At 33.1% G+C, this 72,089-nt stretch overlaps 1 protein-coding gene across 1 annotated transcript; it reads right to left on the bottom strand.

Annotated features, from left to right (window-relative positions):
• Positions 1-42,970: 42,970 nt before the first annotated feature.
• Positions 42,971-60,056, bottom strand: Slitrk1 (SLIT and NTRK like family member 1). The gene has a single exon (XM_074043159.1). The coding sequence runs from the start codon at positions 59,775-59,777 to the stop codon at positions 57,687-57,689; it is 2,091 nt and encodes a 696-aa protein (XP_073899260.1). The 5' UTR covers positions 59,778-60,056; the 3' UTR covers positions 42,971-57,686.
• Between the last annotated feature and the right edge of the window lie 12,033 nt (positions 60,057-72,089).

Below are 72,089 nucleotides of genomic sequence, written 5' to 3'. Positions count from 1 at the left end.
GTGATGGCGGCACCTGCAGTATTTAGGAAACTACTGCCAACAAGCTGTATCTTAGGACTGAGATGTGAGAAATCAACAAAGCAGATGGAGTGGATTCTCTCTTCAAAATTCTAGAAGTTCTAATAACCAAAGATCTCAAAGCAATTATGGCACATAACAACCCAAGCATAAATCAAGATGGACAGCTTGAGAATTTCTCATTTCCTATTTCCCAAAAGTTACCATTACAACACACAGGATTTCTCCCCCTTTAATCTCACCAGTTACAAAGCAAAGGGAGGGGATCACACACAACACAGCACGTGCATACAGCCCCAGGGTGGCAGCCTTGCCACTCCTTCCCACCACCTAGGTTCACTTGTTTATAAAGGACTGCAGAGCTCCCCCCGGGCTTCCCTGTCTGGTGATGTCTGTGACTGACTGCTGCCACCATTGTTCTCACCCTAAGTTCAAGGCAGCTCCGCACTCAGGGACACACACCTGAGCACCTGTAGGGACCCAGGTAATAACAACTGCCAAGTTCAGTGGCCTAACTTTTGAGTTCCACAGTAAGATGTGATTCATGTGAAGCTGAGAGTCATGCTTCAGACCATGGAAATTACTGGTTAAATATAAACAGCTGAAGACATGGCGTAAAACATTAAGTACTTGGTCGTGTTAACATATTTACCAATTAAACTCACAAAATGTTTCTTATTATTCATGCAGATAATTGAGAAAAAAAAGATAGTGCAGAAGCTAACTTTAAATAAAAAAGTTATTCCTTCCCTTCCTCCCACTGCCCAATTCTCTAAAAAACGTTTTCCCTGGGACTAGGCCTTGAAAGGCACGACATGTTAGTATGACATGCATCACTGTCGGCAATTAAAAAACTTAATTTCTTAATTATTTAAAGCAAGTTTCTACAGAACACAGGAAGCTTTTCCAGTGTTCAAAAATGTCCAGTAAATGAAAGTTACATATTTAGTTTTTTTTTTTTAAGTTTTCTTCTTATTGAACAACTTTGAAATCTGTGGAGGAACATCAACAAAAGAGGCAGTCCTTGAAGCAAACAATTAACAAACAGCTCCTCTATACAGCTGACAAAGACACTATTGTGCTACTGCATAGCAGGGAGAGTTTAATGATTAAGAAAAGTACAGAGCAAATAACTGACTTTTTGAGAACCTGATCTCTTGAAAATGATGACAAAGCTCTCCCATCACATGTGCCAGCGATAGTAAGTTAACATTATCAACCTGCCAATGACTGAACTCAGCCTCTTAACAAACAGAACTAAGTTTCTGACTTTCAACTAAAGGTACGATGACCATATTTCAAGTGGTAAATTCAAATAATTTAACAACAGGGGATAAAAGATAAAAAGAAGGTAGTTTAAGGAATTAAATATACATCCATGAAGGCACGGTTCTTTGCTATATCTTCAATGTAGACTTTCTAATTTAAAAAATAAATGTGACAGACACTCTCACAAATAAAAATTTTCACATAATAACTTTAAGTAATAGTTAAAATATCATTACATCTAACTCTGTTAGCTTAAAATAAAGTTACACTTATATACTATAAATAGAAAAAAAGTAATTGTTGTTAGAATGCACTAAATAAGAAGGAAAAAGTCTAGTCTTCTTTCAAATACTGGGATGATAAATTTGGCCCCAAAGTTATATGATTTTAGTGAAGTTTTCTTCTCAGGCATCATTGATGTTGCCAAAAGAGTGACAAAATTGGGTTATAGGAAACCATAACTCAAATTCCAGTTCTGTCCTTTACCAAACACCCAACTTTGCAAATCTGTTTTACTTTGTAAATATGGACTAAACATTTGTCATTTGTATTTACTAGTACCTGTGGAATGCATAAAAAGATCATGTGTGACAGAGTTTATAAGTGGTAAAATATTAACATTGGAAGCCAATCTGTTCTGGAAGCATAGAGGTAGACAAAGTGAGAATCTATAAAATTGTGATGGTTGCTAACCTTGGTTTTAACTCTAATAAACTGAGTGACTTTAGGTAAAGTATTTCCTCTAGATTTTATATTCTTTTTTGAGAAACAAAGGAATTGTTGATTTAGGTGGTTTTAATGCCCTCTTTGACTCCAATTTCTATTAATTATAGCTGAAAACATTTCTCACAGGTCTTGTTTTTCACTGTCATCATATTTTCTCCTTGAGTGAACTCATATACTCCTGAATAACTTGAACTATTTATATTGTAACTTACTCCAAATTAAAATCTTTCAAGCTGTGTTATAGCTTATTGAGCCCTAGTCTGCACTTCTAGTTCCAATTCAACCATTAGAAATCTTCCCTTGTGTGTGCTAGAGATTCCTCAAACACTACATGTAAAAAACAAAACAAAACAAAAAGATAACCCACAATATCTACTCTTTAAAAAACAAACAAAAATATCCTTTCTTCAAAATTTTCTACTAAATTTTCTAACTTGAATTAAAAAGAGAGAAAGAGAAAGAACTCATCTTTGCTTTTCCTTTTTCATCCTTTCTTAAATCAATTAGAAGTTCTGAACAACTTAGTTCTTTAAAAATTTGTCTATATACACAGGCTACACTTTTTTATGAAAGATAATATCAATACAAGCAAGTTAGAAAAAAGTCACAAAAATAGGTATAAGTCATGTACAAAGAGAAATACATATTTAATTCTACCACTCAGGATAAACATAAAGATTATAATATATCCTTCTTTTCTGAACATTTATGAATATATAGAAAGTACTGGTACCTTATAAAACTAAGATACTTAAAATGTATTACAAATTTCCCTACATATTATAAGAAAATATGTTGTGATGTACATATATTTATATCTATCAACTTATTTGCCTATTAGCAACACATTGTTTTCAAAAGCCACAGAGTAACTCTTTCCATGAATAGATATTTTTTTCTAATTTTATAACATTCAAAAACTCTAAAGTGATTGTGTATGATTATCTTTATATACTGAGAGAGGTTGTATGTGTGTGTGTGTAGGTATATATATATATAATATATATGTGCTTACATATGCATAAAATATACATGTATATCCTTTACACACTTGTGTCTTTTTTTAGAAAGCAATACTTTCATTATTCAAAAATCAGTTTTTGCTTTTCATTTGCTGCTTATACTAATTCAGAGGCTTATGTTCTCTTCTGAGTACCCCAACAGCTTCTTAGCTTCCCTAAGGCCTACATTCTTTTGGTTGTTACTACTGTTTTCTTTTTTTTTTTTTCCATCTCTTAGTTCTGATAATGTGTGAATTGCTTCATGTAAAACATCCCAAATATTATATTTCTTTTCAACATTTCTTTAAACAGACTTTATATATATATATATATATATTTAAGCACAAATCATTTATGAAATGCAAAAAATATCTTATAGAGTGATTTAGAAAGGTGAAATCATTCTCACACATGATTTGTAATGTTTCTGGGCACTGGGTATTGTGGCAAAGGCTTGTAATCCTAATACTTGGGAAGGATAGGCAGGAAGCTCCAGGCTTCAATATCAGCCTGGGCAGCATAATCCCTTCAAGGGAAACCTGGTCCTCGATTATACTCTCTAACTCACAAAAAACAAATATACAAATAAAATGTCCCAAGTTTCCCAAAGAATTTTGTCTTTGCATGATCAAAATTCTTCAAGGACCCAGAAGTGAATTTCTAAAGAAGGGACAAATTAGAGGGGCTCTTCCACAATGGCAACCATAGAGAAGGATTTCTTTTCCACATTTTCTACTAGCAATGTGGAATCTTGCAATCAGCCTCCGTCCTTTTATTGTCTTGATGAAGTTTGACTACCCATATATCTAAAGGTGACTCAGAGTTGTCTCAAATGAATCAGATGGGCAGAAGCCAGGTCTCTTTCTGACTTATCCTAAATCAGAGGCTTATGGTCTCTTCTGAGTCACCCCAACATCTCCTTAGCTTTGCTAAGGCCTACATTCTTTTGGTTGTTACTACTGTTTTCTACCTCAGCAGTTTAAGTTTTATGCAAAAAGGAAAAGAAATCATGATGGGACATTAATAACCTCCAGACACCCACAGGAGAAAGTCACATTCTACAGATTGCCATGCAAACTCCACAATCTTATCTCTTAGTACTCTGTAGTTCATATATTTAAAATGTCTTGTCCACATTTTTACACTGCCTTACTTTCATTTATCATCTAGAGCTACTTCAGATGCTATATTTATCTGGAAGGAGGTAATATATTTACTTCATTCATCCTTCACCCTCAAGTTCTATCATCACCTCCTCCTCTCATTTTAAAATTTTCAAAGATCAAGAACTGTATTTCATGCTATATCTCTTAGAATCTATAAAATATTATACCATAACTTCATACTAAATGGAGTTTGGGCATTGATGAGTAAGAAAACTAAGTTAGGGTCCAAGATGTAGCTCAGACATTGAGCACTCACCTAGCATGTGCAAATCCATGGATTTTACACCCAACACCAAGAAAATAAAAATAAAAAATGATGGAGAAAGAAAATACCATGAGGTTACCATAGACTTTGTCAGTTATATTCAGAAAATTCTAAATGATGACTTGTTTGAGGGCAGAATAAATACACACGTGTGAATTTCTACACCTTCTCTATGGTCTATCCAAACTCCTCAATAAAGCCTTTCATCCCACTGATGTGTCTATCCCAGTTAGGCCCAAGAGAAGTCAAAACCAAGGCCAAGATGAAGCTTACTTTAAAAGAATCTAATCTCCTTAAAGGAAAAAGGCTACATCATCACTTCTGTATTCATTTAAGATAGTGCTTCATTTTAATCTTAACGGAGGATGAGATGCTCAAATGGGAATGAAGGAAAGGAAACTGACCTCTTGAAATTTAGCCCTAGGGTCTTTACTAAGGAGACAAGATGAAAAGTTTATATGATGGTAAATCCAGTTAAAGGAATTTAATAGAGAAATAGTTTACCAGACAAAAGAAGAAAGATATGGTAGATTATAAATAAAAAAAGATCAAAATCTTAACACTTGTGTCAGTGCTATCTGAAAAATAATTTACTCCTAGAATATATTATCATGTGTAATTCAGAATTATTACTAATGAGCATGTCTGGCACTTATTTACAAATATGGACAATTACCAACACAGGCCAATCATTATGTGGAGCCAATAGCAAATTTCTTTGACCTGTTTCCATAACAGAGTCGATTTTAAAATGCTTTCTCAGGAAGTAAATGTTCTGGTGTGAGGCCTATCAGAAGATAGGGAAAGCTTGTGAAATTTCTATGCTATAATTTTAGTCAGAATGCAATGACTTAGGGCAAGTTTGTTGAGCATAACAGGTAGGACAAGCTATCATGCATAAAAAATAAAAGCTTCTTGCCATAAGAAATATCAAGGTAAAACTAAGAAATACATGTTCAATTATTTGTAGGTTTGTGGCTTCACTCCCACCCAAAAATATGGGTTTAATATTTCTCTTTAACTAGATCCTAGAAACCACAAAAACAGAAAGATCAGTCCATTTTACCAGCAATATGCAATCGTTTCTCTTATATTCCATTTCAAAGACAGTTAAGCAGGGTTGAGGAGTAATAAGAAAGACAGAGTCCAAGTCCCCTGGAATCCCTTTCCATACGCATTTTGATAGAGATTCTGAGACCATTGCTCTTGCCCCTCCATGACTTCTATTACAGGCATTTTAGGGAGTCACTGTTTCTGGTAGTAATGGTGGCAATATTTGAATATAAGAAGAAAAGTTCAAATCTACTAGTCTCAAGAACGATGAATCTCCCTATGAGAGTGAAGGTATGAGAGTCTTCTGAGGCATCTATCATGCTGACATAGTTACTTTTGTCCCTGGAGAAGTCAGTGATGTGTTGGTTACAGAAATGGACAGAGAAATAACTAAGGTTAAGAAAAAATATGTGCAAAACTGTAAATTACAAAATGAAAAAAATAAACATAAAACTCAAGTGATTCCTAAGCTTAACATGGAACACGACATGGTAAAAAAGTTCTTGGTTTAAAGGGATTTGGCGCCAAGCATATCTTTAATGTTTTATCCCACTTTCGCTTTGCTGAAATCATCATAATTCATCCATTGAAGAGAGGTGACGCTTTGTGATAAACATTTGAATATTTATATGTTTTTACATTTGAAAGAATCTTGCTACACCAGTAAATCATTAAGAGATTTACTAGAAGATATTTTGCCCCTTAGAAACTGAAAATCTAGTGCGTGTTATATCACTGGGGGAAAGCAGGACTTTGAAATCTGAACTACTTGCAGCTCCAGAAAGTGATGCTACCAAACGTTAGGTAAAATAATGGGACTCCTTTCTAAAAGCATTTGAGGACACAGTTTCTGGTATCCAATGTTGCTTTGAAATCTGGAGCAAAATTTTTCCAGGTACTACTTATAGACAAAAAAGTTGTATAAAGAAAATAAATTTTCCAGGACTTAGCATCATTTCAGTGCACAAATAACTGTTCAAAGTCCATGTCAAGCACTCTAACAATATTAGTGAGAAAATCATTGTATGATACGTCAGATATCTTCAGTACAAAATTGTGATGTTTAGAGTGCTCCACATTTCAAATGTAAAGAGCTACACATTATATTAATTAAATATTCCTCATCAAGCTTAGTATGATAGCACTGAGGGCTGCCAGAACCATAATTGTGTTCAGTTCCTGAATTTCTGCCAGCTCTGGATGCAGTCTCATTAGCATATTCATAAGTCACAGCCTTGTGCAGGTGCCAGAATGCTGCAAAAGGTTTTGTGACTATTTGTTGTAGCAATAGAAGAAAATAATAAATTAGTCTTAAAAACCCATTACATACTATAAAACATAACATTTGATACTATAAAATAACTACAAAGGCTTGTTAGTAATTATTCCACACCAAATAAAGTGATACTTTTTTATGTAGACAATGTAAATAATATTAGTCCAGAGCAGAAAATAAAATAAAGCTTTGCTTCCATTAGATGAATTAGAAATAGAGTTTAGTTTTGTTAAGTGATCAGCTAACACTTTTTAGATTGATAATATTCCATGTACATGGGAATAAATTAAATTTGAGGAATTTTATATTTCATTAAAATTGAAGTGTTAAATACTCTATGTCTCAAGGATTATTTCTACTTATTATAGAAATAATCTTATTCATTATTTGACTATGGTCAAATTCTTAAAAATATGAATACTACCCAATATTCAGTCCATTTCATATGTACACAACATACTTACACACACATATGTTAATGAAAAAAGTTTATCAGGAAATTATTCTATTTCTGCACCAATTTACTTCAGAAAACATCTATTCACATTAAAATGAGTCATGGTTCTCTAAGTGGCATAAATGTTTTGGATCTATGACATGTATCTAGACTTAACAAGAAAAGTCTTGTATATACATAAATATATTCATATGCACATGTTTTCTGTTTTGCTGCATTTATGAAATAAATGTCTTAAATACTCTGAGTGGAATCTAAATAAGAAGTTTGTGTGCTATTTTTTTGTTATATATAATAAATATATAAGTAGTGAAATATGTCAGTGTGATCATTTCAATCCTAAAAACTTAGCAATTCTACTGCATCTCTACAATTAACTCTATAATCTTTGAATCCTGGGTATTTTGTGTATATCTGTGTGCCCATATTATATATGTGTGGACACATGGGTAAGTATGCATAAGTGTGTATTTGCTTATATACACATGTATGATATAAATAAATATATATATATATGTATATCTCCGTAGGAGACATGATTTAGAATTAATAGTAGATTTTAAGAATTTCAGAATGAAAGTGGGTATAAAGTATCATATTTTTATAATGCAATAAAATATGAAAAAACCTGAAAGTATTATGATATATATCTCAATTAAGTTCACTATATACTTTCTAATGCAAATTTATATAAACTACAAAAAGTTTAGAAATTGAACAACTTTGAGGTTAACAATTCATGATTTTTCTTTTCATATTTAAGAATTGCACCTTTATCCTATGTGACCTGTTTTAATTAGCTTAATTTATTTCAACAAACATCTATTACAGACCTTCCTGTATACAGCACACTATTAAATGTTTGGGTTATTGAAATAAAGGAGAAAAACTGGAATCTATCAAAAGTTTATGTTTTAATGAGAGAGACAAATCATCGGCAAATTTCAAAATAATGCAAAAGATGATATGATGAATTTATGCCTAGAAGGCTAGTCTCACCTTTACTTATTAAAAAAAAAACTTCTTAATTTGAACGGTTCCACTATGAGGTAAAGACTTTAGGCAGAAAAAAGTGAGCAGTGTAATTTGATCTTTCCATCTTTAAATTTGAGTCATCCCTTTTTAGGAGTACAAGCAAACAAGAAACATTTTAAAGTAAATGTCAGTAACAGCTATGAATTGACTCCTGGAAAATGGCCAACTTTGTTTGAAAAGTAGAAAAACTCACAAGTCTCAAGGTGCATCATCTTCAGAGTTGAAATTTGTTATGCTAAGAAAATTGATATATTAATGCTGAAGGATTCATTACCAGGGAATTTTTTAAGTGATCCAATATTTCACTCACTAATATATTTATATTTTGTTGCCAATTGTTTACTACATTTTTGGAATGAAAACAGAAAAAAAAATACTTTAGCAGAGAATTTCAACTCCTGGAACAGCCTCTTTGACTCTGCTTCTGAGCTCAGAAATAGTCATTATAAAATTTATAGTCCATACTGTTATCAATTTCAGGTTGGTTTGTAGAGGAGAAGAGTAAATACTTTGTTACCTTTTAAATGCCTCATCTTTCTAATTGAATACAAGAGTACTCAGGAGAGTTATTTCTCTCTCTCTCTCTCTTTCTCTCTCTCTCTCTCTCTGTCTCACACCCCCCCCACACACACACCATACACATCCTTACATATCTTTGACACCAAACTATGAAAAACAAGAGGTCATCAATAACATAATCAATGTGATCTATTTGGTCAGTCAATACTTACTACATAGAACTTAAAAAGATATTTTGGAATATAGATTTTTGCTCTTATTCCCAATCTTATGATTTATGATCTTATTTTTATATATTCAATATTGCAGTGTTTTTGTAAATTGACTTACCAAAAGCTGCAAAATCTGTGTCTCAAGACTTTGTCTATTTAAATGACAGATACTCTTCTTTGAAAAAAATTGATGTGCATTAGAATATACTTATGATCAGAATTTAGGAAAAAGGCAAATACTGTACTTTAATACTAAGTTATCCTATTGGAAGGATATTATGCATTCATTTTTTTCAGTGGTCATATAGTAGGCAATATTGAGATGAGGCTAATGTATAGGCTGTTATTTATGCACTGGTATACAGTTTGAAATTGAGATGCAGAACTTCACTTGGGCATAAAATTGGTTTAAAGCACATAGGTAAATTTTTCCTCAATTAATTTTGTCTTCTCTTGACCTTTTATACAGACTCAAAGTTGCATACCTGTATTTAAGGCTCATTTTCAATGTCTTCTTCTTCCTTATGAAAATTCTATTTTAATTGATAATTTAGCATTATACATTTTCTATGACTTTTGGAGAAAATAACCTTTTAATTTTTCCCTTAGAAAACAGTACATTAGAGACCATTTCTTTTGATGAACAGAAGCTTTTTAGCTTATACTCTCTCTAGAACAAAATTAGAAATAAGGGCAAAATAGTTTCTGCTGGGTATTTAGGTGGTGTCGGGGAGAGGGAGGGGGCGGAGTGTGTGGTAAGGGAGGGGGCGGAGTGTGTGGTAAGGGAGGGGGTGGGGGCAGGGGGAGAAATGAACCAAGCCTTGTATGCACATATGAATAGTAAAAGAAAAAGGAAAAAAAAAAGAAAACAGTACATCAATTCAAGATTTTCACTATTAAATATATTAACATAGTCTACTACACTTCTTTATGAGTAATATAGATACAAAGCATAAATTTGCTAAATCTCATTGAGTCTCTAAGTTCTCATGACCTCTATGTGCTCAATATCTGCTGCCACAAATCAAAAATTTGTAGAGCAAAACTTTTCTGCAAGTGTCAAATAAAATCAACACAAGTGAGCTAAGTCATTTTAAACAATACCTACATCTACAGAGAAAAACATATTGCTGCAATTAGATACTTGTAATGGGTTAATATTATCAAACACTGCCTCCCCCCAGTTACCCGTGACTTCTGTGGATATTTACATGATTTCTGGATTGATGTACTGTCTTTCAATGACAGTGCAGATATACCACTGAGTCTGGATTGACAGGTTTTAAGGGAGTTGAAGCTTTCTTCTCAGGGTTCTGAGTAAAGGTGGTGATTGATTGATGATATTAGTTGCCCTTCAGAGATGTACACTTAAGATACCTGTCACTTAAAGTATCTTGTTTTGTTGTCTTTATGATGGACACAAGTCCTAAAATACATAGTCACATCAGCTTTTTTCTTAAAATAGTAACTTTTTGTTAAAACATCAGTATAAATTTCCATATACTAAATGCTGATAAACAAATTAAATCCTAATTTAGAACAAAAAAATACTGAACATTGGTGTGTGGTGATTTCCTTCTACTATCACTCATTAAGAGGTATTTATTCATACATTCATGAAACATCTACTTTGTTCCCAACTAAATACACCAAACTTAAAAGGTAATAGGACAAAATATTAATAGGATTAATATTAATAAGCAAATAGATGATAACTCAATTACAATTAAATTAGAAAAATACTGAAAAAATATTAGAAAATGTAAATTAAGGCAGATACTTTTTTTTATTATTACTCTTTTTTTATTCATATGTGCATACGGGGTTGGTTCATTTCTCTCCCCTGCGCCCCCCCTCCCTTATCACCCACTCCGCCCCCTCCCTCTCCCTGCCCACCTTCTCAAAGGAGAAGGGGACCAGGAACTAGAGAAAAGTTTAGATCAAAAAGGCAGATATTCTTTACTGTTGCCTCGTTTCCACATACCAATAACTAGATCGATTAATGTGTATCTTTCATTTAATCACCAACATATCCCAGTCACATTGATATTATTTCATTGATACTATTTCAGATAGGTATTGAGGACCAGAGAAATTTAGAAATTTGAAATACTGTTTGATTATCAGTAGGTAGGATCCAAACTGAATTATTCCAAAGGTCATGTCGTTTTCATCTACTTCAAAGCTCAGTAGAGATTTTGTAGATACAATAGTGTGTGTGATCCAGGCCTTGAGGATAAATAAGATTTCACCAGATATTTAAGGTGTCAAAGGAAATTCAGGGCATGCAAACAGCTTACACAACAAATGCAAGTGTATTTGAGGATCTGAACAGTTTTAAATCCATCTACAGCGAATTTTAAAGAGGATTGTAGTGTGAGGAGATTCCAGAGAATGTTAATGTGGTTGCAGTAGTTCTGTTCTGGTGTAGGAAGTAGAGTGGAAAGCAAAGAATGAAAAAGACCAAGCCTAGGAAAGGCAAGGAGCCAGGTTATCTGTATGATGTAACATAACTTGTACAAACAGTCTTCAATTAGGGCAGGAGCAGAAAAGAGGATTGGTAAAGTGATAACAAAACATGTTTCTTTCAAAACAGATAGCTTGAGAAGCACTAATCAAGATGATTCAATCCCTGATTTTGTGTGAGACTTGAAGGAGAGAAGATTGAAGATGCTGAGGTCCCTACCTGTGATGCTGCATAATCTTCTCATTATGATAATATGAATCTAAAAGTATGTGAAGGGAGGTTAAATTTGTTAAATCTTTTGAGCCTGCTTTGTGTAAGATTACTAGGAGGCACATGGCAATGTAAAAAGATATGTGGAAGGAGAACAAACCCTGAAGAATGCAAATGTTAAGCTATGAGGAAAGGCAGCAAACTGAAAGGAGCTAAGAAGCTACAGGAGGAAACAAAAAGAAATTTTGCATGTGTGAAATGCATTTTTCAATAGATGTCAACCATGTTACATAATATTAAGAAATGAAAACAAAATCAAAATAGGTTACCCAAGACACAGTAAATGCTTCCATAAGAATATGGGAAAGTGAGCAAGTTAATAAACGTGATTAACAAGTAGGTGAGCACAAAACCAACTTTCTTATGCTAAAATGTATATCAAGTTTATTAAAATAAAGCCAGGTAAGGTAGTTTACTTCATCAAAAGGTTTGGCTAATAAAAGGTAAGAACGTGCAGGTGATTTGGCTTACCGACAGGTTGACAAGGTAAAAAGAATCTCACTATTTGTTTCTTGTCTTTCATGCTGAGAAAGATTTAAATAACTTTGTAAATCAGAAATCCCAGAGAAGACGAAAGAAAAGGAGGGAAGTTTCTTGCTCTGAGCTCAGAATGAACATAATTATAGTAGTGATTTGAAAGATGGGGAGAAGGACAGAGTTTAAGGAATATTGATTGAAGATCTATATTTTTATTTTCAAAATTGAAAGATGTTCTTATGCAGAGGTGACATGAACTGTACATAGAGTAGGAATCTGAGAAAATGAACACGAAATGGTCATTAGGAAGAAAGTGAGAGGGAAGAGACCAGGGACAAGTAAAGTATTACCTTATAAACAATTCATGAAAATTTAGACAAACAGTTCCTTTGAAATGCACCTTTAAACATAGACTCAATGGCTTTTCTTTGTTGGCTCAGCAGTGGTTATCTTGATTGTGAAAAATGAACATTAACCAGACTAAGACAGCTGCTCTGCCAAAGGAAAAGGCTACATATATCTTACTTCCCATTTAATTAGTAATTAAAATTAATGTATACGTTTTCAGTTGTCCATCTCCATATTGTGTTCATGACATCTTTCCACACACTTACGAAGAATTTAGCATATATCAATTTATTTTTACATGTAAAAGGATCTCTAATATTTACCTCATCATATACAAGAGCTCATCACTGCTTGGGGTTTCTGTATCTTTCTCATTTCATCTGCTAGAGCACTCCAACTACCTAACCACCCACATTAGACTTCTTGATCTTTTCCACTTTCCTTTTTTGATGACTGTCCTAAAATCCTCTTCTCACACAGTCTGACACACAGGCTCCCTCTCTTTGCTTTTCATCTGCTCAAATGTGACTTCCACCAAGAAGTCCTCCCTATGTCTTCTCGCTGAAATTGTTCGGAGTTCTTCAATATGCTCACGCCATGCCTGAATCATATTGTAGTCTCAGCCAATTTTATTTTCCTTTTATCCCTCCCTGCAATTGCTATGTTAAACTAAATTTATTAGCTTCCTTTTATGGTTGGTTTGAAAGATAAATTAAAGACAAGAATTTGAATTATTTATTTAATCTAATATCTGTAGTCCTTAGACTATAGCTCCAAAATTAGTGAGGAATAAATGAATTGGTTAGAGAAATGGCAATGACTAAGATCACCTCAATCATGAAAGAAGAAGGTAGAAGAAGGGAAGATGGAGGAGGAGGAGGAAAAATAACATTTAGGTATAGATTTCTGTTTCAGGTTTGTCCCTTGGAAGAGTTCTAGGCATATGCTGAGAATAATCATTTCCAATATGATTCCCCAAAAGTCTTAGAACTGAAATGTTAGTCAAATGGGTGCCTAATTATGGCATATCAATTTACCTTTTATAAGCTTAAGTAATTGTTTTTCCTTTTGTACATTATGAGAAAAAATAATGGGGGTGAAAATTATACAATTTTTAAATGAAAACTTTACAATATGTATTTTAAGAATTCCAATTTTCAAAACAAATCAAATTTAATTTGTTTGCCATTTAAGTTTTACTAAATTTTAGCATCAAATCCTTGAATAAAATGTATAGAAATTCCAAGTCATCTTCATTGAATTAAATTACCACAAATCATTTCCTAAATTTTATTTAGGTTCTTTATCTATGATGAGAATGGGAAGTTTAGCTTAGTAGACTAAAAGTGTTTTCTAATCTTCCATAATTATCTTTAGTTAAATTTTCTTTTTCTCCCTCTTATTGATTCCATAAAGCTAACAGTCTACATTAAAATATTAATGCAACATTTTCCTCTTTAATAGACATGACTTTTAATAAACATGCCTTCTCAGTATTAAATCAGAGAAAAGTAGCATATAAATCCGATGAATTCTTCAAATTTAGAAAAAGGATGCCACCACGCAGCAGTTTTTTCCTGATATGATGATAGTACTTCAACCAAAATACCACGTTGACCTTGGCTGTCAGTAGACGGAAGTAAAGAACCCTTAAAATGTCTGCAGACTATTTCTATAAAAAGAAATATGTTCAGTGTCAGTTTTGCATATATTTTATATTACATATTATTCTGCTTTTTACTAATATTTTAAATTTAGTTTAGGTGGACCAACTAACAATACAACATGAAATCTACTGCATTTTGTAATTTCCTTACTTATTTTGATTATTTCCTATGAATTTTACTGTTTTCTTTGGAACATATGTTCCAAGACACCCAGTGTATGTCTAAAACCTTAGTTAGTTCTGAACCCTATATTCTTTTTTTTTTAATGTAAGTACCTACGAAAAAATTTAATTCATAAATTAAGTATAGAGAAAGATTAAAAATAACTAATAATAGTATAGAACATTTACAGCTATATACTTATTTAAAATGATGTGGCTATGCTTGGCATAGTGACACATGCCTATATAATCTCAACACTCAGGTGGATCCAGTAGGACTGAAAGTTTGAGGCCAGCTTGGTAAGACTTTGTACCACCACCCAAAAAACATGTGAATATGCACTCTCCCCATCTACACACCTTTTTGTGTTCTACTTTCCCTTCATTTTTATGATGATGTGAGGTGATATTTAAAGTGAGCACTTGTGACTTTTCTTTGCCATATCCAAATTGCCAGGATCACTACTTTTACACTTTGGGGGCATTATTAAGTCAAATAAGGGTTACTTGAATATAGGCATTGTGATATTGTCATAGTCGATCTAATAATCAATGTGGCTACCTGGGCAAGACGGGAGAATGGTGAGTGCTTTCATCATGCTGAATGATGTGGAATTTAAAACTTCTGAACTATTTCTAACATTTTGCATTTAATATCTTTGGACTTTGGACCATGGGTCTTTGAAAGAACACAAAGAAAAATTGTAGATCTTAGCACACTGCTATACAATTCTCTTCATATAAATATGTCATGATACAGACCAAAAAAACCCAAAGGCAACACATAAAAACTATACTTTGATCACAGGAAAATAAATAGTGTTTGTACTCTTCAAGTATCCTAATCTATGTAATGGAAATAGTCATTGCTATCACTTCTTTCAAATTTTTAAGAAAGGAGGACCACAGATTAAACAAATAGGTTGATAAATGGATTACTTTGAATTTTAAAAACATATTATTTTATATTATGGAAAAATGAAGTAAACAGGACTCAGGGAAAAAGTTTAAAATGTTTAAAAGAAAAGCCATAAAGAAACTCACATGGGATGAAATAAAAATGCATAAATTAAAAAATATATGTGGATTATGTGCTTTCAAAAGAGGTATTATCAACATTGACAAATATTGTCATTTATCCTATAATCATTTATTTCTGTACTAACTGCAATATAAGAATAAACATTATGTATCAGGTATATTATGTTGAACAGGATGCATTCTACATAAAAATCTTGCTCTTATTCAAATTAACACTCCATTTTAAAAAAATTAAGGTTGTAATGGTATATGCTAAAGAAAAAAAGAGAGTTACTTAAAATAAAGAAATTCAGTGAAGCCCGTTAGCAAAAAGAACCTCAAGAAAAAAGCTTGGAGGCTACTTAAAATCTAAACATTGATCTACCATATCATCCAGCAATACCACTCTTGGGGATATACCCAAAAGACTGTGACACAGGTTACTCCAGAGGCTCCTGCACACCCATGTTTATTGTGGCACTAGTCACAAAAGCCAAGTTATGGAAACAGCCAAGATGCCCCACAACCGATGAATGGATTAAGAAAATGTTGTATTTATACACGATGGAATTTTATGCAGCCATGAAGAAGAACGAAGTGTTATCATTCGCAGGTAAATGGATGGAATTGGAGAACATCATTCTGAGTGAGGTTAGCCTGGCCCAAAAGACCAAAAATCATATGTTCTCCTTCATATGCGGACATTAGATCAAGAGCAAACACAGCAAGGGGATTGGACTTTGAGTACATGATAGAGAGCACACAAGGAAGACATGAGGATAGGTGTAAGCGAAGGTAAGGGAGGGGAGGGGAGGGGAGGGGGCGGGGGGAAGGGGGTAGAAGTGACCCAAACATTGTATGCACTTATGAATAAAATAAAAATTTTTAAAAAAGAAAATATCAATGTTTATTTTATTTATGAGCATGGCATTTGCCAGTTTTTCTAAGTTCCTTTAGGTTGTTTCATTGTAGGCCAATATTTTCAAAGCTTGTATTCTAATTTTAGCTTCAGAAAGTTACGAAGTTCTTATTAATTAGTATTCAAAAGATCTCTGTACAGAATAGTTCATGTATGTCTTAATTGTCTAAAAGATTACAACCTTTATAAAATAAATCCTCATTCAAAAAATATAATTTAAAATATCAGAATTTCAAAGAAGGATTAAATTGTAAATAATTGGCTAAAATTGTAGTTACATAAAGGTATTTCCTAGAATTTTAGAAGAGAACAATCCAAATAAGAGTAAATTGTATCTATTTCAATAATTGTTTCAAGTTCAAAAGTCCCTGGAAAGCTCTTCAATTCTCTATATGTGTGAACTAACCAAGGCTGATACAATCAAATCAAAATATATACTTACTACTCAGAAAAGGAAAAAATAACACTACATGGAATGACTGGGGCTAATTTAATCTTACTGAGACTTTTAGATTCGTTACATAGAATAGACATAATGAAAACTAATAGCATTGTTGAGAAAATTCCATGGCATATGTTTGGCATTACTTTGAATAGATGGACAATAATTACAAACCATTAATTGTTGAAAACAAAGGCTTAGATATAGAGTATAATAAGCATTTTGGAAGACTCCAAATTGCAAATTACAAACATCTTTCATTTCTATGATTTATATTTTATCAGTGAAACTTAAATATAATTTAGTTCTAATTGAATCTCTGGTTAGATTTCCATCAAGTTGAGTATTTCTTCTTATCTAAAGCAGCACAAGATTTTTTTTGTAAATTTATGTACATTGATGATGAATATTGTCATGACATGTCATATTCCAAAATTCTTAAAACATCTCAGTTCTTATGCAGTTCTCAGACTATATAGGTCAGAATATCATAATAACAAGATGGCAGGGATCATATCTTTGTCTCTACTTTTCAAGGGGATCCCTCTTAAAGCAACAACATAGAACCAAATAAAATGATCAACAGAATCAAAGACAGATGCACTGCCAGAAGACAAAGTTTCATTTTCAACATTTAAGAAAAATTCCTTGGCAGTCTTTTTGCTAATGAGCCATAGTATATATGATTTCAAAAGAATGAGTGCACTACAAAAATCAATGCATTAGTGAGATGAAACTGTGCTAGCTTCTGAAAACAGCTGATTAAAAAATATATATATATTATATCGGTCCCTAGCCCATTACATCATATGACTTCACTCAATAACTGAAAGAGATACTGAAATGTGTACATGAACAATAAAAAATACTTTTGTGATCTTAAATTTTGATTGTAGGGGTAAAAAGCAGAGAAAGAAAGCAATATGATAAATGATATTAATCAAATTGGAACTATCCTCTTAACAGTTTTATTTATTCAAAAGTATTCTATATTTTGTTCAGCAGATTTTTGGTGATGGTAGTAATGTGTTTTATACACTTCCTTTAGGTGATGATTATACAGGCTAGTAGATTTTATTGCTTAGAAACTAACACTGAACATACTCAATTTGTTCTTCCTGTAATTCTAAGTACTTATTTCTAATTTGTTAGTTGCCCTACATGATACATCGGAGAAAGGACTCTATCTTATGCTTGGATTTATTGAGTGCTCAGTAAACTGGTAAACATTACAGTGTAATTTCTTTACACTAAAGAAGGTGTGTTTGAATCATTTACCGAAATTTTAAAAATCAAAACAAATCTAAACAGTCATGCAAGGAGGCCTCCCTAGATTCTAGCAGCAATAATTCTTCAGAACCTGTTGCTCTATTTTTTCCAGTCTTTTCTGTTGCCATTTTGTGTCAGATTCCTCTGCCTTAGGAGTTTTCAGGCATCATAAAACTCTCCTGAATCACTTAGCATTCTGCTTCAATTTTTCCCAAAAGCACTTACTTTGTTTACTTTGCAATGTTTGAATGCTTCAGCAGCTTTGAAGCCCTTATGTCACTATCCATCTCCAGTCCAAACCCTGCCCAGGGCAGAGCACTGCAGTGAGTATCATTTCTATGCAGATGAAATTGCTGTACTCTGTACTTCATTGGTGATCACCCCAGTTTGTCAGTAAATGTAGAATATTGCTTTTAGTAAATTATAATGAACTTTTTTGGACACCTGGTTGAATATGCCATGAGACTATGCTTCATAGCAATCAAATTCCTTATGTGCTAATGTTTTTCTAGAGAAAAATAAATGGATCTGATTCTGTTTTTCATTACCTGTATTGAGAACATAATTATGAGATCAAATTCCTTTATGATTTAGTCTTGAAATTGATGTTAACATTTGACTTCATTTAAACATTCCTGTCTTCATTCCTTCTTGGCTGCTTCCTCTAGACCATTTCTGTACTTTTTCTTTTCTTTTTTTTCTTTTTCAGAGAACTAGGATCTGAGAAGCTCTTATTCCAACTCTGGGAAACACAATGATGATCTTAAGATTTCCTTTCTTATGAAAAGGCACTGTTGATGATGACTAAATGGAACTAGATCTAGGACATGCTGTCTTGTCCGACATGTGACTCTGAATAAAGGGAGAATGCTGGACATACTAGTCTAGTTTGACACGGTCTCCATGTACAATTTTGAGTTGGTCACAAATATGAAATCCTGGGGTACAGAAGTAGAAGGGGTAATTCAAAGTATTTGATACATTGTAAGAACCTTTGTAAATGTTATACTGTATCCATACCCAGCATAACAGTTAAAAAATGAAAAATAAGTAAACAAATAGGCAGTCCTATTTACTAAATTAGTCCTCTTTACTAAATTAATTGAGGTCAAGAACCTTATTCCCTAGGAATGTGGTAGCACAACAAATTGAGACATTCTTCTGACAGAACTGGCATTTAAAAAAAATAATAAAGCTACAGGATTTCCTTCTTTGAGCAATGTTAAAGTTTGTTTATTCCAGACCCTCAGAAAACCAGATCTTAAAAAGATATAATCATAGCTACCTTTTGAATGTTAAACTCTTTACAATTTTAATGGACACTTTATCTTCCAAAAATGTCTTCTATTTCTCATCAGTTTTGGAACTCATAGAATCTCAGGAATTTTTTCTTTTGTGGTCGTATTGGCAGTGGAGTTTTAAAATTCATTTTCCCAGTTTTATTGTAGAATCTTTTCATGGTTGTACTGTGTGTGAATCATGGTCAACCAAGGTTCTTTATTTCTCCACATAACAAAGTATGTATGTACCTCAGTAATATATGATAAACTAAAGTCATTCTGGAGCTTAAGATTGTCAAAGCTCTTTTTAAAAAAATATTTCACTCTTAAGACTTTCTATATTTTATAAAATTGTTTCACATCTGCCATTTATTTCATTAACCTCTATTATACTTTCCTTAACATAGCGTTTTTAAAAATACCATGATATTGATAATGAGGTGGACATTTAAAAATAGTACTCCTTCTTTTACTCCTTAATTTATCAACTTAAAACTGTCATAGATTTCACCACAATGTTTTTTTCAGTCATTGAATCAAACTTCTCAGAAGTAGAAACTTGGTGAATGTTTCTTCATAAACCTTGCTTTGGTCAGTTTTGAACAAGACTCAAATATTATTGTGCAAAAATAATAATAATACTTTTACAAACTGTATCAATAGTCAAAATAATGTTCTTATTTTCAAAAACTATAGCTTAATTATTTCACATTCTTAAGGAAATAATGAGAAACTCAATTAAAAATATCTCCAGAAGCTGAAGATATTACTCTTACTGAATTCCCAGTAAGAGTAATATGTAATTAAACTATGTATCTATAAGATAGAGTATTATATAAATGATAAAATATTTTCAAATAAGTTAATATTATATGAAAAGGACAAAACCATAAATATAGTATGTCAACAATATCAATATGTATGAATATATATGTATACACATATATTTATGGACATATATATACACAGGTATGCCTCTAAGATTCTCAGAAAGAATCTTTTAATATATACCATTAATGTATTTGTCTTTATACCAACAGCAGCATAACATATAATTTTTCACATCTTTAATGGAAAAGGAAGAAGCCAAAGGTGTTTGAAGTCCACAAAAGTCGTTTGTCAGCTGAGGTCCAAAGTTATCCATAATAATTACTCTCATTTCTTAGCATAGTACAAGCTAGCCCACTCAATACACTGGAAAATGCATGCTATGATTTAAAAACTGGATATGTCTAGGGATAAGATTATAGATGTTTCTATTATTATCTCTCTCTCTTTATATTTTTTCCAAATTTTCTATAGGAATATATTACATTTATAAGGAAAATCAAATCTACCTTTAGGCAACCAAAATTCTGTATTTTGTGAGGAATAAAAATGTAAAATCCAGACCTTCTCAATATCTGTTCTCATGTGGGAGATACTATTTTTTTTAGAATATATCTATTTGTGAAGGTTAAATATCTATAACAGAAATAAAATCTCTAGTCTCCTTTATTCTAAATTCATGCTCTGGGAATGAACCAACAAACAGATATGTTGCCTCAGCTTTTATAAAGTGTCAGGTACCATTTAAGTGCTGCCTCAAAGTGCTGAATGCATTCTAGAAGCCCCAAATCAAGGTGGCACCTGGACCATCAAGTCCGTGGGTGACTCCAAGTACATTCCAAGCACACCTTCCCTGGAGGGTAATCCACCTGACTTCAATAGCAAACAATAAATGGGATGAGATGAAGTTACCTCCATTTTGTACTCGGTTGTAAAACATGTCTTAAATTAAACATCATAGCTACATTAGCTTTAATATTGCCTAAATATAAACTTCACTTTTTTACAAGTATTGATCCTAAAATCATAAAATCGTAGACCTTACAAATCACTTAGACATGTGAATCTCCAGTTTTCAGCTCATAGAAATCAGCTGGAGATATTGCCATAATGATTTTTCTTTCAGTTCCACCCAAGGAGATCTGGGTTGATGCTAGGAATTTACACAGTAATTAACATTTCTAGTGTCACTGGGATTCACGTGGTGGGCTTGAAGGATTTCATCATATCCATAACATGCTCTGGAAACACAATTACCAAATATTATTTGCAAACAAAGGAGAAAATAATAATTATTAGCAATTTCATTTGTATAAAGTATCTTTAAATTATAACCATTTTACACATCCAGGTGATTTCCACATCCTATTTGATGCAGGCCCCTCTTCAGTTTGATAAAATAAAATTGAAATTTCAAAATAATACAAACTGAATGCAGAATCATCCTTTGAGAAAGTGCCACCATTTTCAGTTTTAATATTATTTTACCATCTGGAAGTATTAGATGATTTTGATGGAATTGGGAAGCTTTGCTGGTTTGTAACTAGTTCTAAAACAGAGTAGACTTATCCATTGAGCACAGAGGCATAATGTCAAGAGCCCACACTATTCTCCTCAGTCAATAAAACTGTTTCAATTGCTTTTAAGATTTGAAGAACTATTTAATCTAATGGAAAATTTAAGTAGAATAACTATTTTAATATACACCATTAATGTATTGGTCTTTATACCTGCAGCAACACAACATATAATTTTTAATATCTTTAATGGAAAAGGAAGAAGTCAAAGTTGCTTGAGGTCCAAAAAAGTTGTTTATCAGTTGAGATCCAAAGTTGTCCATAGTAATTATTCTCATTTTTAGCATAGTACAAGCTTGCCCACCTGATACACTAGAAAATGCATACTAAGATAAGTGTGACTTTGCATTACTCTGGAAATTATTAGTTAAATATATCATGGAGTAAGGAAATGGAATCCTTGCAATCTCACCACCATACCTCAAAGCAATTTTATTAACTCACTTACATAAAGAAAAGCTACTAAGGAATTCATAACCAGATAGATATTACTTAGAAGATATAAGTGCAATCTTGAGACAAGTAAAAGTTCCCATTTTTCTCTTATGTTTGATGAGTTGTTTATAAACTAAACTTTTTGGAGTTTGCTTGGTATGGGTTCTGTTTGATAAATTCTATTAAAAACAAGTTTGAATAATTACCAACATTTTCTTAACATTCATTTTCCTTGGGCAACTCGTTTGTGAAGCAAATGAGAGGGATATTTAAAATAAATTAATTAGGTCTTTCCCCTAAGAAGTCTTGGATTCAGGTTGTGTCATTCTGAATACGTCATGTCATTTTTTAATTTTACATGCCAAACACAACCAGAAATGCAAGGAAGAGAACATAATTAAATTACTAATGATAGCAGTAATTAAATGAAATCTTATATTTTTATACATTTTTTACTATTTTATGTATTTGCATTATTGCCTGAAATTAATTTTGAATTATGACAAAGTAGATATTTATTATTCTGGGGTCCTAAGGAAATTGGTTAGTGTCTGGAGCAATTGAAATAGCCTGCTGCTGAGATTCTTTCCTGAGAATTTTCATTTTCTAGGAGGATTAATTTAGTCCCAAATCCAGCAATGAAAATGTACAAAAGAAGTCAGCATAGTCACTAGCTTTTAATTATGCAATAAATATTGAAAATTACATAAATATAAACAAAACTTAATTAAAATGTAAAACAAAACCAAAGGCATCATTAGGTAATTTCACATTTATGCAGACAGAGGTTACACATACTAAGATGGTTACTTTGTGAGTAGGTGATAAAACTTTATGGGATCATTGTGTATATCCTGCATTGACAGATACATTATCATGCAGCACATGAGTTATCTGTATCTCTGCATCTTATGATTGCTATCAGAGTTTTAGAATGTAAAAGGTAAAATATAAATTCATAATAAAAAGGAAGACTAAACAATGTATGCACATATGAATAAACAAATAAAAAAAGTACCATAAGAAAAGTAGGTAATGTAAAGTACTAATTTTTTGTTAATGGAATGTATAAATACCACAATTAACTTAAAAATACTGTATGATAAAAATTAATCATTTTAAATTCTCTTTCTTTTTACTCTTGCATAAGTTTTTACAGAACACTGTTGTTTAATAGTTGTTCCATCATTGTATTCATCCATCTACTCTCAAAATAACTCTGAATCAATCATAAGAAAATAGCATCAGCTCCCCTTGCTTCCCTTTAAATGAGAACAGTACATCTCTTTATCTGAGATAAAGTGTTTTTCTTTCATGGAGTTTGAGAAATGAATGGAATACAAAATTCCATAGTTGTTGAGGAAGGGTTGTAATGTCGATAAATCCTATATTGGTCTATTTTAGTCCACAAATTCTTCCTTATGGCTTTAGGACATAAATTTGCTCTTACTTGATAATCCCACTGTTCTGACAGACATTCAATTCTGTCTTTTCCAATCTTGGGTTCTGGAAAGTTTCCTCACCCTGCCTTTGTTAGTGCTTCCAAACAGTCAAGCTCAGCTGATTGACACCTCTAAAAACATGTATTAAATAACTCAGCACTTCACATAGCCTGTCCTAAACTCTCTCTTTTATCAGAAAACTTTATTCTTATGCACTTTCTTCAATCTTCTAAGATTTTCGTGGCCCCTGATTCTTGGCAGACAATTTTCCAGTGTCAAGGCTTTCAGATTTCTTACATAATATCCCTGTTTAATCTTGGACACCTTCTTATGCAGTGTCTTTATTATTTTACCTTTATTGTACTTCCTCCTACTCTACCTCTTTTCTTCTCTCTTTCCCTCCCTTCTAGTATATCTTTAGGAAAAAAAAAACACTCTTCTATTTAATGTACTGCTTTATTTTAAAATTAATTTCTGTAGAATCACTAATTAGTACTGTTGTCATCTTCCTATGTACTTCTTGATTATTTTATACATTTATACTATTGACAATTACTTTGCATTCTTTTAAATCTTTCCTTCCTTACTTTCCAAAGACCCTTCATATGCTTAAGAGTGCCTCTATCCTTCATTTTTGTCTTACATGCAAGGATAGCCTATTCTGCCTGCCAAATTCTTCACAGGTACCATTATATCCAAATTGCATTCATCATGGTGCTTTACCTTTCATGCCACAGCTAACTCATATTCCTCATCATCTTCATCTTCACTGATGTCTCTGATCATAATTAAATCCCTGGATAAATAATTCTTGTTTTCAGTTCTTACCATATAAATGCAATAATTTTCCAAGTCCAGCAGATTATCAATCATGTTTTTTTATATTGACCTCCTAATACCAGAATTAATCTGCTTGTGAATTAATACTATATACTTCCTTGTGTCTTCTCATTTCTCATCTATTATTCAAGACTGCTCAATTCCTCTCCCAGAAATGTGCCTGAAGTAATGTAAATAAAGTTACAATAAAGGCACCTGCACACCCATGTTTATTACAGCATTATTCACAGTTGTTAAGCTTTGGAAACAGCCAAGAGCCCTCACTACTGATGAATAGATTAAGAAAATGTGGTATTTATGTTCAATGGAATTTTATTCAGTCATAAGAAAGAATGAAATTTGTTGTTTGCAGATAAATGGATGAAACTGAAGAACATCATCTTAAGTGAAGTTAGCCAGGTTCAGAAGGCCAAAACCCACCTGATCTCCCTCATATGTGGAATATAAACCTAATACAAATACAGCAATATTATGAAAAACAGGTAATAATAAGGGGAGGCCACTGAGACAGGGTTGGCAAAAGAAGGAAGTTGAGAAGGTGAATATGGTTGATGTATTCTGTATATAACAATGAATATACAAGTTTTAAACTTGTTGAAATCACCATAAGAAGGGGACGAAGGTAGAAAGGAGAAAAATTAGAGAAGATGAACCAATCTGGATTATAATACATATATACATGGAACTATCACAAGGAAACTCCCTGTGTAGCTATCTTAAAGAAACAAAAATGTCTTTTTTTTCATTCACAAAAACAGAGTACAGGAGAGCAGAACAGGTCCTGCCTGGGGGAGTTGGTAACAGTGGGATGCAGGAGAAGGTGGAGAAAGGGAATAGGAGGGTGACTATGGTGTTAATATTATGTAGACATGTAAGTAAATGGAAAAATGATGCCTGTTGAAACTACTCAAGTAGTGGGGGACAAGGATAAAGGAGAATGGTGGAGAGGGTGAATTCAAGTAAGATATATTTGATACATTATAAGTACTTTTGTAAAAGCTGCAATGTACCCACACGAAACACAATAAAAAACACTGTTCAAAAGCCTCTAGTACCTATCATTGCATATTAGTGTTTAGCTTATGTATATTACTCCAACTTTGAAATTTCATGCTTGCCTATAACTACTATTATTACCATTAGAGACAGAATAGTAATGTGTATTATCTTAGAGTAAATTACTTTTAATTATTTGCCAACCATATTTCAAACCAGAGCGAGAAGCCTTCTCTATGTATTTCCAGAGAGCTTTACAAAATAAATATAGGAGAAAGATCTATAATTTGGACCTTAAATATCCTCCAAATCTTCTGGTGTTCAGTGGCTTTGTCCCCCAGAAAGTGCTTGTAGGAAATGGTGAAAATTTTAAGGGGTGAAGCCTCGTGAGAGGTCTTTAGGTTATTAAGGACATATCTCCAAGGGGATTGCAGGACCCCAGCACCACTCTTGTTGTCCTTTGCTCCATGATTAATAATAAGGTAAGCAGTTTTTCTCTACCTTGCTCTCTCCATCATTATCTTGCCCTCCGTGGAGATCTAAAAGCACTGGGTCTGTCTTTTCATGAACTGGAACCTCTAAATCCATGCATCAGGGTAAACTTTTTCTCTTTATAAAATGATTATCTCAGGTACTCATTAAAGTCACAGAAAACTAACACAACACAGGTGTTCCCTTCACTTTGCAGGTGAGAATATATGACAGAGGGATGGTAAGGGATTTGAATATACATACACAGAGTCAAGTCCACTTCCTATTTTCATGCCATCTTCAGCATGGCTTCTCCCTGCATTACCAGTACATATTGTTTAAACTTCCAGTAAAGTGATCTTGTTGGTTTGTTATGAAATTGAATCCCATCTGAAGGAAATTCCTAAAGTAACAACCCTCCATTTTGTGTTCTATTGTCACCATTCCTGACAAAAGGCATAGCACATAGAATGTATCAAAAATTATGTTTGAATAAATTGAGTAGATGCAGTTTTCACTAACAACTGACTCTTAAATCTTTAGACTTAGAAGCATTATTTTTCAATAAAAATGCATACTTTAATTAATTAATTTTTATTGCCTACTCCATAGCCAGAACTATTTTGAACCCTGGAAATGCACTAACAATGTGTGGAAAAAAACTTTCATAAAGCTTATGCTATTGCTGGTAAAACTGTTCTCAAAACAAATACAAATAATGTAACATATTCAGATTTTCACATGGCTGCACCTTAAAATTAATTAGGGGAAGCATCAAGATACATAGGTTTTAGACACTACAATTCTAAATAGAGAAGTCATGGAAGATCTTCCTTAAAATGTTTGGTTTTTCAAAGGTCTTGAGGATGTGAGAGGGAAAGGAATATAAATACCTATTAATAGATAATTGTAGTGAAGAGTAGAAAGAGAAAAGGGAAGTAGAAGCCCTAAGAGCAAATCAGTCTCATGAATAACACTTCTGACTAACAAAAGGAAGGATCATATCACAGTATCAGAATAAGATGTTCAGGAGTAGGAAAATAGGTCAGACAGAACTGAGGTACAGATCATGTAATATATTATGAGCCTTTATAAAGACTTATCTTTTTTTTTAGACAGATGGGAAGTGATTAAAAGTGTCATTCAGGGCCATAATATGAACTAAATTGTTTTCCAAAATTGCACTTAAGCTGCTCAAGCAAGGTGAGTATATACAGGCTACATAAAAAAGAGTAGGGGAATGGAAAGGAAAGGCAGAAGCAGAAAGACCAGTTATGAGGATACTATAATAATTCAAATAAATGATTAGAAATTATATTAGTTTATCATGGTAGTAACAATGAAGTTGGAAGGACAGGTCATATCCACTTTGTGTATATATTTTGTATGTATGTTAAGTAGAGAAACAAAATTTACTAAGGTATTCGATATGGATTGTGTGAGTACGAAAGAATTCAGGAATAATACCAAACTTTTCAGTAAGAGTAAGTGAAGTTTCTGTGATATGGAAGGGGAGAAATTAAGATTTGACTTGAAACTAACAAGAAGTCAATTCTATGAATGGCACACTGAGATGTCTACTACTCATTGAAGTAAGAATTCTATTCTATATATAAATTTATGTCCATGGCACTTGGGAAGAGTTTCAGGCTGGAGATAGAAATTTACCAACTATCTTTGTCCAGATATATTTAGTTTGGTGACATCAGAGAAAAACACAAAGGCAGTAAGTATAGGCAGAAAAGAAAATAAGGACAAGAAGATAGCTTTGGAAGTACAAAAGAAGTTTTAAAATGTAGGCAGATTAGGAAGAATGAACAAAGGGTCCAAGAAGCTATAGTCATTGAAGGAAGAAGTAAACCAGAAGATACTGGAGTTTTGATAGACAAATTAAAAAAAAGAAAGCAGGGACAAAAACGATCACCTGTTTCATTCAAATGACTGGTAAGTACCAAGTAACATTTACAGTGTTGAGACCATAGGTAAGTTGTAAAGAGCAATATCAGAAGAGGTCAAGAGAAAAGATGATAAATGGGTCAAGAGAAAAAAGAAAAGGAAAATATGAAACTAGTAAGTATCAACTCTAAAAGGGAGTTCTGTTTTCAAGGAGAACAGAGCAAAAGAGTAGTATAATACTAGGAATACAGGAGAAAGAAAGAAAAAGAAGGGATTGTAATACTTCAAAAATAATAATGGGAAATTACAAAAACAATCACCCCTCAGTTCTCAGGTATTCTGTACATAATACATGTAAATGCTGAAATAGCAATGTTCAAGTCTTGATATATGCAAAAAATAGTTACAGATAATTTTTCCAACTACTGGCAATTTTCTCTTTTTGAAAAAATAAATCACCTTAGTAAAAACCTAGAGAACTGATAAAGCTTTGGAAAAAGTGCTATCATGAAGACATTTGTGGAAAGGCTAATGTTATTTTCTTAGATGATCTCTTCAAGTGGGGCCCAAAAGGAAGGATCCAAGCTAAAAGACTCCATTAAATATTCCCTTGGAGAATAATATGGTTATTCTTGAAATGCTGCAAAGGAAATAACTATAGTAAATGTGATTTAGAGAGGACAATTAAGTTAGAATTATTCTGTTCCAAGAAGTGGCCAAGGAAATATAGTCTATAAATGTAAAAGCTTGTTACTAACAAATCACTCTTTTATACCACAAGTGTATGACCTAGAAAGTTATAGCTTCAATAAACTTACTGACCAGTGTATCTGTCGATATTTCTAACTCAACCCAGTGATTGAGATGAGCTGTAGAATAATCTGCCCATAAGAGGATGCAACTCAAATTTCTGTACAGATTACTCATTTATGTAAAGGGTAAGAAAAGATTTATTCAATTCTATTAGCTCATAGCAACATGAAATTTCAAATATAATTTAGGTAATTTTGTAAGATTATATTTATTCTGTTAGAAAAAATAGCCAGTGAACATTCAATGATCTAAAATAATGTACTGCAATATCTTCTGTGAGGTTAACTTACCCATACTTGTTTTTCTGTTTGATAAGTTCAAATCCTAAACTTGCAGTGCTTTTTGAATATGTGGCCAGATCTCTAGACTTATTTGGGACATTTATGATGTAAGTTATTATGTTATACTATACTAATAAGATATAAAGTATTTCTTTAGTTTTTTGATTTGGAAAATATTTCCAAGATATTGCTACATCCCTTCAGGACAAAAAAAAGATTAAAAGTGCTTATTTTAGGATAAATATCCTTAGCTAAATACAAAATTTACGCAGAAAGAAAAGGAAGGAAGGAAAGAAAGAAGGAAGGGAGGGAGGGATGCAGGCAAGAAGGAAGGAAGGAAAGAAAGGAAAAAAGAAAGAGAGAAAGAGAGAGAGGGAGGTAGAAAGAGAGTAGGGGGAGTTAGGGAAGGAAGGAAGGAAGGAGACATAGAAACAAAAAAAGAAAGAAAAAAGATGAAGAGTCAGATGGTCTGGAATAAAGAGGGTTACTAAAATATTGAGAAAAATAAGATAGCAATATTTTAATAAAATAAAGAACATAGTATACTTCTAGGTGAAATAAACCTTCACAATATCAAGGAAATAAAAACAATCCACCTTCCAAATTCAATATAAAGTCATGTCCCTTTCTTTACCAAAAATCTCGCATCCCTAAAAACCCTTAAATCCAGAACCAAAGAAGAATGGTGGCATATGTCAGGGATCACTGTCAAGGATCACAAAAGAAGACTTATCCCTTAATTAATTAGGGTTCTAAAGTGGTGTGAAAATTGAGAATTGCTTAATTCAAAACACAAAATAGGCTGACTTGGTGCATGATTAAATGAATAATACATCAAATATATACTAAATCACATGGTAAACCACAGTGGTGCCATTTCTAGGTTAAATTATTAATTTATTATTCTTTTCTGGACATATTCACATTTTTTTAGTTATCCCAGTATATAACCACAGTTTAAAACTAAGTTACTGCTAATTTAAAGGTGCTCCTTACTTTGCTCCTTTCCAGTCATTTTGTTATTTAAGAAAGAATTTTCATAAATTTTTACTTCTTCTTGTAAAAAAAAAGTAATCATATTGTAACACCTGACCAAGCATGAGATGCCTTCCAGAATTTCATTTCCTTTTGTCTAGTTTGATCAAAGAGAATTATAGTATAGATAGGACTATGGCTAGTGATGTTACCAATGCCAGGCAAGCCTATTTCCTGCTCTGGAAAAAGATATACTAGGTATGAGGAAATCAAGCAGGAGTAACTATTCTGGTATCAGACTCAGCAGGTTTTAAGCACAAATTAGTCAGAAGAAATAAAGAAGTTAAGTTCACTACATACTAACAAAGGGAGCCATTCAGCAAGAACATGTAAGAATTCTAAATGTTTATGCACTGAAGCTCAGTGCACCAAAGTTCATAAAACAAACCCTTCTTAAAGGAAATGCAGGTCAAAACTACAGTAAGATTGCACTTTAGAATGACTACCATCAAGAACACCAGCAACAACAAATGTTGATGAAGATGTGGGAGCGTAAATTAGTACTACCCTTATGGAAACATTTTGGAGGCACTTCAATAAACTAAAAATAGAACTGCCACATGATCCAGAGAGTCCACTTCTCCCATACACCTGAAGTAATGTAAGCTAAGTTACAATAAAGAAACCTACACATCCATGTTTATTGTAGCATTATTCACAATTACTAAGCTACATAAAGAGCCAAGATGCCCCCCTACTGATAAATGGATGAAGAAAAAGTAGCATTTATATACAAAGGAATTTTATTTAGCCATAAAAGAATAAAATTATGTTTTTTGCAGGTCAATGGATGGAACAGCAGAACCTCATCTTAAGTGAAGTTTGCCAGGTTCAGAAAGATAAAGGCCACATGAGTTTTCTCATATGTGGAATTTAGAACTAATACAAATACAGCAGCATTATGAAAAACAGGTTATGCTAAGGGGAGGTCACTAATGAGAAAGGGTTGGCAAAAGAAGGAAGTTAGAAGGCAAAGATAATTAATGTACTCTCTATACAAGAATGAATATAAACTTTTAAACTTGTTGAAATCACCATAAGAAGGGGATTAATGTAGAAAGAAGAAAAATTAGAGGGGATGAACGAATCTGGATTATAATACATACATACATGGAAATGCCACAAGGAAACTCCTGTGTATCTGACCTAAACAAACAAAAATGGCACTTTGTTTTTTACAAAAACAGAGAACAGGAGGGCAGAGGAGATCCTGCCTGGGAGGATGGTGCAAGTGGGGGTGGAGAGGGTGTGGGAGAGTGAATATGGTGCTAATATTATGTACACATGTATGTAAATGGAAAGATGAAACTTGTTGAAACTGTTCCACGAAGGACAGAGGTGTGATTTCAAGTATGATATATTGTAAGTAGTTTTGTAAATGTCACATTGTACCCCCAGTACAATAATGTAAAAAATCTAAGTCTTTTAAAACATAAAACTTAAAGGAACGTGTAAGTCTGGGGGAAAAAAAGACTAACAAAATTATTGCCTTCATACTTTCAAAACATTGTTGTAACTTGGTTACAGGAAAAAGAGCCTAGGTGTTTACTATCAGGAAATGAATATATAAAATTATGTAATAGGCAATACACAACTGAAATCAATTACAACAGTATTTTTAGAATTATGTATATATATTTCTTACATATATAATATAAACTGACTAAAATTTTACATGAAATAATTGAAAATAATATCACAATATTCTAATGTTATTTTTGAAAATACATCATACAAAACCTGTATGTTTGAAGCTTATACATATATATTTACATATAGATAAACAGATAGATAGATATACAAATGTGTGTGTGTGTGTGTGTGTGTGTGTGTGTGTGTGTGTGTATGTGTGTCTGTGTAACTGGGGTTAAAATTCAGGGCCTCACGGTTGCTAGGTATATGTTCTACCACTTGTGCCATACCCAGAATCAATTTTTCTTTACTTATTTTTTGGGTAGTGTCTTTCATTTTGACCTGGGGCAGTCCTAAGACTGAGCTCTTCCTAACTCTTATACCTCTCATTTATCTGGGATTGTAAGTAGGTACCAGTATGCCCATCCCTTGTAGCATGTATTTTTAAAATTTGTTTCAATCACTATCATAACTCTCATTTATAGAAAATTGAAAAACACTGTTTCCTAGTTCAATATGACAAGCAGTGAATGGTTTATAAAGTATATATATGTATATATATATATACATAATCAATGTTCAGGAAGGTAAATTATAAATAAAGCCTAATAGCTTTTAAAATAACAATTTTCCAGTTTTTTTAGAAATCTCAAAATTCACTTTGGTATATAATCATTTGAATACCTCATGTATTAATCTATATAGAAAATGAATAAAAATCTAATTGGGAATTTAAAACATTTGTTTATTTCAGAGATAAAGGCAATTAATTTCATAAAAAATAGAATCAAGTGTTTTTTCAGGTAAGGACCGTTCTAATTACTTACAGTAGTAGTGGGAAATTCTCTAGATGTCAGAATTTTAGGAAAAATGAAAGTAGGTTTTATAATATACATAAACACTGTTATATCTTCTGTGTGGTAATCTTACCTAGGCATTCACTCTTTGTGACTATGACAAATTGTTACTACATATGTCATTTTAGTTTTTAAGTTGTATCTGAATTTATGACTAGTTGACTCATATGTAAAACAGGTGCTAATTTAACCTTATTAGTGAATAAATTAAACTGAAGTGCCTGAAGTTTCCTCTTGACAGATTTGGGGAAAATAGATTTGTCTATTGTAAGAGTGAAAAAAGTTTTATTATATTCACATTTTCTAGACAAAAATATTTGCATCACGTGGTGTGTGTCACTGAGAAATGCTAAAAAGAAGTCAGTGGCTATAAAAATATTCATAGCATAACTGGAAATGTGTTTAATTTGACTTTTTATTATATGAACAAAAATAATGTAATGAAATACCCTGAAAAAGAACAAATGTAAATTAATCCTACAATACTAGAAATTAACCTAGAATGCTATTTCATAACGGGAAACTCACAGGATAAAAATCCATCCTGTTGATCATACAGAAGCAATTAGATTGTTGTATGAACTAACATGAATATATTAAAGAAATAGATACTAGTGTTTAACACAATATCTTTTCTAAGACACTTTACCTGTTATAAAGCCCTTAAAGAACAGAACTACAGCTTTCTACCCACAATGCAGATTACCAATTTAGCATCTTATTTAACTTTGGATTTCTCAAAATTATATAGGGAAAGCTAGCTAGCTGCCTTTTGAGTGAAATTTATAAATCAAATATTATCTTGATATTTTCACATAGCCTACAATTTTACAAATAATGACACTATCACCGGAAAATACAAATATTTGCATTATAAAAATATGCAAAAATTGAAACTATCAAGAGAAAATATCAAGAGAACTTGGCAAGAATTGCTTTCCATCAAGTAGAGGAAAATGTAGCATGTTAAACCAAAATAATTCCTCAGGAATTCTGGCAGATGACTGCAATTTTCTTTAGATATGGAATAACTGCTGTTCTGAACACCCCTTACTTACTATGGAAAACATCAGTTTGTCTTTTCTCATTCTGTTAACTTTAAGACAGGAACTATTCTGATAAACTTCATGTTTATAAGGAGATAACTCATATACAATTTACACAAAACATATTTCTTCCTAGTTATATTTTAGATGTTCATGAAAGTCAATGAATTAAAACCCTGAACATGAAAATTAATATTACTTTAAAAAAAATCAAACAACTCTATCATCCTGGTCACCTTCTTCAATACCAATAAACCTCTACCCAAGATGAGGAGAAGAAAATTAGTAGATTAGCTATTGAAATGTAATTTATATATTAAATGATTTCATATGTTTAGTGTTGCATTTGTATATCAGTAATCAATGAATGTGAGTTTGATTCTAGAAATGGTATATAATGAATAATGAGAGAAATAAGCAAATATCTGTTTACCCATCTGTATGTTTTTTGAGCATGACCATGATATTATCTCCAGTTTCTAGAACAATCTCTGTTGAATAAATAAATGTAGCATTTTATAAAAACTTAACTTTCATATGAAGATGGTTTCAAAAGCAATTTAATTTCATATTGTTTAGTGTACAAAACATATTTTCCTAAAGAATTCATAAATTTATTTATGGTGAGGATTTAGGTCAACACGTAAAATTTCAGGAAAGCCATTACTACTACTTACATATGTCGGTACCAATCATTTAGTGACCACCAGTCAACATTTTTAATTCTATGTACCCTCATATCTTATTTTTACTATTCTTTTGACTGCTACCAAATATGACACCTTAGAAAAACTAGTCCACTTAAATATGTCAATTAAACTGCTATTCCAGTGAGAAATTAAATCAGAATTACAACTTTTGGAACATTGCCACTTGAGTAACATGGGGCTTTCTCTCCTCCTTATGTCCTCCACCTGCCACCCAGAGAGAATACAGATTCTACACTTACAAGCCACCACCATTTTTTGTGTCCAGCACAATGGAAAACAGAGGCCAAGAAGAGGGGCTGACTGCAAGGTACAGGAACAAAAGGCCCTATATAGCAAGACCATGGACGAGTGCAACCATTGTCTCCCAAGACCTGAAGCCCCAATTGCAGTCACAACCTCTGTTTGTTCTGTCTTCCAAATTAAGAATAATTGTGCCTACTACACCTTCTATTCTTAAAACCTGTCAAACATGAGTGCACACTCCTCTTTAGTATACTGGAAAAAAAATATCACCTGACAACCTCATTAGGCACACATGAAATGCAGGCATATGAAGTATTTTTAGCTATATTAAAGTATTACATTGAATGTAAATCACAATGGAGAAAGAGAAAGATAGTGAACACTCTCCTATGCTTATATTTCCATCCTCTCTTACTTCTTTATCACACATTTCAGAGAAACAGGCTCTGGTTTTAACAAGAATTTCAAACTAGAAACTCAGAAAAAAATGACTTGGTTTGTGTGGTTTAGAAACAACTTTTCAGTTTAAAATAAAAAGAAGTGAGTTTATATTGATATTTAAGAAATCTTCTAAATATATAGCTGAATTCTGCAAAACAACAGAATTTTGTTAAATAAATTTGGACTTCGTATAATTTGAGGTACCTGTATCCCAAAATGCTGAAAAACTTTAAGAAAAATCAAAGTTAATATAGAAAAATAATTGTGGATGAAGAAGAAAATAAAAAAAATGAAGAACTTGTTATTTTTTTTGGAGATAAAAATAATTGTTTTACAATAATAATCTAAGAAATTTAAAGAGTATAATTTCCATCATCTCCTCTTGTTTAGCTATTCCTTCCTTATATTCCTTTGTCCTTTTGTTTTATTTACTTTACTCACCTTATGTCCTAAAATCAGTCATAGTTTTAATTTTTCATCCTTTTCATCAAAACCAACTCATGAAAGAAATAAATTCTTATAATTGACGAAAAATGGTTTTTAAAAAATATTTAATTAGGAAAAAAACACTCCTTCACATGCATTGGAGAAATTTCTGAACTCTGTTTTTTGATGTGTTTTTCTTGTCCAGAAATGTCATAAATTAGTCTGTTCTTCATTTTGAAGTAAATACAGTGTTCTTTAAAAGTGCATTAATATACTGCAATTCTCAAGATTTGTTTTGAGAGATACCATCCATGTATCTTTTCTTTTGTATTGAAATAACATATTCTTTTAAAGTAATAAAGGGATTTCATAATCTATGGATACTATGTTCATGGAATGTCCCCATTACTATTGAGGAACTATTGTATATTCCAAGTTTTCTTCAATTTTTATTTGATGAGGAATTTCAGGAAAACTACCATAATCTCTTAGTGAAACCAATATGAACTCTTGCAAGTACTCTTTCCTTACTTCTTAATGATTGTGGATTAGCCTGCGTGCTAATCCATGAAGTGAAATTGGTTGTGTTTTATAAGTCATTCAATAATCTACAACTGGGCAAGACAGAATAGACTTATCTTTCTCTTTCTACTTATGATGTGTTTTTTATGAAATACCATAGCTCTCTGATAAGAAAATTTAAGTTTTTTCATTACTCACTGAAAAAAAATCATTGACAGGAGAACTAGCTCCATTATTTCTATTATACCATTATGGTAATTAAAATTAAGAAGTATATATTAAGTTTTTCCCTTCCCTCTGTTCTAAAGAAAATAAAGGCAAGAGAGAGAAATGGTAAGTGGACATTCTGTATGTAACAACCAAATCGCTGACACAATTAGGGAACACAGATGAGAGATCCAAGATGGTGACTAGGACAGAGCTGCAGACTTTGTGAGCTTCATGAACAGGGACAATTGAACTCCCTGCCTATGTGGCAAAATTTAAATCTTATCTGTATAATAAGTGAAATATGTTTTATAAAGTAATGGGTATGTCCAGTCAACAACAAATAAAATAACTTTGAAATGACTGGAGAATATACTAACTAAGAACCTCACCTCTGCTGCAGTCATCTAGTCACTTCCAGTGGAAGCAGACATTTAAACTCATTCATAACATCTCCCATTTTAACCAAATCTCCTTTTATTTTAAAACTTCATTGCTTCCAAATCTGTTCTTCAGAATCTTGGAAATGACTATTGTCTTAAATTTCCACCTTCTTCCTTTGCAGTAGAATTGTCCTTCCTCTCTTTCCTTTAGTTTGGACCTGGCTACTTATTCACAGAGTAATGCTCTATTGAGATAATCTAAAACATTTGCATTACTAGACTTCTACCTCAGAGGTGCAGAAAAATCATTACTGTGTCAGAATCATGCTATACATTCTGCTAACTGACACGGTTGCAAAGTCATTGTTGCTTCACTCAGCTGGTTCTCAAGAATCTGTACACTCGTTCTAGTTCTACTATCCACTTCTATTCACAGAGAATGAGTTAGTTATTAGTGTTTCACTAGTGAGGAATAGTTTCCTAAATTCCGAGGCTCAAAGCTAAAGTTTTTGTAAATCCATACTACCCATAGCCTCTCTTACTTTAATTTTTTTCTATTTCTTTTTTTTTAATTAACTTTGTCCAGTCCTGCCTCTCTTACTTTAAAGATCAATCCATCCTCCTTCTTCTCCATACTTTGGTTAATTACTCATAACATTCAAAGTAGGTGCCTTTAAAGTCTTCCTCCATAGAATCTCTTTTCCCAGTTCACTAAGATGCTATTTTTTATCCCAAACAAGGAAAAATTTTCCTTTGACCTTGCTTTCCTTTCTGTGTTGAATACCTTCTTATTCAATTTCCACAAAGATTAATTTATAATAACCACATATCCAATACAAGCCTCTCTATCTCATGTCAGCATACTAATATGTGACTCTCCATAAGAAAACTTCGATTGAGTTGGCATATTGCTACCTATTAAATGCAGTAAACATTCAACTATATATATCTGATGCAGTAGTATTCAATCTTTCTGCTCTCACCTGAAAACTCGAGAGATGCATCTGCTCTTGCCTCTTTCATCTGCTCTTGAACAACTTATTTTTCCAAGTGTTCTGTCCCACTGTCATTCTTTTAGTTTTATACCTGCTTCCATGTGGTTTTGAAATTTTCTTCAATGATGGTACTTCTTTTTGGATTTTGCTGTATTTCCTCAGTCCGTATTTATTACCCAAACCCATCCTTTGTACTTGGCATCAATACCAAAATGCTTGCAGTTTTCCAAAATAGAGTAAACACTTCATATGTATAAAAATGGGCTCATCTTCTCCCACTGAACTGTGAACTTTTTGGTATAATTATTTTTTCCAAATTGGTGGCATCTCCATCTATCAAATAAATCAAACTGAAAATTCAGGAGAAATTATTTAATTCTCTCTTTCCCTGTTTTCTAAAATGTAGCTATCAAGTCCAGAGAATGTGCCATCTGGTCTATGAACATACCTTTCTTTACCTATTGAGCAACTTAAAATGTCTCTAAATGACATCCAATGACCCCCAAACCAAAGACTTCAATAAATGAACTGAGAGTTTACAGGTTATATATGACTGAGACACTTTACTTTTCTAGTAAGAATAATATTAATCATGTACAGTAATAGGTAGATAGATTTAATAAATAATTCATATATAATTAAATACTACACAGAATGTGTTTAATTTAGTTCTCCAACATCCATTCTTCAATTAGTTAGTTCATAGTAATAAAATGTTTAACAAGTAAACTACACAAAGAAGAAAATATCAATTTCACAGTCTTCCTTGAATGTAGGCCTGTAAGTATAGAAGAGAATTCTATGGTGATGTCCAGTGACTTTACTTAAGTAACAAAACTTGTCTCTTTAATTTTGGGCAGTTCCTCTACTATCTGGACACAGATCCATGACAGCAAGACTTACAAATAAAGATGGTGGAGTAGTAAATTTGACAGAATTTGTCTTCCCATAGTTTTGGTGGAACAGAGCTGGCATTCTAACTAACATGGAACTGCATTCCTCCAGACAAATTTGTGAACAATAAACACTTTAATTCTTGCTTAAATACTATTATTTTAAGATCTCCTGCTATTTGCAGCTGAAGTTAATTCCAAAAATTACTCCAGAGTTTTGGATATTTTTGAAAGAATGGACAATCTGGCAATTATATGCCATACTTCCTCATGGCAACAACTGGCTGGAACAGAACAGCATTTGTGTTAAAAATACTACATTGTCTCCCTCTCTGGACTTGTTCCTTTAATAATTATGTTATTTGCATTGGATTCAAAACTACTGAAACAATTCAATTTCTAACATAATATCCAAGTTTCTTGATCATTTGATGCCTAATCATTTCCTTGATGCTATTTTTTTTTGCATTCTTTATTTCCCAGCAAATACAATTCCTTGTCTTTCTCTACATTTAAGGTAATTCTACCATGTGGGATACATTCTAAAATGCTCAGTGCATGTCAGAAACTGTGAAGATACCAAATCTTATATGTACTAAGTGTTTTCCTACATGTCAAACAAAGTACAGAGGAAATCTGTACTTCCAAATTTTATGAGCTAGTGCTTTCTTTGTGTCACTATTCTTGTGCTTTGGAGCATCATTAAGTAAGGTAAGGGTTAATTGACATAAGCAAGTAGACACCACCAAACAGACTGAGAGTGTATACTGCATGGATACATTGATAAAGGGATGATTTACATCCAGGGGGGATAAAATGAGACAGTACAAGATTTCTTCATGTTGCTAAGAATGAAACACAATTTAAAACAGATTGATTATTTCTGGAATTTTCCATTTAACGTGTTGGTTGAGACTTTAGTTGATTTCATGTAACTGACACTACGGAAAGTAGCATGCTGGACTACTTTCTTCATAACCACTTTTTCTTAGCTTATGGATCTCTTGCAGCCTAGATAACTCTAAAAATGCTCCCCAATCAATATTCCACAAGTGCCATAAGGCACCCTGATGTGATGTCAGTCTTTGATGTTCTTCCTTGCTTGAGGCCTTCCTACCCCTATAGGTTCAGTAACAATTCTCTTCTCTGCATGTCTAATTCCTGAGGTTATCTATTGTCATATTTCTTTCAAAATAAACTTCTGCTAGAGGGTCTATTAATAGACCAATATTCTGTGTAAACTTTAGAATGCCCAACAAATACAGAAAGTAGTATGTTTTTCAAATGGGCATTGCCGTAAGTTCAAAGATTATGAATCAGAAAGCTAAAGAAAGTGCCTGGGAATAGGTACTTTATGCAGTCATCCCTTACAGTTTTCGCAAGGATAGTCCAGCAAAATATTTTGACAGGAAATGACTTAGAATGTGAGTTCTTTGAGAGTCTAGGCTTCCTTATTTATCACATTATACCTCCCAGCCAGCACATTCTCATTGGCTCAATAAATGCTTTAAACAAAATGTCTTTCAGCACTTGGGAGAACAAGAACCGATTGCCAGCCATGAGGTAAACTTACTAAATGCAGTTATGATATGCAGAATTTTAATGTACTTTTTCTATACTTTGTCTCAGTTTGGTAAACTGTTAGTACACAGGTTAGTTGCATCATTTTATATTAGACAAATGTGATTATTTAGTCATTCATCTGTTTTTCTAATTATTGTACATAAAACCCTAGAGTAGAAGTGCAAATGTATTTATTTCTTTATCATTGGAACTAAATATCTATCAATATAAGTGAATGTCAAAAAGCACTCCACAAACTTCTGCACAAAAAAAGAAATGGTCTCTAAACTGAAGAGACCACCCCCGAAGTGGAAGAAAATATTCGCCAGCTATACATCAGACAAGGGACTGATAACCAGAATATGCAGGAAACTTAAGAAACTAAACTCTCCTAAAATTAATGAACCAATTAAGAAATGGCCAACTGAACTAAACAGAGCTTTCTCAAAAGAAGAAATTCAAATGGACAGAAAACACATGAAAAAATGCTCACCAACACTAGCCATAAAGGAAATGCAAATCAAAAACTCACTAAGATTCCACCTCACCCCTGTTAGAATAGTCATCATCAAAAACACCACCAACAACAGGTGTTGATGAGATGTGGGGAAAAAGGAACCCTAGTCTACTGCTGGTGAAAATGCAAGCTGGTGTAACCACTCTGGAAAAAAAATGGGAGGCTTCTTAAAAATCTAAACATAGACCTGCCATATGATCCAACAATTCCACTCCTGGGGATATACACAAAGAAATGTGAGACAGGTTACTCCAGTGGCACATGCACACCCATGTTTATTGCAGCACTATTCACAATAGCCAAATTACGGAAACAGCCAAGATGCCCTGCTATTGATGAATAGATCGAGAAAATGTGGTACTTGTACACAATGGAATTTTACTCAGCCATGAAAGAGAATGAAATCTTATCATTTGCAGGTAAATGGATGGAACTGGAAAGCATCATTCTGAGCGAGGTTAGCCAGGCTCAGAAGACCAAAAATCCTATGATCTCCCTTATATGCACACTTTAGATCTAGGGCAAATGCAGCAATGTGGTTGGACTGGAATCATATGACAAGGGGAGAGCACTTACGGGAGATACAGGAATAGGCAGAAAACCCAAAACATAAAAGTGTTTGATGTCCCCACTCCAGAGGAACTAATATAGAAACCTTAAAGAGACAGACGTTAACATGAGAAGGGGATCAGTTACCAGTGTAAAGATCAGTTAGAGATGAATCAACATGGGTTGTAACACATGAGTACATGAAAGCAATGCTAGGAATCTCTCTGTATAGCTATCCTTAACTCAACTAGCAAAAACGCTTTGTCTTCCTTATTATGCTTATGTCTTTTCTTCAACAAAATTATTGATAATGGCAGAACAGGACCTGCCTGGAACCTGGGGAGAGGGAGGGAGAAAGGAGGGAAGGGGGACAGGGTGGAGAAATGACCCAAACAATGTATGTATGTGTGAATAAATGAATAAAGAAAAAAAATATTTCACACATGAACCATTCAACACATATATTGGCTGACCAGAAAAACTACATGTAAAATACATCCATGTTTCATTTTGCTTTGGGATAAAACATGTAATACTTTTGTTTTTCAGCTTAGTAATGAAGCATATTCTGAGTTGACAAAGAAATTAATTTAGAAAATTGAATGGCTAATTTAACATTCTGATTCCGTATACCTCATTCATCTTCTCAATGGTCTAGTCTACTAAATAACATATAAAATTGTGTACCAGTTTGCAACCCAAAGGTCTAGGGGTTTTACAGAATTAAAAAAAATTTAGATCCATCTAAGTACATATAACTTAGAAGTATCTTTATTGAAATAAAACTTAAGTTGATAACTTTTAATATTATTTTCTGCTCAGATAGTAGGTGCTTGGTTTTTCTATTCTTGATACATAGCTTTTTTAAAAAAATTAATTAAATATGTATATTTGTTTCTAAATTATCAGCTTGAGATAAAAAATACTTGTCAGTCTGAGGAATAGTCATTTTTCAATCTCAGATCAAGTTGGTATCCTGGTCTTCTCTGCCTATTTCCTGTGTCTAGTAGGACCTGATTTTTATAAAGATACTGAGTCACTTTTTGTGTTGTTTCTGTTCAGCACCTTCAGACCTTTTCTTTGCCAAACTACACTCTACAATATACATACCAAGCCACATGTGCATTTAAGTTTTCATTTCCCTTCCTAATAGACCTTGAAATTCCCTTCTTAATGCCAACAATTAGTCAAACTGAGTGTTCCAATTAACTGTACAGGTTTCCTGACTACTAATATCTCAGGGTGATACCTTTTGACCTGTATACATTTTTAGTAGACCATAATAAGTGTCTTCAATTGGACACTCGCTCCCTCAGAAAATGATTTCTTTATTTTCTGTACAGGGTTTAAATTTGAACTAGAATATAGATATATTGGAGCTTATTTACATGTTCAGAAAAGTTTAAAGTGCAGGATTTTAGAATTGACCTAAGAAAGATACTGTAAATCATTATAAAATTACTCTTACTATGATAGAATGTATACAACTATATTCTGAAACAATCTTTCTGGCCTTGGATTCATTGTGAATGATAAATAAAGGCTATATAATAAACATGATGTATGCAAATGTATAACTCAAAACTATAAAACAAAAGTAAATTATACTTTATATAAGTGAAACAGTTCAAACATACATTTTATTGACTAAACTAAACCAATGGAACAAACAACCTTTAGAAAAGAGTTACACTTTCACTAATGTAGTAAAAAACCTAATGATAAAATATGGGTGCTATAATATTAGACTGCTGGAGTAATGTGATTCACAACACCTAGAGTCCCATAGAAGCAAATAGTCCAATTTATAAAATGACTTCTTGTATCTAAGTAACAGGTATTCATTTCTTCTCTTCATAAACACTGGCAGACTAGTTCAGGCTTTTCTTTGTGCACTGGGCCAAAATGATGATATTCTCCTTCTGTCATTTTTGCCCTACTCCCAGAACATACATATGGAAAGGGAGAGATGATCTCTGCAGTAGCACTCATGCTGCACAGCAAGGGTCAGAATTACATTTAATTTTGTCTCAACGTGCTGTCAGCCATATTACATGACAGGAATGGAAAGACCCAAATTGTGTTTACAAAGAAAAGGCGATGAAGGTCCATTATTTGGTTCTTATCAACTGCTTTCATCCTTACAACACACATTGGAGTATTTATCTTGTCTAGAGCAGAAATGAGAAAGTAGTGGATAAATGTCTCTCTCAAACTTGAGCTCTATTCTATTTTCAACTGAATATTTGTGTATTAGTTGGCAACAATGTTATCAAAATATATTCAGTACTCTTATTAGGTATTTTCTTGAATTTTTAAAAAGTTTTGAAACTAAAAGCTGTATTATCTGTCAAAAAAGTAAAAGTCTCTGCTCATTGATTAGGGAAAATATACTGAATCTTGATTTTAGTTGCTCCTGTGAATCCATCAGATGATTATAAAGGAATTAATAAAATAAAACAGGATTACACTAGGTAGAGATAGGTATTTAAGATTTTGTATAATATTATTAAACTTTATAATATAGGTGTTTCTGTTCTAACATTTGAAGATAATGGCATTTATTTTATAACACCAAATTTCAGAAATGAAATTCATAGACTAATCAATTTATAAAAACTATCAAAGGTATAAGATTTCTTCAGGATGGAAAGGTTTTTTGAAACAATAAACTTTATGACAATAATTGCCTCGACTAGTATAATTTTTCCATACAAAAAGATTAAAAAAACTGTAAAATATTAACAGGAAAATCCAGTCAATGTTGAATAACTAATTCCATTTGGTGGGATGTAATTGGAACAAAATTTGACTGTATTTAATAGTCAATATTTTTAATGAAAGCTTAGTGTCAAATATAGAAAACTTGTCCTGTTTGCAAATGCATTGGACCCTTACTTCAGTATTATATAATAAGCATTTAGTAAATTTTACATGGATAAAACATTGTACCATTTCTAAATATTAACAAGTAGTTAAAACTAATCGTAATATTAACAAGTAGTAATAATTAATCTGTAATACAGTCATGTTTTGTTCATTCGACAAATTATGAAAACCTGCTATTTTCCTTTTTACAAACCCATTGCATTTACAAAATTAAAAATACAGTATATCATTGTTGTTCAATACAGATCTATATTCAGTGCTACTCTGACATATTCCATTATTTTAAGAATTTTCCTACTGCCATTCTTCTTAGACTCTGGGGGTATGCTAATGTATTTAGAGAAAATATTTCTAGAAAGACACAAGTAGAATTATTAAAAATAAAATATGTTTATATTGACAAGTGTTGGTGATTTATAGCACTATAAATTATTTGCTGGTTATAAAAAACTAAATTTAGATGAATCTATGACTTCTGTATCAAATATATTATTAGTTTATTAAAATAAAGTTTATCAACCTTTACTTTTATAAGAGATCTAGAAATAGAAACATTTATTCATGCTTTAAAGTTTGGAAAATATTTGATTAAGGAAGAAGATAAAGTCTGAAAGTCATAATTTTGGCCTTGTCAATCTGTAACCATATCTGAAACCATAAAGAAAAATAATTAATAAGTTTTTATTCAGTCAAGTAACCCAAGTACGGAGGATCTAGATACAGAAGGTAAGAGACCTGTTTAGGGAAAATTTAAGATGAGAATGAAATCTGAAGTGTTAAGGTACCCTAATGATCAAAAATGACAATTTATTACTTTGGACATAGTTAGAAATTATTTTAAAAGGAGGTGGAACTAAATTCTTCAAAGCTTAGGATTTGTTTACTGATTTAACACAACAGTAGCAAATAAGAATAAGCTGACCTTTTGTTTCATTAAGTATGGTCATTAGTTATAAGTTCAGATGGAAAATCAATCAGCCTTTTAACATAGTAAATTAGAGAAAACAAACTTGTTCAAAAGTCAAGGTAAGAAAGTCACCCAGTTAGAGACAAGAAAGTACATATTAACCAGCCGTGAGTTATCACCTTATCAGTAGTAGTGTATTACTTGTTAAGTTTATGAAGTCCTTGTAGGGTAAAAACAACTTATTAAAGACAATTGGGACTGGGGTATCTTGGAATTTTACACTGTTTTTAAATGCAGTAATGTGACCAGTTAGTATTGCCATGAAACTGGGTAAATGGATGAATTTTCCAGTTCTGGATTAGAAGAGAAAGTTTGTTCACTGCAGTGTTCTATAGTTCTAAAAAAAGGAGTTATTTTGAATTAGGTCATAAGGCAGTGGATGTGAGCCTGTGCTTCAACAGATGGCACAATTGAAGAAAGGCCAAGCTCTTCATGGTAAATGTCAGACAACTGGACTTAGAAATACCTGAAAGGTATACAAAATAAAGGCAATGACTTCTATTTATTATTATTATTTTATTATTTATTATTATTTTTTCTCACCAGATTATTAGTTTTCTTTCAGATGTACTTGCAACTAAGCCTGTTATATTATACTGCTATAATTTCAGTTTTTCAAGGACTGATTTTTTTGTTTTGTTATATCAGACAACTAGTACCATTTCTAGGTTGAAATTCTAAATAAGTGCCCTGGAAACACAGACACACAAACACACACGAAGCAAAGATGGTGTGGAAGACAGGATAGTAAGGGGTGTGAAGCCAATACACATGGAAAATATGCATCTCCTATAGATTTAGTATATTTCTGGGAATCCATGAAGTTCTATTATAAAAGTTATTATTTAAGCTAGTTCTCCAAAGTTTAAATTAAAAAAAATCATTTTTGATACTGTAGTTTTTGGTATCTCTTGAAACATTTACTTATGGACCACAATCTTCTGAATAGCAGAGTCAACACAGATTTATTAGAAGTAAGCTGTGGGAGGGAAGTAATACCTTCTGACATTTGGGCCACTTAACTTGTAGTATTGGCCAAATTAACTGCTGATAGCATAGACTGTTAATCTATCCATGCAGTGGCAGTATTATAGATGCATCCATACATAGGGTACGATGCCAAGCAAAACTGAAGATCCTGGTGTACAACTATCAAACACAATAGTGTTTTCCAACACTAGAATTTATTTCAATGAAGAAAAATTTGTTGTAAACACCTACAAGTCTGAATTCCCCCTTCCCATTTTATAGGATAACTTGGAAGTAGAAAAAAAGGCAAAGCTCTTCACTATCACTTTTTTGAGAAGATTGAATAAATATTAAAAGTTCTTGCTCCATACCCCAAAAATGGATGTAAGGTGATGGATATGTTAAATTTCTCAATTTAGTCTTTTTATTATATATGGTATATAAAATTTTTATCATATAAACATATTATACTCCATAAATATAGAAGTTTTATTTGCCAAATAAGCATAAAAAGTTTTAAACATAAATTTTGAGAAAAAAAATTCAAAAATCTCTCCTGAATTTTTTAAGGTAAATTTGTCCCACAGCATATCTTATTTATATGTAATGTGAAAACTAAAAAAACAGTCTTCCTGTCAAACATCTCCAATGAAATGCTAGCAAAAATTACAGTTATGTAGGCTATCACAGCATTGTTACTTTTTAACATATCATATTAGTGCCATTAGTTCAATGATTTCTTTTTTTCTTTTCTTTCTGTATACTAGCTAAAAGATTTAAATGAATATCAGTTGGTGGAGGCACAGAAAGAAGAGACATGAAATTTTAGTGTTAGTTACTGTCCTATAAGTAGATCAAGTTGGAGACGTGGATTTAATAATATCAAAAAAGTTTTAATTATTCATTTACTTATAGGTGGGTATGAAATGGACAAAATCTTAAGACATGATAGCTGTAACCTCAGGAGAAACAACAGCAATACAGATGTCAGAAAAATGCTATAGAGGTATGAGGTGAGTAAACACTGATAATCTTTTATCAAATACCCACTAAGCAGTTAAAATTCACTTGTTTTTAAGTCCTTCTGATCTGGCTTTGAATTTTGGCTCTGTTACTTAGTAGTGTACTCTCAGACAAAATGCTTTATCATCCTCAGATTTTTTATTGGAAATTGTTAACTTAAAATGTTTTTGATTGTAGTTAAAAAAATTAACTACTACTGTTTGGAGGATTATGTAAAATTATTTATACAATGCATATCCACTCTTAATAGCTATACTTTCTGAAATTTAATAATTTATCAAAAGCTCTTTTAAGCATTTTAACTATTTGACACATTAATGACATATTAACATTCATGTTCACATCAACATAATAATGGCATGGATTTGAGGCAGGTACTATTATTGTCAGTTATATTTTATAAATAAGAAACACTCAAAGAGCTTTAAAGTTAATAACTTGGTCAAAATCACACAACTGATAGTTCCCAGAGCTAGGATTAGAAATAATAAGGTCCAGTATTGGAGATGTGACTCAACCACTGCAGTAATTCCTAATCAGTTATACAGACCTCTTCAACCACTATTTGTTCCCAACAGTTTTGATGACATATATTTAATATGATATTTTAGTAAAACTCATTGACATATTTTTGAACAAATTATAAATTGACTTGAAAAATTTTAGAGAAATATTCTATTTAACTCTGAAAATTCTGTGTAATTGAAATAATGTGAAATATTTTGAAGACATTTTAATGGATACATTTAAAAAGTCAAATTTGAGTTTTGTTAGGTTATTGTGTGTGAAGTTAATCCAGCACAGAGATTTGTAAGCTACCTCCTGCAGGCAAGATCACTTCTGCTGCCTGATTTTGTGTAACCTATACGTTAAGAATGCAGTTTAGATTTTTTAAATGGTGGAATGGTTGAAGAAAAAAGTTAATATTTTGTAACACACAAAAATTATATGAAATTTGAATTTCTCTTCCCTTGAATTTTTGAACTCTATCAATATAAGTATTAGGAAATGTATTTCTCTTTTATTTTCTACATTGCTACACAATTTACACATGTGTATAACAGCTACCTGATACACTACATTTTTCATATTAGTTCATAAAAACTGCAATACTCCTTATCTGTCTCTTTACAGAAAGTTTTCTACAATCTTCACTGTAGCCCAGAGGTCTCATTCGGGATGAAAAGTGAAGCTTATCAGAATTAAGAGCCTTGCCTAAGCACATAGAACAGATTAGTGGATAACAGAACAGAATAGTGGAGAGACTAATCGGGAATCAAGGTACTCTGAATACAAGTTCATTTTTGTTGTCCTCAGAAATTGTCCAAGGGCTTTGAACTCTGCAGCAACAAGATGCTTTATTGTAAGAAACCAAGCCACAGTTTCATGCAAGTTCTAACTTTCTTAATAAAAATAAGAGAGGTATTAACCAAACTGAAATTACACCTACACAGAAATAACTGAAGCTACACAGAGCCTTATGAAGAGGGGAAAATCATCTTTGTAAGATGTCTAAAACTGATATTTAAATTACAGCAGTACTAAAATAAAAGTAATCCTAAATTACTTAGAAAATTAAGTTAGATTATACTCAGGTTGCTAGGAACTAGAGACAGTGACAGCAAGCTCAATGTTATGTGCAGATAAATTGTTCTAGGAAGAAAACAGAAACTTAAAAAAAAAAAAAAACCACTGCCAATTACAAGTTTGGGTTAAATACCAAAATGTAGTGAAAGTTGCTTAGTAAAAAGCCAGAACACGACTTTCAAAAATCCAAAAGTAAGAGTTGGTGAAGTGATTCAAATGGTAGAGCACCTGCCTAGCAAGCATGAGGAACTGAGTTCAAAACCCAGTACAGTCAAAACCAACCAAACAAAAGCCAAACCTTTCCTCTATAAAGTTAATATGGGTCTGATCTTCACTCCTGCTTATTATTGATTGCTACGTTTAATCTTCTTTTTGACCAGGAATCTTTCCTCTTCAGAAGCCTAAATCTTTTGTAGGTTTTAATGGATAAAATTAGTTGCTTCATTCTCATGGCAGCAACATGCTTATGTAAACACAGATTAGTCATTTCAACTTTAGATTTACATTGTACTTTTATGTCACATGTTGTTTGTATCCTTTTCCAACCATTTATCTGTTTCAGTTGATTTTCAAAAATAATATTTTATAATGTCTATTTACAGTATGTTTCATCCTTTGACTACATCAGTTGTGCTAAAATCAAGTTTACATTAAACTTTGAGTCAATTTGCCCTAAAGTTAACATACAGCAGCTAACCATATACCAGCTAAAGACTTAGTTTTCAATCTATAAGATGTAGTCATCAATAGTCGTCATTAAGACAAATGTGCACTTTCAAGTCTATTTCATTCTCAGCTCTTCCTGAGTTCTATGTTCCCATATTCAGCAAACTACACAGAATATGTAAATTTAGCATTATAAAGTCCAACTCTACGATCCAAAATTTGCTTCCTCAAGAGTTCTCCTCTGAACAGAAGTCACCACTATCCACTTGTGTGGTGAGACCCACAAAACTGTATTTCTTCTCCTTTGTTGCCATACACAAACAATACACATTACAGCTGGCTATTTCTGTCTCCATTATAGTCAATATTGTTCAAAATATTATCATCTGTTTCCCAACTGTGCAACAGGAGCTCCTTGCCTTTTACTTTTGCTCATTATGATTCATTCTCACTAAATAAGTTACAATGGTTATTTAAACATACTACTTAGATCATGTTATTTGCTGGTTTAAACTTTCTATTAACTGTCATCTCTCTGCCTTTACAAATTTATGTCTATTCTGTTCAGATTCCAGTCATGGAGGCCGTCTTTCTAGTCTTCAAACCTCTCATGCTCATTTACAAATAAAGATATTTTTCACTTTACAGTTTATTTTTCATAATTGATTTTTCTCTAAATCTTTTTCCCTCATTTCTCATTCAGTCTATAGTGTCATCTCAGGATTGTCCTGATCACCAGAGACCACCAATCACTTTCTTCCCCATTTTTATTCATTGCTCTTCAGCATGCAAATTTATGTTATCCACCACTTATTGCTCATTTTATGTTCAATTATCCGCTGCAGAATGAAAATTCAGATGACCAAAATTCAAGTCTGCTCTTTGTGCTTTTTAATCATATTGTCGTTGTACTGGGGATCCATAGTGACATTTACAAAAGTGCTTACAAAATATGTTAGCTAAATTTACGCCCTCCATCATTCTCTTTTATCCCTTCTCATCCCATTCTTAGAATAGTTTCAGCAAGTCTTATTTTTCCCATTTTCATACATGAGTACATAATATCCCCACCATATCCACCCTCCTACACATTTTCCTTACATTTTCCCTAGTCTGCTCTTTGTAACTTTAGAACCTCTGCATGAGTACTAGACACAGAGTAAATATCTACTGATTCAATGAAACTATAATTGCTCTCATCCCTCTTGTTTCTTTTTCCTTCTTTATTTTTGTTTGTCTAAGTCTGGCATTACTATAATGTATCTCCCTGACAATAATGCTAACCCTCCTTGAAATGTCTTGAGCAATGTGGTTTATACCTTACTAAGACTTTTATTAATCTAGAAAAACTCACTTTATTATAAATGCTACTGTAAAAATATTTCTCAATCATAGTCTTAAAGGCAACTTAAATATGGACTGAAACTTCTCTTCTTAAAATGCATTATATTTACTTAACCTATTGTGAACTAAAAAGATTGCATTTATAATGGAAAGTCAGTCTGATTTTACTTTATGCATTTAATTACTCATTAAGTGTATAAATTAGTTTTATAGGGATAAAATGTAATAGGTACAATATTAGCTATTCATGTAAAAATTCTCTACATTGCAAAAAGCTTGACACACAATTGTATTGGGCTGGATTTCATGCTGAAACAAATAATGTTCAAAAGTGCTGAATCTGGCTTTGTTCTAAATTTCTGTCAAAATTTTGAGACATAAATTATAGTATGATAGTCCATGTAATTCAATTCTTAAGGGTTATTACTGTTTCCAGATGTTAGTTTTTTGGTTTCAAGTGTTATTCCTCCATAAGAGGTGATACCCTACTGAGATGACCTCCTTGTTATGTACTAATATCTGGCTATACCTAATGCCATCAGCAATATTGTATCTTATTGTTGGAATACTGGTGACTATCTGGTGAAAATTACAAATGTAATACAATCAAATTTTGCTGCAAAATTAAAAGATAACATTTCATGACCAATAAATTCAAAGTTGTCTCTCTTACCAAACCATTTACTGAGACATCAAAAAACATTTAGATATTTAAAAGACACAAGTGCTTACAGCACTAAATTCACTATTTTTCCTTTTTTAGTAATTTCAATCCCTGTAAAGTAATCCAATAACTAGTAAATCAATTTATGTACATCATTTGGGAACATTGAGACTAATTTCTGACTCATTGATGGTAAAGCCATACTTAAACATTTGTTATGTAAGCTGCCACAAACATTTAGGGCAAGTTAAGTGGGTTTACAACTTAGTCAGAACAGCTACTAAATTTATTTAATTGATCAGAAATTGCCCTATAATTATTATATGATATCATTTCATATCTTTTGAATCAAAATAGTTTATATATAATAAACACATTTAGTCATGGATAGTTTTCTTAGTTATAAAAATTAATTATTTTAATAACTAAAAATACCTGCACTAAAATAGGCGAATCTAGTCTAGTATTTAGGCAATGGCAGGATTTTACATTCCTTTACTGTTGTGTAATCCTATTATTTTATACAAGTGATAATATGTACACTTAATATGATTCGAACTATATTACTATCATAATGATATGCATTCATTTCTCACCTCATAAACCACTTGGAAATGTTGAAGAAGATATCAACTTAAAAAAGGAAAAGTAGACAATAAATATCACAGACTCTGGACAGAGCCATTATTGTTTATGGTAGTAGTGGCCGTTTCCCCTTTTCTGGGATGCAGAATCTACTTGTTTGATAAGATTAAAGAGTGACATTTATTATTTGTATTCACGCACTTCTAATTTTCACTATTTATTGATTTTTCCTATCGATATGTTGCAGCTGAGCATGATTTGAAAAGCAGAGAGTGGACGCAGGGCTTTGCTGCTGCTCTCTGCTTGCCAAACCTTTGGACTTGAGCATCTGGATGTTGCTGCTCAATAATTAAATATTAACACTAACTAAATAGAAAATAGCATGAGAATTCTTACTTTTAAAGTAAATTTATAGAAGTTCATGTAATATCACATTAAAACATATTTATTTTATGCACAAAAATGACACAAATGACAGGCAATTGACAATTATTTCTAAACTCTCAATATTAAAAATATTTTATTCAATTTTCCAAACTAATATTTGATTTCTCAAATTACTGAAATTGAAGAGTTCTTTTCACTTGTGAAGATAATAACTAGTTTTTGTCTTTTTTACAGTGATTAGTGAGAAAACATGATGAAGTTATAAAATATCAGGCTTTATTTGTGTTTCACATGAAAATGAAAATAGAGCCAGCATTGTACTCAATGTATCTTTTCATTTAAAACATTAAGATTTTCAACTTTTAGAAGCGATAGCTAAATCCTAAATTACTTAGACAGAAACACAAAATGTTCTAGCAGCATTCTTTAGGCACAATTAATGACATACTATTTTCTGTGATTACAGTGGTGTATATCTCACCTTTTCTGTTCAGTTTCCCTGAGGTTAAAATGACTTTATTTTCTTTGCTGAAGAAATTTCCTATAATACAATTGGCCCTGGAGGAACATAAATTCTACATTGATAGATCCAACCAATAATGGACTGAAAATATTTTTTAAGTGCTTCTGGTCAAGTGTGGTAGAGGCCTGCAGTCTAGCTACTCAGAAGATTGATGTAGGAGGATAACTTGAGCCCAGGTTTCAAGGCCAGCTTCAGCAACAAGAGATATCCATATTAAAACAAAAACCAAAACAAAACAAAGTTCATCTGTACTGAACATGTAAAGACTATGCTCATTATCCTGAGTTAATAAATAATACACTAGAACAGCGATTTACATACTTGATATATTGTATTAGATATTAAAAGTAATCTAGAGATTACTTTTGGGAGATGTCCCTAGGGTTTGTGAAAATTCTACACTATTTTATAGAGGGATTGAACACCTGTGTAATTTGCTATCTCAAGGAGGTCCTGGAACCAATATTCTAGGATAGCAAAGAACCACTATATTTTTCAGGTAGTGCCTTATCAATATTGCCAATTGCATATTTAAATCTAGCACATTAAAAAATTTTTGAACTATAAATACATCTCCAGTAAAGTTTATACAAATTTTAAGTCTGAAATATAATTATATTTCAGGAATCTAATAATATAATGTGCATTTAGAAACTAAATGGTTAAAAAGTAATTAATCAGACAGTTAAGGTCCAAGCCAATAAACTGAAATTGTCAGTCAATTAAGGTAAAAGTCTTACATTGGGCTTTCAAGATGTAAAGAAGTCTAAGATGATTTTTTAGTGGTCAATTTCATTTTAAAATTGTACTTCTTAAACACTCTCTTATTATCTTCAATTTTCAATGATTTTCTGAAATCCTACCAAATTTTGATAGGTCACAATAGATTAAATACCAGTTTATGTTTTCAGAATTTTTCTGTTTGTAATATGTGCTTCCAAGGAATCATTTCATGGTATGTCTTTAAGCTTCAACATCAAGAAGAAAATCCTGTATGTTTTGTATGTTCATTTTGACAATTCCATATATGAAAGAAAAAACCAGGAAGTTTATAAAATTTATTTAATTTAACCTGTTCTTTTTAGTGCAGGACTACATTAGAGTACATAATATAACTTTATGAAAATGTGAGTATGTTTTTACTATAGCTCTGTGGAAATTATAGAGACTCTCATAAAATTAAATGATATATTGCATCTGAAATAAATTCAAATAAAACAAAAAGATGAACTAAAACTTACAACATGCTAAAATTAAATCTTAGCACATTTTATATGTGTTTCCTTCAAATAAACATATGAATAAAAATAATACTTATAAATTAGGTAGCAGCAAAGCTAGATTAGAAAGGACCCTATTTAACATTCAGCCAAAGTATTATAAACACACACTTCTACATGCACCCTTGCAAATTCATCCATTTTCATTCATCTTTCCACACATAAGAAATAACATTAAAAATAACCTGAAATAGCTAAATTAAACTCTCCTTGGAATCACCAACATAATTTTAACACTCATCTAAATGCCCAATAGTTCTAATTACATCCAATACAAATACCATTAAAGAAAAGAATCTGGTTATGTTCATGTTGTAACAGCCACTGTAGCTTTCACTTGGATGAACATGCAAAATAATTAAACAATAAATTTCTATGGCAACAACTTAAGTTCTAGGATGTTCTTAGTTACAGCAGTAGCCAATGAAGCTACTATTTCTTTTTAGCAATGTCACTAAACAAGATACCTTATTTTTCTTCCTTCCTTTCATTGGGCACAACCAAAATCTCTTCATCTCTTTTTGATATATCAACAATTATTTGACTAGAAACAAGGTGTCTCTATTAGTGTACCTAATAACTACAGCTATTTGAACATTTTATGTAAAGACCAAACAAAAATAAGATGGTAAGTGCTTCTAAGTGAAAGATATATGGTTAAACCATGTGCATTATGTTTTCTGTATTCTAAACATACATATAACTTAATAAAACATATTTATTAAACTTATATAAATAAAACTATGACAGAGATAGTTTATAAAAATAAATAAATGTTGGTTTACATAATAAACACTTGTAATGTGAAATAATTTGATATTTTCTACATGGTTTTTAGCATATATTATTATTTGTTAACATATTCTGACAGCTCTAATAATTATTGTAGTCAGTATATAAATATCTATAATTTATACTCATTATTTTAATATCTATGTGTACAGTTATATTTTATAGCTTTGTATTTTACTGGTAACCTTCTTTTAGTGGTTAATATATGATTGTTTTATGTAAATAATGAAGTTTTGAAGTATGAAGGAATTGGGCTCAGCTGTTTACCATGCATGACCAAAATTATTGCTTACTGCCCTTGGGCCTCAATTTTCTTATCTGTATAATGGAAACAGTAGCATTTTACTAAGTAACTCTTCTTCTGTGAACCTGTAAATTATTACATGAACCACTTAGCACTTGTCTGGAGCAGAGTGACTACTCAAAAACCATTGAAAGTACTACTTTAAAAATAATTTTACCCCTTTAATCTTGTCTTCCATTGAAATTCCTTTTGAATTAGGACAAAGAAAAGTTCTTGCCCCTGTGCAAATCTTCTATAAGAGGTTCCAGTTTCCTGATCTGGACTACCCATGTATCAGTTTTAAATGATACCTGCATGCCTCGCTAGCTTTCTTTCATTAAATGTCACCTTCCAACCAATATATTTCTACATCCATCAATTTTTGCATTTCCTCCTTAATACATGACTGTTCACCTTCCCCAATTTTTCTATCACAAATAATGCTGTTGGTTGTTTTCCAAAACCCACTTCCTCTTTCCATAAAATAGATTAAAACTTTCATAAGAAAAGTAAATAAAAAACAAGCAATAATATTTGTCAGAGGATAGTAGTTTCCAATTCACCATGTAAGATACGCTCCACAAACAAAAGAACCAAGAGAAAAAATGATGAATGGCCTTATAATAGTCATGGTTTATAATAAAGATTTTATTTTAAAAGTGTTAAAATAAATAATACATACTCCAGAACACCACAGTTCTGGGAAATTACTTCCCTTTAGAAAAGGAGTTCTAGATGGCAGATCTGGTTTCAACTGCTCTGGGGCTATTTTTTTTCTAAGGTGTTTTATAATTCTGTAGCTTTATTTATTTATTTTTTAAGTCCGAGGTCTGCAGTTTTTGGACATATTTCTCAAGGCTAGATAAGTGGTGGAATGCAGACTCCAGTAGTTTGCCTGGCTTTTTACCTTAACTGCTGGTAAAATAGACTTGTTTAGAAATCCCAGTGGAATTGAGGCCAGAATTGCATTGGCTTATAAAATTCAAACAGTTCAATGCTTTTCTTGTTAATTACTGGGCCACAAACAGAAATCCAGATGATAGGAAAGAAGCACTTCTTTAGGATAATGATTGATTTTCATAAAGATGAATACTTTAACAAATTTCCATATGCAGTTGCGGGGGCGGGGAGGGTAGGTGGGTACTAATTAGTTTTACCATTTTCAGCAGATGTTGAATTGAAAACGCCAGCAGCATCTCAAATGCCAGTCATTAGATCTGCCTTTCATGGAGGAGTGCTGACCAATGAAATCTCCACTCTGTTTAATGAGACCGATCTAGGCAGAGTCAATTAAATCAACTCTCTCCTAACATCCTTAATGTATCTGCAGTGTGGGCAGCACCAACAAAAGCAGCAGCGAGGGATTTCCAGTATTAATAAAGGATCCACTGCCACATTAGGAGCAGGGAAAGGGGAGGGGAGGGAGATGGGAGAAGACTTTAATGACAGGGGAAAGCCAGGAAAGTCTAAGGCAAGGTGGGGGCTGCTGGAGGAGGATCTAGTGAAAGGTAAAGGGCTGAGGCATTACTGAAAGAGTCTTAACGTAGCTCAAAAAGGGTTCCACCCCCCTCCGTTCCACTCCCCCCTTGCACCACTAATCCAATTTACCACTTGCAAAAATGAAGCTGGAAAAATGTAAGGACCCAGATTTGAAAACATTTTCACTTTAATACTGAAAAAATATGCCATTATAAAATCCTTGAATAGAATTAGTAAGTTTCACGTGCTTTCTCGGTTCTTTGTTCCTACTTTATAAGTAAGATTGATACCAGCACAGAATTGCTAACATAGGATCGCAGCCTAAGCACTAGAGTGACGTTAATTGGTCATGCTTAACTGCCTCAAAATCTTTTTTTTTTTAATAATTACACTGATACTATAATAGAAATCATGGGTACTTATTTTACATTCAGATGGAAGGCATTATTGGATATGTATAAAAAAATATTCCCCCTCAAAAAATAAAATAAAATAAAACATCACCATCAAAATAAAAAACCCAAAACAATCCCCAAAACTCCTCAACTAAATACATTAACTCATTAGATGGACTGATGAAGAGCCATGCAAATGTCTTAAATAAAACCTTTACATTTTTTCACAGTAAACATACGCTCTGAACTGCCTACCAATCACAAATAATGGAGAAATGGCACTTTTTGATTATACTATATTTTGTTTATAGAAAGTTTGATACGATGGGACTTATCAGGTAAGAGGGTGGGTGCTGTGACACCATCTCCAGTCACGGGGGGGAGGGGCGCAGGAGAGTCCCTGGAGCGCGTGGATTCCATGCGAGCCATGCAGCACTTTTTGTTTTTTGATTTTGTCGGAAGTCAAAGTTATTTATTTACAATACATTCATGCCTTCGTGCAACTGCCCATCCCTGCGAAGCCAACAGGGAGCCATCATAGGGGCTATCCACAGGGGAAAAATAGATATCTATCTCTCTATATAGATATGGATATATGTATATATGTATAGAACCAAGGCAGTCATCCCCACAGGTCCTTCTGCCAGGGACGAGGATACTGTATTCTTCTGGCAGGGCCCATGCAGGGCTTTCAGTCAAAAGAGCTCAGAGCAAAGAGCAAGCCAGTTGCGTTTGCCTGGCTAGCCACACTGTGCTCTTTGTTTCCAGAAGGGATCTAAAGGGTCAGAGCCTCTTAGTTGAGTGAATTCCCAGTTATTTATTTACTTATGTCCATCAAGGCTTGGGGTACACTAGATTTGGGTCAAACCGCTGGTATGCTGGAGGCAGAGGATGTATCGCTCTCTGGCTTCCCTCCCCTCTTCATCAGTTTTGGGGATTTAGTCTGAGAGCGAGTGAGAGCCACAGTCATACACTCTATGGGACCCATCTGCGTTGTAAGGCCCATTGTGCCAGTAGGAAGAGTCACAGACTGTCTGTAGGGAATTAATTTCGGACGCTGAGGAGTTTGCATCCCTTCTCTTGGACCGCTTGCGGTTCCTCAGGATAAACACGAGCATGCCCACGACGGTGAAGGCGGAGGTGACAAATACCAGCAGCAGTCCCGGGACCAACACGGAGATGGACACCCTGCTGGTGTCTAGGTAGGAGTTGGAGTGTGTCCCGGTCTCCGCCAACCCAGTGCTGTTTTTACTGTGCGAAGTTAACGTGGGCGAGATCCTGGCGTACAGCTGGGGGCAGATCTCGTCGTTCGAGAGGAGCATGAAGTCCTTTCTAAAGAAGTTCACAGGCGTCTCACACTTGAGGTCGCTCATCAGCACTTCAGAACCCAGGCGTTCTGCCCATTGCTTGAAAGGCACAATGGTGCAGGAGCACTCCCAGGGGTTTCCATGCAGGTCTATCTGGATGATGGAGGTTAGCTGGTCCAGCACCCCGGCCACCGGGAGGTACATGAAATAATTGTTATGCAAGCTGAGCTTAGAAAGTGAGACCCCCGCGAAAATGTCCACTGGGAGGGACCTCAGCAAGTTGTTGTTGAGAATGAGGATCCTCAGTTTGGGCATGGCGTTGAAAGTGCCAGGGAGAATAAGCTGGATCGCGTTGTACTCCACGTTCAGGTATTCTAAGTTCTGCAGTCCGGCGAATTTCTCCCGGGACAGCGTGTCCAGGTAGTTGCTATCCATGTACAGCCACCGAAGGTCCAAAAGGTTCTTGAAAGTGTGGTTCTCCACGGTGGCTATGTTATTGTTGCCAAGATCCAACAAAATGAGGTTCTTGTAATCCACAAAGTGCGCTTTTCGGATGCTGTGGACCTTGTTATCTCTCAGGAAAAGCTCCTGCACATTGGAGAGCCTGGGCTTCAAATCAGCCAAACTGCTCACGTTCCGGTTGTTGCAGTTCATCTTTAAACCTGATTCGGGGATGTGGTCGCAACTGCAGCCCCCGGGGCAGGACAAGCCATTCGCAGGGGGTTTGTTCCAGGCACCTCCCGTCGCCACTGCTGCCGTGGGTCTGATTTTGATCTGCCAGTTGCCGGGGATCTTTGTACCTCCGTTTGGAGCAGACCCTGGGGTAGCACGATCCTCTTGCCCATTTGTCTTGAAAGGAGTTGGCAGGGGGCCAGGGGCAAAGGTCTCGTCTTGTGCGGGGGGTGCCGGGAGACTGGAATCCACTCGGTTTTTCAAAGGACACAAGTCCTGTTCAGTAGTTTCATTAAGGTCTTTGCCCTGCAGTCTGGTGGGGGCTTCACAGACCACTCGGCCAATTAGAGCATTTTTGGGAATGTTTTCCAGCCATTCTTTCAGAGAGAGGAGATCACAGGTGCAATCCCAAGGGTTATCCTCTAGCAGGATCTCAGCGATGCCAGGGATTTGCTCCAAGACCTCCTCATAGGGCAGCGTTTTCAGCCTATTTCCCCGAAGGTCGAGGTGGGTGATAGGCACGTACTGGAACACATTGGCAGGTAGGGTGCTGATGAGATTGTCATTTAAAATGAGGACCTCCAGCTTGTTCAAGTCCTGGAAGGCCCCCGGGTCTATATCCCGTAATAAATTAAAATCAGCTTGGAGATATTCCAGATCGTCCAGCCCCAAAAAAGTCTGCTTTCGAAAAGACTTGATCTTGTTGTTGTTAATATGCAGCCGTTTCACCAGCTGCAGCCCCAGAAAAGCCCCCGGAACGATTTCATGCAAGCCATTGTTTTCCATATGCAAACTAACCGCATTATAAAAGTTAGCGAACTCATTAGGGAAAAGTCGAGTGAGGGAATTGCCATGCAGAAATAAATGGTAAAACTGGGAAGTCGGGGCGGTGAAACGCTGCAGACTTGTAAAGCCCTTTTTTTCACAGTCTACGTGAAGGTCCCCTTCTATCTCATTGCAAGAACAGATCTTCTCTTTGCAAACGTCCCCTGTAACGTTTCCAGCGGCAAAACAAAGAGATGTCTCCAGCAACAGAATCCAAAGCAGCATTTTTAAAGCGAGCAATTCATCCCCGATCTCATCACAAAGTAACAGCAACCATCCTGCTCGCCAGAGGCACAATTCAAGTTCATTTAGTGCTCCAGTGTCCGATCTCAGGAAAGAAGAACAGGGTTTGGGGGGGTGGGGGTGGATTCCTTCCTCCCTAACCCCCCCCCGCACTGCAATAGCCCAGACGCCAGTCAATAATGATATCCACAAACTATCCAGGCACGTAGTGCAAGGCAAGCAATTTTTTTTTAAAAAGTAGGAAACCCCCCCTACACCCCTCAACCCCTTAAAAATATTCAAGGAAGTTAAATATATACATATAAAATTTAAAAATACACCTTTATAGAATCGCGTCTAGTGGTACTCACTAATCAGAAAGAGAACAATGCTAGTAATTAGAAAGAAGCAAGTGCATGTTAGAGAAACAAGCAGGTTTGCAGTGTAGTACAGGCGCACTGCCTGTGCATGGCTGTGCGTCGGACTGACCTTGCCTCTCTGATACAAAGCAGGGTTTTCAGCGTCTTCTGTGGTGGAGGCTGCTGGAGAGGAGTTCTTGCTATGATTGAGGGTTGCCCAAGTCCCCCCCGAGGTGCTGTCCAGTCCCCCCGGTGCTGAAATCACGCCTGACCAAAGGACTCACGCTGCCCAGCCAATGGCGCTGGAAATTTTCCGCAATCTCTGCGTTTTGTGGTTGTCCATTCTTCTCTTTTCCTCCCTTTCGGTCCTCTTCAGCCTTTTTTCTGTGCTCCCGCTCTCGTTTACTAGCTCTTCGTTTCTTGTTCTCCTTCTCTTTCTTCTGCTCTTTCGGAATTACGTGGAGGAGGGGGGTTGGTGAGGAGAGAGGGAGAGCGAGTTGTCTGAGGGAGGAAGAGAGCGCGAGAATGGGGGGAGCGAGCGAGAGGGAGAAGAGAGTTGCTAAGAAGCTCTGCTCGTTCCAGCCTGGTGCACTCTGAAAGATCTGACACCCTCTGCTGATCTGCAGTAGCAAAAATCCATCTGGTGAGGGAATGCTGAAAGGAAAAAAAAAAAAAAATCAATCCACGTACAGGGCAAGCGTTAAAAATGTGGGCATTAAAGGCTGTCGATCTACATAGATGCTTATTTTAAATGGATTATTTAATTCTTTCTTTTTTTGTGCTGGAAACTTTACCCTTTCCTTTCCTTAACGACCTCACAGCCCCCGCTAGCTCTAGCATTCCGAAAGCAGTGCTTTTAAACATTTATTTCCCAATGGCTTGAATAAAATTAGTGTCAGGGTGTCAAGCGAACAGCAATTTGAGGTAATTATACTGCACGCCATTTTCATTGGTGCTTTAAATGCATTTCTGCCTTCTCTGCGGTACAGCGTTTTATGCCGTTGATGTCTTTCAAGCCTTTTAAAATTTTTTGGGGGGGAGGCACATAGAAAGTGGCTATTCCGAACATGTATATTACATAATATCATAATTGGGTATGGAATATTTGTTGCACGATATATAATTTAGTATCGTACTTTTCTTTTTTGAACTTGTTATAGAATTTCAACCAATTTGGTCATAGAGAGTTAGCTTTCTCTGATGGTATTTCTTCACTGTTATTTAAGTATGCAGGATGAAAACACAATTCATGTTTATGTCTTTGACTCCAGATCCAAAAGCTTTCCCTGACATCCGGAGGAGGAAGGAGGGGGCAGGGAAAAATCCCAATTCATGAGTGCTCTTAAAAATCAAATACTAGGCAGGCGCATACGCAGGACACACACACCCAGAGGACACACAAACACTCAACAAAGTTTCCATATCACGGCAAATTTTAAATGCATACAAGTAAATAACCAGTTGCATTTTAGAAGGCAGAACAGAAATCTTCCTTCTCTAAAGCTCGGTGGAAAGATTACGTGCAAGTTACCAGCAGCTCCTTTTCCCAGCAATAGCTGGGTCAGTGATGCTAGGGGAGCCCAATTCTCAGGTTTTTCATAGGGAGAGGATCATCAGACTCTCGGACTTGGAGACTATATAAACCTAGTTATACAGGCTTCTGTGAAGAGGGGAAGAAACAGAATTCTTTTGGGAAACACATTTTTATCAGAGTGAACATCTTTCCATCAAAAAATTCCAAAATAGTATGCATCATTTTGGGATTTGGAATTTACAGAACATTAAAAAAGAAGAAAAAACCTGTTTTTTTGGTCCTTGCTTCAAAGGAAGCAGAGATGTGCTTAACACCACTTTCTTTTTTAATTATGTCATAGGCAAGACAGACAGTTGTTACAAGCCTGCTGATAGTTTATACCAAAAATCAAACATGTAAGCATACATGTATTTGGAGAAGACTCAGTAGTGAAAACGTTGAAGGAAGAACCTGAGTTTGGGAAATTCCTAAGGTTGGGGAAGGTGTACAGATTTAAAAGATTTTTTTTTTCTGAGTCTGAAAACTAATACTTAGGTGGAGAGAGCTTCATAATGTGATGTGGTTCTGGCAAATGAGAGGTAGAAATGAAGGCTCAATTCAGTAAGAGTATGTGCATGTATGCTTTTGTGTGTGTGTTAACGAATGTGTGTGTATAGTGTGTGTGTGTGTGAGAGAGAGAGAGAGAGAGAAAGAGAGAAAGACAAAAGTGGGGAAAGGAGGGGAGAGGAGAAGATACAGCCCTTTTTCAGACATACCATCATACTTCTGAAACAATTCTCTTATTTAATTTGACCCATTACCACATATGGAGAGAAGGAAAGTAGCATAATCAACCGGAAACCATTTCACTAAAGAAATGCTATGCATTTGAAAACTAGAGTGGAGGACATAAACTGAAAGGAAGGATATTTCACTTTCTTTGTAAATTATACTTAGATATGAAACATATTGGACCCAAGAACCACCCTGAAAATGGAAATCAAGTTTATGTGCTAACAGAGATCAATCTCTGTATTAACAGAGATTGGCAAGATTCAAGAAGACAGTGAAAAATGCAAGCTGTTTAAAAAGAAAATATTGATGGTAATTATCTAAAACCACACTTTTTACCTTAACTGCTTACATCTTTCTTTCAACTTACCAGATAGTGTAATTATGTGAAGACTTACAAGATAGTATCATTATGTGAAGAAACCCAAAGAGCATATTTAACTTAATTTAAATGAGCAGAATTTAGGTAACTTGCAATTGATATTCAGATTTCATCCTTCTCCCTACCCATTATGTTAATACCTCTCTCTCCCAGATCCCCATCACAGCTCTCTTCACAAAGCATCAATCACATTAACAGTCAAAATTTTCCTACTTAATTTTTCCAATTTTGTCCTCTTCAGATGTGTAATTTTCACCACACTCTGACAAAAGGGGTATAGAAGTACTCAGATGAGCAACTAAACTTGAAAAGAAAATATAAAGTGTATATCATATATAAAGATATTCACTACAAAATTGCAATCAAATCACAAATATAGCTACATATAGTTCTATTGAAAATGCAATTTCTATAATGAGCTATCAAATTTTTTTAAATAAGTAGTTTAATAATAAATATATTTTAGAAAAGTATGTATAATTCCAAAGGATGACTATTCAAGCAGAATTTCTTGGTGGGAATTTAAAATATATGCAAACATATAAAACATAAAATATATGAATAGAATGTTCTATGTAATCTAAATATTTCTAATTCCTTTATGGGACTTTTCTTAGGCACCATTTTTTCTTAAAAGGAATCTATTTTTGCTGAAGTGGACTTCTTCAATTGCTTTTCCTCTCATAACAGATGAGCTCAGGAGTCATAGAAAGAACACTCTAGATGATGATGAAAATTGATAATATTTGCTCAGAGGTAGGGTTTCACTTCCAGGCTATGACTAGAAGGATTTCAATTGCATCATTAAATGTTCCTACATTCTTGTTCTTCTTGAAACAAGTTTCTCTCTTAAAAAAACAAAGCTAGGTATATCACAAAATCATTCAGATTAAGGAGGTAGTTAAAAATTAATTGCCCATTTTTCCCAAGTTGAAGTTTCAGACCATTCTCATATATGCATTGCATCTTTAAAATGAAAGTGTAGACTTTATAATGAACATCCATTTGATATATTTCATCCTTCAGTTCATTTAATCCTCACAAAATAGTAAAAGATAGTTTCTCAATATTTAATTATAAAAGTAGTACTTAATTATTTAAGAAATACTAAAATTGTATATTTTCATCTATAATATTTTATCTTAGATGTAAATACTAATAACAGATTGTAGCATAAAATGAATGTATATTAAATTTGATATATTGTATCCTGTTTTATAGGTGTGGAAATTAACATTGAGGAATACTAAGTAACTTCCTAAGGTTAAATGACATCACTTGACTTTGCCCAAGATAAGAAAGCTACAGATTTGTGAGTTAGGCTTTTCTTCTCATTCCTGAGTCTCTGTGTATCCTTAATGTGCAAGGCTATTAGTACCTTAGTTAAACACTCTCTGGGTCAATTTCTTATTAGTAAATTAAGACACTATAGATTGTGATCTTTTTTAATCCCTTCAAGCTCTTTGTTTTCTGATATTAAAATTATTTTCAGAATCAAGTATTATATTCCAGCACTCAGGAGGGTGAGGCAGGAAGATCTAGATTCAAGACCAGGTTGGATTGCTTTGCAAGATAAAATAAATTAAACAGGAGAAAAACAAAACAATAACCATGTTAATGTGGATTCAGGCAAGGTCAGTATCTTCTGCCTCCCTTCAACTTTTCACACTTAGGGTTAGGATGTTTATTAAGTGTACATATTCTCTAGAGTTTAAAACAAATAATGAATATAATAACTACTGTGGAAAAGAATTTATAAATTCTGAATCTAATTTATTACTATCTTTCCTGTGTTTCACAAGATAAAATAAAATATAGTCGTTAGAATTCTTTCTTCTTTTTATTTTACTATTGGTGGGACTAGGATTTGAACTCAGGGTTTCACACTTGCAAAGCAGGCACTCTGCAATGCCAGATCTCTAGTCCATTTTACTCTGGTTATTTTGGAGATAAGATCTTAGAAACTGTTGCCAAGATTGGTCTTGAATCTTTATCCTCCTAATCTCAGTCTTTCAAGTCACTAGGATTATAAGTGCAACCACAGGTCCTGTTGCAATTCTTCCTTCTTTTGATAACAATGGCAAACTGAGAGACAGGGAAATAAGACAGCTACACTTATAAATTAAAATGCTGAGGATGTAAGATTTCCCCCAATTTTTCATGTTTTCTTTTTCTGTATTGTAAACAAAATTCTCGAGTGGTATATTAAGATAATTTCAATATTATATCACTTCTGAAGGAAAAGACAAAACTATATTTAAAGTATTTCTTTTATATAATAGATTACATTTCAAAATTTAGCTTCTTTTATTTGCCAACAAAAAAACAGTAACCTCAGTAGAACACATCCAAATATGTTTAGGTTTTTAATTTGTGACTTAAAATATCCTTACCTCATATTTACATCATTTTAAATTTTATATGGCTTTAAGCCATAGGTTGGCTATTTACGAGTGGAACTCAGTCTTTCAAAGCATCTTATTTATCTAATTAAGCTAATATGAATCACTATTTGGACTTTATTGAAAAGAGCTATGATTAAAATATGATTAAATGTATTTGGAGATTCCAATGTTTTCCTTTAACTTATTTAACATGAATCAGGCAAACAAAGTATCGCTTGTCAGAGGTGTTAGTCTAAGATATATACCCCACTCTTCTAATTTACATGAGAAGGATATACACTTGAAACTGTTAATTATATTTATTGATACATATGTATATTTATCAGGTACTTTTTCTGCTCCTTTAACTCCTTGTTTGGTTTTTCTGTTTTGTGGTACTAAGGATCCAACCCAGGACCTTATGCATTCTAGGCAATTGCTCCATGCCTGAACTACTCTGCTAAACTCTTAGTCTTTCAATATGTCCCATAAGATCATGCAAATAAGCAAGTATAGGAAGGAAAAAAACTCTACTTTGTTTCTCATAAAGCAGGTATTATATTTTTAAGATAAAAAGTCTTTTTTACTTGCAAAGGTTTTAGAACCACTAAAACCAACAAAAAAAAATTTCTATTCTCTAAGGCTAGTGTCATATGTATACATATACATTTAGCATCTTTTTTATGCACTTACTATTGATTTGTGAAAATTTTCAGTATTATATTAAATTTGATGCTGAATTCTATGTGTGATGTAAAATAATTCATTGAGCTAATTTCATATTGTTGAACATTTATTTTTTTCTAAAATTTTGACTCTCATAAGTAATGCCACAAAAACAAACATCTTCATAACTCATTGTGAATATCATTATTTGTTTTTTATCCTAGATTTTTTAAATTACCAGGCAAAGGAAAGAGAATTATTAGCATTTTTGATATAAATTGATAAATTGCTTTCCCAATTTTTTTCAGCAGAAATAAACGTGACTTTCCATTTCCTTAACCCCTTCCTGTATTATTTATTTTCATTTAAAATATTTTCTACTTAGCTGAGTATGATTGATATGAAGTCAGTTTTCATCCATGAGTTTGACTTGAGAACACTTAGGTCAACTTCTAGTTATTCACTGAAATCAAATGTGTCCTTCTTCATATTACTTCAAGGACAGACATGCTTTGGGTTAAAGTCACTTAAAATCTTTTTTCAAACAAAGTCACTCTGGATCTCACAGAATTTCACCTTAAAGAATTCAGTAGAATAACTACATTTTTTTCCTTTCTCAAAAAAGCATTAGGTGTTTGATGGACTGACTTTCTTCTGATTTTTTTTTATTGGCATGCATTAGATAACACATAGTAAAGGGTTTCATCATGACATTTCCATACATGCATGTCATGTATTTTGATCATTTCCCCTCCTTCTATTACTCTTTCTTATCCTCCCTTCTTTCTCTCTCTTTTCCCTTCCCCTCCAAAAGGATTGATTTTGAAGAGTGTAACATTCTTGAAGGTAGAGATCAAGTTCTATACATTTTAGTATATATCACCTAGCAGAATAATGGTGTGACATCTACAAACCAACAATGATATAGGGAATGACATGCACTACAAGGATTAGAAAGCTCAGGAACAGAATCAACATATAAACTAGAAAATTAGGAAAATGACAAAATTTATGAATTGTATAGGTAGACTTTAGTTTTCATGCATTCTAAGCACAATGTGTACTTGATATATTTTCACCTGTACTAACATTTATATGTTTATGAATTTTGGCCTCTTAAAAATGAGTTCTGAACCTACATTTTTTTATATCCCCAAGCTGGAATAGTACCTTTTGCGGGGTCAACATCAATAATATATGATGATGGAATGCTGCAATGTTTTGTCGCTTATGCAAGAGGAAGTGAATTGGAAATTAACTCTTGTGATTATAAAGGATCAAAATATCACGAAAGGTTAAGGACCCAGTGAGATTGACTCTATATTCTTGACTGTACTTTAAAAACATATTAACATATGGGGAAAGTTTGATCACTGAGTACTCAATTATAGTTATAAAGAAGAGTACAATACAGTGACTATAGTAAAAGACAAACTAGTGTACCTTTCAGAGAACTCAAAAGATTCTGAAGATTTACCACAAAAAGAAAGAAAAGGAAATGTTTGAGGAGATAGATATGGGTATCTTGACTTGAACAATCTATAATATACACATGAATCGAAATATTACATGATACATGTATATATGTAAATTTTTTGTCAATTAAAATATATAATTAATAAAGCACAATTTAACGGTATTATATATTCAGAGCTGTGAAAAAATTCAAAAGAGGGTACATTCTCTTTTTCTTCCTTTTCCACAAGTCTTCTCTTTAACTCCCTATTGTACTAGCAATTATTATATTTTTCATGTTTACTATTACATCATATTCTCTGAATTTTATTTCAAGTCATGACCTGACTATGTCTCTTTTAGAGTATTTGTATGATGTAAAGAAAAACAATGCTCCATTTATATTATAGCTATATCAATTTCATCAGTTTCCAGGAAAGAAATGGGTTGAAACCATTCATGCATCCATCAATTACACACATGTGCATATAATGCACACTTATCACTGCAAATATAATAGAATACTTACTGTGTGCAAAACATTAGAATGCAAAGCATAAGGAATGGGATACAAAGAGCCACAATTTACATTTTTACCCTTAGGTGTAATTCCATCCCGATAGATAAATTTCTAAACAGAATCACAGACACTATTTTAGGCCAGGTGGAGAGATACATTTAACAGAGTTTTAGACAGTTTTTTGTGATGGCTGAAAGGGTTTATTTGCTATTGAAAATGATTAACACCTTCTTTTTTATAAGCACCATATTCTAATAATTAATTTTCATTCCAGTATCTTGACAAATGGGAATCCTATGGAAATTTTGAATATCCAAGAAAAAAAGATTAAATCCTATTTTATAAGGTTGAAATCAATCTTTTTGTATTCAGGTGGAGTTGGCAGTTCTTATATTTATCATAACTATTAGGCTGTGAAAAATTATCATTGCTCATGAGCAGTTTACAGGAGCCATGAAAATGCCATAGGTTTTTGTGTCAAACTCAGGAAATAATGACGGATGGGTAACTTTCCTATGGAGGAATCTTACCCCAATTTTTGTACTGGTCAATTTCTGACTAAGTGTTGTTTGGAGGTAAACTATACACTATCATAAAAGCTAAAACACTAAATACTCATTTACCCATATCTCATAGTTGGGCAGATCACATGACTTGGCTGGGCCAATTGTACTCATGTGTCTGGATTTTGATTAAAGCTTAAGTAGCTCAGGGAAGACAAATAGAAGGATACCCTGGTGGTAGCAGGAAATGGCAGCAATACCAGGTGTCTCCCATAATAGTGACAAGGTATTTGTGGTCAGAGTTATCACAGGTGCTATTGCAACCTGTCACTTGTCAGAATGTCAGCCATGCCATCCCACCACAGTCCAGTGTGATGGCATGATTTCAGTTAATTCTCATCATAGGACCAGTGTTGTACATACCATATACCAAGTCTAGTTATTTGGTCTCTCCAGAAATTCTTATGTAGTTTTTTTTTTAAATGTCTTTTCTGTTTGAAAAAGCCAAGAAATCTGACTGACTTGAAATGTTAAACAATTGTACACTCCTCGTTTCTAGGAAAATCATGCCTTATGCTGGTTTTTCTGATAGCACATTTTTTGGTTTATTTATTCATTTATTCATATGTGCATACATTGTTTGGGCCATTTCTTCCCCCTGCCCCCCCATCCCCTCCCCCTGAAATTTTGCTTTCAAAAGTTTTCTAACTATATAACAAATTAATTTCTAGTTCACACCTTAATTGTTAATCTAACAATGAAGACTTCTCTTCCCTTTGTATCATGAAAATTAATATGGCATAAGTAGTGAACTAGCCAACATATTCTTGATAAAGTTAGGATAGAATAAAAACTCTGAATTTTAAATTCATAGATTCTGATCATGCTTGTTTCTCTAACACATTTAGTGATGATTTATTCATCTTTGGAGCTGTGCAATTAACACAACTCTTATCTCTAAGTAGAGTAGTTATAACTTGGGTAGCATTTATTTCTGTGATAAGAATTAAGCTCCTTTTGTGTTTATTGGTGAAATACATGCCTATAAAAATGAGTAGAATATTAGAAAATTAAGCAATTCATTCATATTTTAAAATGAAGTTCCAGAAGCTAAGGAATGAAAACAGATTCATGCATGTATACCATTAAGGATTATATTTATAGAAAATAAAAGGTCTTTGAAGTCCTGATATAGTATAAACATCACAGTCTTCCTTGATTCCTTATTTTTTTTTTATTACACTATGTATACAACCTAGTGCTAAAGTCTTCACATAGAATCTGAGAATGTACTTTTTATCCTTCCTATCAAATTGTTAAATGACCCAAATATCATTTTTACTGTGAACTTCTTAAAGTTTTATTTTAGACTGATTTGGGAATTATTATTCTCAGAACAATTAGTAATTCAACATCCGTCCAACAAAGGGTTTACCTTGGAAGTTGACCTCCCAAATGTGTGGTTCAAAAGATGATTCTGTATGGGATGCTTTGAAGAGAAAGACTGATAAGTAATGTATCACAGGAACTAATTCTCAGATTAATATCCCTTCATTACTTTAAATCCTACTAATTTTTTGAAATGCCCTTTATAAAAGATACTTAAATGGTAGACAACTAGGGCTAATTCTGAGACAATGATAGTTCAGGACTTCAGAATATTACTGTGAATAAACAGCAGAACACAATCAAAATTTATAATCATATTTGGAAACCTAGAGAACTGTGAGGGTGATACTGACAAATAAAGCTTTATGGCCAGGGGTCCAAATCAGCTTTAAATTTAATTCAGTTCAGTCTCCTATCCCATCAGGGTATGTCTAGGAGATTCCTCTGAGGAAAAGCAATGCGGGTCCGTGATTCCCCTCAGAAAATTGTGTTATCATTTCTTATTTTATCATTGAGTCTAGGATAGCCAAATACATTCCTATTTCAATAAAATAATTATTAAATTATCTTATTATAGCCATTTATTTCTTTAAATATATAGCACCAGACATGAGTGTATCTAAAAGTAAACATATAATTTCCCAGCTACTTCAAGTTGAAGTTCTTTCTAAATCAGTGAGATATGCTCTTCGTAGACTATCTTGCTTTGTCCATAGGTTTCCTGCTTCCACTACTTACTATGAAACATCATACTTAGAAGTTGATTTACCAAAGTTAGTTCTAGAAAGTATAGGTACACACGACACACACAGGCACATAGGTGTGCATATGTGTGTGCATTTTCTGAAATGTTCCTTTTCTTTCATTTTTTTCCAATTTGTTTGATTGTTGGAAAATGTAAATCTTCTTTTGACTCATTTTATTTTCAATAAAATTGAAATAATAACTTATTTGGGAAAATATTGTATACATACCATAAAAGATAATTTTTATTCTTGTGTATTTCTCTATAACATTCTCTGCCTGCCTTCTTAGTCAGTTTTTACTTAATCTTCCTTTTTCCAATGGAATAACTTAAAATGATTCCATTAATTGGAATAGAAATTAAATGGAATAGAAAATGTATTGATATATAATACAATGATCACTTCCAAGTTGCACTTTAGAAAGAAAATTCACTAAAGAGCCATGTTTAAAACATAAAAGAGTTGATTTTAAACTCATATGGTAACAGTGTTTTCTTTTAATTAAATTGGATTAATTTAGCAAAATCTCATTGGACAGTTATTTTCTGAAATGTCTTTAGGGCTATTGAACACAACTCATTGAATTCTATGTATTGTTGTAATTGACTTAAAAAAATTGAATTTAATTGAATTTGTTTAATTGATTATTTCTAAGGTTTATGATTTTCTCTATTTTGAATTTTTGTTTATTAGTATATAACCTGCATGAAATATTTTTTTGATAACTATACCTATTATAGAAATGGTCACTTTACTTTTAAGATGATGCATGAAGAAATAATGAAAACCAATACACAATAATTATTTCTGCAAACCTTAATTCTTATATTTATTTGAAGAAGAGTATTATTTGAATACACGGTTTCATATATTGCTAATTTTAATTTGCTAATACTTTATTAATTATTCCCATATGTTTGACTCCTGCTAAAATTATAAATTAGCTAAAACATATAATATAAAATTCCTGTAATTTTATTCAGATTTATCACTATTTATGTATTTCTTCTATAATATTGACAATATTATACTGAAAATTTCAAAACTGATCATTTTAGTTCTCTTTAAAAAAACTCTAAAGATGTTTTTGAGAAGAGAATTATTTACTGTATCATTGTTTTCATTATTTGATTTGCAAATTTACTAAATTGACCAAGTTTTGCCTTTTCCTACATCAGTTAATTCTAAGTAAACCAAATACATGGTTGCCAACTCTGAATGAATGCGTATAAAGCCATGTTTCATTAACTTTCTTTTTTAGCCCATTTATCGCAACTGACCTCACCTTGCAAGCCTTTTAAGATAATTTTTTCCTAATTCCCCACCCATGAGTGTTTCATGCTAGAGAAATACTTTCCATCTCTTTATGTGCTGTGGCACTTTATAGGGAAACAAATCATTGTAATATCTAAGGTTTTGCCACTCTAAACCAATATTTTCCTCCTGTGGGTGATATTATCCCCCTTAATGATTTATTCCTACAGATTGAACCATTAGATTAATCACATACCTGTATTTCATGGTTTTGATGAAAGAAGACTTTCTGAAATAGTCGTTACCATCACAAAAACATGTGTTAGTGGAATTAGGAGATAGAACTTCACCC

The sequence above is a fragment of the Castor canadensis genome, chromosome 10 (assembly GCF_047511655.1).
Source record: "Castor canadensis chromosome 10, mCasCan1.hap1v2, whole genome shotgun sequence".
Classification (NCBI taxonomy): domain Eukaryota; kingdom Metazoa; phylum Chordata; class Mammalia; order Rodentia; family Castoridae; genus Castor; species Castor canadensis.
Note: the sequence above shows the minus strand (reverse complement) of the source record. Positions and strands in the feature narration are given on the sequence as shown.

Excerpts from the sequence above, each read along its gene's own strand:
- Slitrk1 (XM_074043159.1), bottom strand. The coding sequence starts at position 59,777 with ATGCTGCTTTGGATTCTGTTGCTGGAGACATCTCTTTGTTTTGCCGCT.